Source organism: Rutidosis leptorrhynchoides, chromosome 2 (assembly GCF_046630445.1).
Source record: "Rutidosis leptorrhynchoides isolate AG116_Rl617_1_P2 chromosome 2, CSIRO_AGI_Rlap_v1, whole genome shotgun sequence".
Lineage (NCBI taxonomy): Eukaryota > Viridiplantae > Streptophyta > Magnoliopsida > Asterales > Asteraceae > Rutidosis > Rutidosis leptorrhynchoides.
This window is the reverse complement of record NC_092334.1, coordinates 506,257,608-506,329,696: the sequence shown is the minus strand read 5'-3', so window position 1 is coordinate 506,329,696 and position 72,089 is coordinate 506,257,608.

The window sequence follows — 72,089 nt, the reverse complement described above, 5'->3', positions numbered from 1 at the left end:
CCCGACGAAGTAAAAATCTGTGAAAGTGAGTTATAGTCCCACTTTTAAAATCTAATATTTTTGGGATGAGAATACATGTAGGTTTTATAAATGATTTACAAAATAGACACAAGTACGTGAAACTACATTCTATGGTTGAATTATCGAAATCGAATATGCCCCTTTTTATTAAGTCTGGTAATCTAAGAATTAGGGAACAGACACCCTAATTGACGCGAATCCTAAAGATAGATCTATTGGGCCTAACAAACCCCATCCAAAGTACCGGATGCTCTAGTACTTCGAAATTTATATCATATCCGAAGGGTGTCCCGGAATGATGGGGATATTCTTATATATGCATCTTGTTATTGTCGGTTACCAGGTGTTCACCATATGAATAATTTTTATCTCTATGTATGGGATGTGTATTGAAATATGAAATCTTGTGGTCTATTGTTACGATTTGATATATATAGGTTAAACCTATAACTCACCAACATTTTTTGTTGACGTTTTAAGCATGTTTATTCTCAGGTGATTATTAAGAGCTTCCGCTGTAGCATACTTAAATAAGGACGAGATTTGGAGTCCATGCTTGTATGATATTGTGTAAAAACTGCATTCAAGAAACTTATTTTGTTGTAACATATTTGTATTGTAAACCATTATGTAATGGTCGTGTGTAAACAGGATATTTTAGATTATCATTATTTGATAATCTACGTAAAGCTTTTTAAACCTTTATTTATGAAATAAAGGTTATGGTTTGTTTTAAAAATGAATGCAGTCTTTGAAAAACGTCTCATATAGAGGTCAAAACCTCGCAACGAAATCAATTAATATGGAACGTTTTTAATCAATAAGAACGGGACATTTCAGTTGGTATCCGAGCGTTGGTCTTAGAGAACCAGAAAATTTGCATTAGTGTGTCTTATCGAGTTTGTTAGGATGCATTAGTGAGTCTGGACTTCGACCGTGTTTTCTTTAAAAATGATTACTTAACATTTTTGTTGGAAACTATATATTTTTAACATATGAATATTATGTGATATATTAATCTCTTAACGTGTTTGATATTATGTGATAGATGTCTACCTCTAGAACAAGTCCCATTGACTCACCTAATAATAATGAAGAGTCAAATGTAAATTGGAATGATTCGTGGACTGATTCACAAGTTCCCGAAGAGGAACCGGAAGAAGAGTCGGAACCGGAAGAAGAATCGGAACCGGAGGAAGAATCGGAACCGGAAGAAGAAATAGAACCGGTGGGGGAAATAATAAAACGGTTAAGTAAAAGAGAATCCTCAACCAACCGACCAAGGTTAATTATGGTCAATGGTGTTTTCGCCAAGGAAGCAAAATATTGGGAGGATTACCAATTCTCCGATGAATCGGATTCCGACGAGAATTCCAATGATGTTATAGAAATTACCCCAACTGAATTTAAAAAGGCAAAAGAAAATAATAAGGGAAAGGGCATAAAAATAGAGAAATCTAATTCCAACCCCGATGAACTTTATATGTATCGTCAACCCCCGAAGTCCTTAAGTTGTAACAATGACCCGGGAACCTCTAAACCACCAGGTTTTTCTAAACCAATGTGGACAACGACGGCTCGTATTAGGGGAACATCATATATCCCTAGAAACTTGACAAAACGAACCAAAACCGAAGAAGAAGAAACGAGCGAGTCGGAATAAGATAGTTGTATTCGTGTGGTGTAATATATGTAATATAGTGTTCTTATGCTTTATGATATATGTAAAAATTGCTTGTATTAATAAGTATTTTTTATGAATCTAACTCTTGTCTATTTTACAGTTTAAAAACACAAAATGGATAGACAACCCAATATTTTAAGAGACCTACCCGGAGACATGATTGATGAAATCTTGTCTAGAGTCGGCCAGAATTCCTCGGCACAACTATTTAAGGCGAGATCAGTTTGTAAGACATTCGAAGAACGTTCCAAGAATGTCTTGGTTTATAAGAGACTTTCGTTTGAAAGATGGGGGATAGCACATTGGGAAACCCATAAGTTACGATGTGTTTACTTTGACGCATATATTGCGGGGAACCCAAATGCTATTTTACGCAACGGGTTAAGAAATTATTTTGACTCAATATATCCGAATATTGGACTTCGTGATTTAGAAAAAGCAGCTAACATGCAACATAAAGAAGCATGTTATGCTTACGGATTAGTAATGTTCGCTTCTCACCAAAGTGAGAACAAGAACATCGGGCTACAACTATTAAACAAAACGTTTCCACAAGTGACGGAGTCGGTAATTGGGGTAAGAAATGAGGTTTTTAGATTGTTACGGGACTGTTGGACATTACGTAACCCTCGTCCTTTTGACGACGTTACAACACGCTGTCTTATCAACGGCCATAACGGTTATGTTCCACAAGACCAAGGATGGGAAGTAATCCTAGTAAAACCAGAATGCATGACTTGTTTCTGGACGTATGAATTACGTGTCTTTATTGCCTTTGCTGAACGACTTGTGTACTAGCTAGAATTATCTTCACAACTTTCTTGTATCAAAGTTATTGTGTGCTATATTTCATGCTTTATGTAAAATAAGCGGTATTATAAGTTTGTAAAATATTGTATAAAAGTTTGAACGCGAAATATTATTATAATCAGTTTTTCATATAGAATTGTAGTAGTTGAATTGTATATTAGCTACTAAGTATGAACTTAACGGGTAGGTACTACCCGAATTTAAACTTATAAAACGCTAATATGAAGAAAAAGCTTTTATAAATGAGTTCATATTATGCTACGAAATACTATTAACTACTCTTAATATTCTGTATGATTAACTTGTTCCATTTGACTATTTTGAAGGAAATGGCACCGACTACTCGACACACCGTGAATATGAATGAAGAGGAATTCCGTACTTTTCTAGCTTCAAACATAGCCGCAGTACAGGCTGCGCTACATACCAACAATAACCTTGGATCTAGCAGTACAGGAAATCGTGTAGGATGCACCTACAAAGAATTCACTGCCTGCAAACCTTTGGAATTTGATGGAACTGAAGGACCGATCGGATTGAAACGGTGGACCGAGAAGGTCGAATCGGTGTTTGCCATAAGTAAGTGTACTGAAGAGGACAAAGTGAAGTACGCTACGCATACCTTCACAGGTTCTGCGTTAACATGGTGGAATACCTATCTAGAGCAAGTGGGACAAGACGATGCGTACGCACTACCGTGGTCAGCATTCAAGCACTTGATGAACGAGAAGTACCGTCCCAGAACCGAGGTCAATAAGCTCAAGACAGAACTTAGAGGTTTACGAACCCAAGGATTTGATATTACCACGTACGAAAGACGATTCACAGAATTGTGCCTATTGTGTCCGGGAGCATTCGAAGATGAGGAAGAGAAGATCGACGCATTTGTGAAAGGATTACCGGAAAGAATCCAAGAAGATATAAGTTCACACGAGCCCGCCTCTATACAACAGGCATGTAGAATGGCTCACAAACTAGTGAACCAGATTGAAGAAAGAATTAAAGAACAGACTGCTGAAGAGGCCAATGTGAAGCAAGTCAAAAGAAAGTGGGAGGATAACGGTGATAAGAATCACCAATACAACAACAACAGCAATTACAACAATAATCGCAACAATTATCCCAACAATCGCAACATCAATCGCAACTACAACAAACGGCCCAACAACAACAACAACAACAACAGCAACAGCAACTACAACAATCATCCCAACAACAATAATAACCGCAACAACAACAACAATCAGAAGCAGCTGTGCCAAAGGTGTGAAAAGTATCACTCGGGGTTCTGCACCAAATTTTGCAACAAGTGTAAAAGAAATGGTCATAGCGCGGCGAAGTGTGAGGTTTACGGACCAGGGGTTAATAGAACGAAAGGAACAAATGGTGTCGGAACGAGTAATGGCGGAGCAAGTAGTGTCGGAGCAAGTTATGCCAATGTAGTTTGTTATAAATGTGGAAAACCGGGCCACATTATTAGAAATTGCCCGAACCAGGAGAAAACGAATGGACAAGGCCGCGGAAGAGTTTTCAATATTAATGCGGCAGAGGCACAGGAAGACCCGGAGCTTGTTACGGGTACGTTTCTTATTGACAATAAATCTGCTTACGTTTTATTTGATTCGGGTGCGGATAGAAGCTATATGAGTAGAGATTTTTGTGCTAAATTAAGTTGTCCATTGACGCCTTTGGATAGTAAATTTTTACTCGAATTAGCAAATGGTAAATTAATTTCAGCAGATAATATATGTCGGAATCGAGAAATTAAACTGGTTAGCGAAACATTTAAGATTGATTTGATACCAGTAGAGTTAGGGTGTTTTGATGTGATAATCGGTATGGACTGGTTGAAAGAAGTGAAAGCAGAGATCGTCTGTTACAAAAATGCAATTCGCATTATATGAGAAAAAGGAAAACCCTTAATGGTGTACGGAGAAAAGGGCAACACGAAGCTACATCTTATTAGTAATTTGAAGGCACAAAAACTAATAAGAAAAGGTTGCTATGCTGTTCTAGCACACGTCGAGAAAGTACAAACTGAAGAAAAGAGCATCAATGATGTTCCCATTGCAAAAGAATTTCCCGATGTATTTCCGAAAGAATTACCGGGATTACCCCCACATCGATCTGTGGAATTTCAAATAGATCTTGTACTAGGAGCTGCACCAATAGCTCGTGCTCCTTACAGACTCGCACCCAGCGAGATGAAAGAACTGCAAAGCCAATTACAAGAACTTTTAGAGCGTGGTTTCATTCGACCAAGCACATCACCGTGGGGAGCTCCTATTTTGTTTGTCATGAAGAAAGATGGTACATTCAGGTTGTGTATCGACTACCGAGAGTTGAACAAACTTACCATCAAGAATCGCTACCCACTACCGAGAATCGACGACTTATTTGATCAACTACAAGGCTCGTCTGTTTATTCAAAGATTGACTTACATTCCGGGTATCATCAAATGCGGGTGAAAGAAGATGATATTCCAAAGACTGCTTTCAGAACACGTTACGGTCATTACGAGTTTATGGTCATGCCGTTTGGTTTAACTAATGCACCAGCTGTGTTCATGGACCATATGAACCGAGTGTGTGGACCATACCTTGACAAGTTTGTCATTGTTTTCATTAATGACATACTTATTTACTCAAAGAATGACCAAGAACACGGTGAACATTTGAGAAAGGTGTTAGAAGTATTGAGGAAGGAAGAATTGTACGCTAAGTTTTCAAAGTGTGCATTTTGGTTGGAAGAAGTTCAATTCCTCGGTCACATAGTGAACAAAGAAGGTATTAAGGTGGATCCAGCAAAGATAGAAACTGTTAAAAAGTGGGAAACCCCGAAAACTCCGAAACACATACGCCAGTTTTTAGGACTAGCTGGTTACTACAGAAGGTTCATCCAAGATTTTTCCAGAATAGCAAAACCCTTGACTGCATTAACGCATAAAGGGAAGAAATTTGAATGGAATGATGAACAAGAGAAAGCATTTCAGTTATTGAAGAAAAAGCTAACTACGGCACCTATATTGTCATTGCCTGAAGGGAATGATGATTTTGTGATTTATTGTGATGCATCAAAGCAAGGTCTTGGTTGTGTATTAATGCAACGAACGAAGGTGATTGCTTATGCGTCTAGACAATTGAAGATTCACGAACAAAATTATACGACGCATGATTTGGAATTAGGCGCGGTTGTGTTTGCATTAAAGACTTGGAGGCACTACTTATATGGGGTCAAAAGTATTATATATACCGACCACAAAAGTCTTCAACACATATTTAATCAGAAACAACTGAATATGAGGCAGCGTAGGTGGATTGAATTATTGAATGATTACGACTTTGAGATTCGTTACCACCCGGGGAAGGCAAATGTGGTAGCCGATGCCTTGAGCAGGAAGGACAGAGAACCCATTCGAGTAAAATCTATGAATATAATGATTCATAATAACCTTACTACTCAAATAAAGGAGGCGCAACAAGGAGTTTTAAAAGAGGGAAATTTAAAGGATGAAATACCCAAAGGATCGGAGAAGCATCTTAATATTCGGGAAGACGGAACCCGGTATAGGGCTGAAAGGATTTGGGTACCAAAATTTGGAGATATGAGAGATATGGTACTTAGAGAAGCTCATAAAACTAGATACTCAATACATCCTGGAACGGGGAAGATGTACAAGGATCTCAAGAAACATTTTTGGTGGCCGGGTATGAAAGCCGATGTTGCTAAATACGTAGGAGAATGTTTGACGTGTTCTAAGGTCAAAGCTGAACATCAGAAACCATCAGGTCTACTTCAACAACCCGAAATCCCGGAATGGAAATGGGAAAACATTACCATGGATTTCATCACTAAATTGCCAAGGACTGCAAGTGGTTTTGATACTATTTGGGTAATAGTTGATCGTCTCACCAAATCAGCACACTTCCTACCAATAAGAGAAGACGACAAGATGGAGAAGTTAGCACGACTGTATTTGAAGGAAGTCGTCTCCAGACATGGAATACCAATCTCTATTATCTCGGATAGGGATGGTAGATTTATTTCAAGATTCTGGCAGACATTACAGCAAGCATTAGGAACTCGTCTAGACATGAGTACTGCCTATCATCCACAAACTGATAGGCAGAGCGAAAGGACAATACAAACGCTTGAAGACATGCTCCGAGCATGTGTTATTGATTTCGGAAACAGTTGGGATCGACATCTACCATTAGCAGAATTTTCCTACAACAACAGCTACCATTCAAGCATTGAGATGGAGCCGTTTGAAGCACTTTATGGTAGAAAGTGCAGGTCTCCGATTTGTTGGAGTGAAGTGGGGGATAGACAGATTACGGGTCCGGAGATTATACAAGAAACTACCGAGAAGATCATCCAAATTCAACAACGGTTGAAAACCGCCCAAAGTCGACAAAAGAGCTACGCTGACATTAAAAGAAAAGATATAGAATTTGAAATTGGAGAGATGGTTATGCTTAAAGTTGCACCTTGGAAAGGCGTTGTTCGATTTGGTAAACGAGGGAAATTAAATCCAAGGTATATTGGACCATTCAAGATTATTGATCGTGTCGGACCAGTAGCTTACCGACTTGAGTTACCTCAACAACTCGCGGCTGTACATAACACTTTCCACGTCTCAAATTTGAAGAAATGTTTTGCTAAAGAAGATCTCACTATTCCGTTAGATGAAATCCAAATCAACGAAAAACTCCAATTCATCGAAGAACCCGTCGAAATAATGGATCGTGAGGTTAAAAGACTTAAGCAAAACAAGATACCAATTGTTAAGGTTCGATGGAATGCTCGTAGAGGACCCGAGTTCACCTGGGAGCGTGAAGATCAGATGAAGAAGAAATACCCGCATCTATTTCCAGAAGATTCGTCAACACCTTTAACAGCTTAAAATTTCGGGACGAAATTTATTTAACGGGTAGGTACTGTAGTGACCCGAACTTTTCCATGTTTATATATATTAATTGAGATTGATATTTACATGATTAAATGTTTCCAACATGTTAAGCAATCAAACTTGTTAAGACTTGATTAATTGAAATAGGTTTCATATAGACAATTGACCACCCAAGTTGACCGGTGATTCACGAACGTTAAAACTTGTAAAAACTATATGATGACATATATATGGTTATATATATAGTTAACATTATATTATGATAATTAAACATATCATTAAGTATATTAACAATGAACTACATATGTAAAAACAAGACTACTAACTTAATAATTTTGAAACGAGACATATATGTAACGATTATCGTTGTAACGACATTTAATGTATATATATCATATTAAGAGATATTCGTACATCATAATATCATGATAATATAATAATTTAAAATCTCTTTTGATATTATAAACATTGGGTTAACAACATTTAACAAGATCGTTAACCTAAAGGTTTCAAAACAATATTTACATGTAACGACTAACGATGACTTAACGACTCAGTTAAAATGTATATACATGTAGTGTTTTAATATGTATTTATACACTTTTGAAAGACTTCAATACACTTATCAAAATACTTCTACTTAACAAAAATGCTTACAATTACATCCTCGTTCAGTTTCATCAATAATTCTACTCGTATGCACCCGTATTAGTACTCGTACAATACACAGCTTTTAGATGTATGTACTATTGGTATATACACTCCAATGATCAGCTCTTATCAGCCCATGTGAGTCACCTAACACATGTGGGAACCATCATTTGGCAACTAGCATGAAATATCTCATAAAATTACAAAAATATGAGTAATCATTCATGACTTATTTACATGAAAACAAAATTACATATCCTTTATATCTAATCCATACACCAACGACCAAAAACACCTACAAACACTTTCATTCTTCAATTTTCTTCATCTAATTGATCTCTCTCAAGTTCTATCTTCAAGTTCTAAGTGTTCTTCATAAATTCCAAAAGTTCTAGTTTCATAAAATCAAGAATACTTTCAAGTTTGCTAGCTCACTTCCAATCTTGTAAGGTGATCATCCAACCTCAAGAAATCTTTGTTTCTTACAATAGGTTATCATTCTAATACAAGGTAATAATCATATTCAAACTTTGGTTCAATTTCTATAACTATAACAATCTTATTTCAAGTGATGATCTTACTTGAACTTGTTTTCGTGTCATGATTCTGCTTCAAGAACTTCGAGCCATCCAAGGATCCATTGAAGCTAGATCCATTTTTCTCTTTTCCAGTAGGTTTATCCAAGGAACTTAAGGTAGTAATAATGTTCATAACATCATTCGATTCATACATATAAAGCTATCTTATTCGAAGGTTTAAACTTGTAATCACTAGAACATAGTTTAGTTAATTCTAAACTTGTTCGCAAACAAAAGTTAATCCTTCTAACTTGACTTTTAAAATCAACTAAACACATGTTCTATATCTATATGATATGCTAACTTAATGATTTAAAACCTGAAAACACGAAAAATACCGTAAAACCGGATTTACGCCGTCGTAGTAACACCGCGGGCTGTTTTGGGTTAGTTAATTAAAAACTATGATAAACTTTGATTTAAAAGTTGTTATTCAGAGAAAATGATTTTTATTATGAACATGAAACTATATCCAAAAATTATGGTTAAACTCAAAGTGGAAGTATGTTTTCTAAAATGGTCATCTAGACGTCGTTCTTTCGACTGAAATGACTACCTTTACAAAACGACTTGTAACTTATTTTTCCGACTATAAACCTATACTTTTCTGTTTAGATTCATAAAATAGAGTTCAATATGAAACCATAGCAATTTGATTCACTCAAAACAGATTTAAAATGAAGAAGTTATGGGTAAAACAAGATTGGATAATTTTTCTCATTTTAGCTACGTGAAAATTGGTAACAAATCTATTCCAACCATAACTTAATCAACTTGTATTGTATATTATGTAATCTTGAGATACCATAGACACGTATACAATGTTTCGACCTATCATGTCGACACATCTATATATATTTCGGAACAACCATAGACACTCTATATGTGAATGTCGGAGTTAGCTATACAGGGTTGAGGTTGATTCCAAAATATATATAGTTTGAGTTGTGATCAATACTGAGATACGTATACACTGGGTCGTGGATTGATTCAAGATAATATTTATCGATTTATTTCTGTACATCTAACTGTGGACAACTAGTTGTAGGTTACTAACGAGGACAGCTGACTTAATAAACTTAAAACATCAAAATATATTAAAAGTGTTGTAAATATATTTTGAACATACTTTGATATATATGTATATATTGTTATAGGTTCGTGAATCAACCAGTGGCCAAGTCTTACTTCCCGACGAAGTAAAAATCTGTGAAAGTGAGTTATAGTCCCACTTTTAAAATCTAATATTTTTGGGATGAGAATACATGCAGGTTTTATAAATGATTTACAAAATAGACACAAGTACGTGAAACTACATTCTATGGTTGAATTATCGAAATCGAATATGCCCCTTTTTATTAAGTCTGGTAATCTAAGAATTAGGGAACAGACACCCTAATTGACGCGAATCCTAAAGATAGATCTATTGGGCCTAACAAACCCCATCCAAAGTACCGGATGCTCCAGTACTTCGAAATTTATATCATATCCAAAGGGTGTCCCGGAATGATGGGGATATTCTTATATATGCATCTTGTTATTGTCGGTTACCAGGTGTTCACCATATGAATGATTTTTATCTCTATGTATGGGATGTGTATTGAAATATGAAATCTTGTGGTCTATTGTTACGATTTGATATATATAGGTTAAACCTATAACTCACCAACATTTTTTGTTGACGTTTTAAGCATGTTTATTCTCAGGTGATTATTAAGAGCTTCCGTTGTAGCATACTTAAATAAGGACGAGATTTGGAGTCCATGCTTGTATGATATTGTGTAAAAACTGCATTCAAGAAACTTATTTTGTTGTAACATATTTGTATTGTAAACCATTATGTAATGGTCGTGTGTAAACAGGATATTTTAGATTATCATTATTTGATAATCTACGTAAAGCTTTTTAAACCTTTATTTATGAAATAAAGGTTATGGTTTGTTTTAAAAATGAATGCAGTCTTTGAAAAACGTCTCATATAGAGGTCAAAACCTCGCAACGAAATCAATTAATATGGAACGTTTTTAATCAATAAGAACGGGACATTTCACTTAAGTCGAAGGTTAATGAAGTTGTTGATAAGTTTACTGCTAATGTGGCGAGATATGAAAGGTTCCCCGGTAACAATGATGAAGGGGTTATTGTTATAATAAGGATTATTTGTATAAACAAATGAAGGTGATTTGCTGGAGCTGTGACAAAACTGTCTATTTTGGAAAGAGATTGAAAAATTATATTTGGTAATAAATATCAAAGGATCTGACACGGATACGTGTTAAACTATAACTTTGGTTTCGAGAGCTTTTCAGATGCATGACAGTGGGTAATATGTGGTTGGATCATCATCTCGCATGTCTTTAGGAATTTCGAAGTGTTTGAACACATATTGTAATTGTTAATATGCATATGATGTTCTAAGATTTTGAATGATACAAATATTTTTGTGAGTTCCATGAATAGAAATGAGGTTCTAGGACAGTTTTGAAGTCAAGGTATAGTTTTGAAAGATGTAGGAATCTAAGAGTGATACTTTCGGTTATATCTTGAATCGAATTCTGAGATTTCAAAATCAGAATATGTAATTAGATTTTGAATGAGTATGGTTGTTTTGATTTCTATAAAAGAATGTATATTGTTGTGAAAGTAGGGAGTATAATGGATTATTTGCTGAATCAGATTCGAAGAATGTAACATATTAATTGTGAATTTATATATCTCTCGGGTATTACCTACCCGTTAAAAAAAAAATTTCACAATTAATATTTTGTACAAAAGAATTTTATTACAGTCTTTATGGAAATATATATGTGTATATTTCTTCAGATGTAATATTGATTTAATGAATTAATATTAAATTAAACTCATTTGATTTATGGTTAAGGCTAAGATAGATAATTTCTAAACTTTAGAAATTACATAATCGCCGTAGAATGTTTCCCCAATGAAGTTATGAATCAATACTTCATCGTTGTGGTATTCCTTGGTATCTACATGGCGTATGACGTCGATGCTCGTGGGACAGATTGTGAAGTTGAGGTTTGCGATGCGGTTGTTGTTGGTGGTGGTAATGGTACTGTTGATGTTGTTGATGGTGGTACTGGTTATGCTGCTGGTGCTACTGCTGGTGTTTGTAACCTTTGCACCATATTCTCCAAAGCCACTACCCGAGCGCGAAGCTCGTTGACTTCTTCTATTACACCGGGGTGATTGTCGGTTCGGACGAGCGGATAAATAAGATCTAGAATTTGGTGTAGTATATAATCATGACGAGATACTCTGGAAATGAGAGAGAAAATGGTGTTTCGGACAGGTTCGAAGGTAAGTGCTTCAGGTTCATTGCCAAGAGGGCAATATGGTGGATGAAAGGGATCGCCTTCTTCTTGTCTCCAATGGTTAAGTAGATTACGAACCCATCCCTAGTTCATCCAGAATAGATGATGGCTAATTGATTGATCCATTCCGGTCACGCTGCTTTCGGAGCTCATGTGGAAATCCATATCGGCATAGCTGTCGGAATCCGAGGAACTCGAACTAGTTGAGGGATCCATCTTGCATGATCAGGGAAAGAATTTTTTTGGTAAGAAATAGATTGTAGAATTTAGATTTGGTATTCTTCAATATATAATTTACATATGTATATATAATACTCCCTCCGTCCCTAAATTATTGTCCAGTATTCCATTTTGGGATGTCCCAAATTAATTGTCTACTTCCATAAATAGAAAGGAAAGGAGATATTTCATTGGTGGATATGGAGAGAGAAGATATTTCATTGGTGGAGAAATAAAGTTAGTGGGATTTCCTAAAACTGTGTGTTTTTTGTCTGGGGACAATTAATCTGGGACGGAGGGAGTACCAAAATCCCATAAATTACGGAGGAATCTTTGAAAGATGTCAGTCAAAGTTCACAGTAACAGATATGCTAAGATAAGAATTCGTCTATACACTATTATGCAATAAATGTAGGAAAACGCGTCTTGACTTAAGAATGATAAGCAGGTAATTTCCTAAGGATGGTAAGTAGATGATTTCCGACTAAAAATGATAAGCAAAACTTTTGACATGCAGACACGGTCGAAGTCCAGACTCACTAATGCATCTTAACAACTATCAGTTAGACACACTAATGCAAGACCTGGTTCGCTAAGACCACCGCTCTGATACCAACTGAAAGGACCCATTCATATACATTATAAACGATTCACAATAGTTGATTACATCGCGAGGTATTTGACCTCTATATGATACATTTTACAAACATTGCATTCGTTTTTAAAAGACAAACTTTCTTTACATCAAAAATTGACGGCATGCATACCATTTCATATTACATCCAACTATAATTGACTTAATATTAATCTTGATGAACTCAACGACTCGAATGCAACGTCTTTCAAAGTATGTCTTGAATGACTCCAAGTAATATCCTTAAAATGAGCTAATGCACAGCGGAAGAATTCTTTAATACCTGAGAATAAACATGCTTTAAAGTGTCAACCAAAAGGTTGGTGAGTTCATTAGTTTATCATAATCCATCATTTCCGTAATAGTAATAGACCACAAGATTTCAGTTTCTATAAATATCCGTACACTCGCAAGTGTATAAAAGTATTCTATAAGTTGTAGGCACCCGGTAACAAGCTTTAACGTTCATGTTTTACCCTCTGAAGTACACCAGATCAGGTGTGTTTAAAATAACCTCGAAGTACTAAAGCATCCCATAGTCAGGATGAGGTTTGTCAGACCCAATAGATCTATCTTTAGGATTCGCGCCTACCGTACGTAGACAAGTAGTTTAATGTTACCAAGCTAAGGGTATATTTCTGGTTTAAACCCACATAGAATTAGTTTTAGTACTTGTGCCTATTTCGTAAAACATTTATAAATCAGCACATGTATTCTCAGCCCAAAATATATATATAAAAAGGGAGCAAATGAAACTCACAATACTGTATTTCGTAGCAATTATGTATATGACGGCACTGAACAAGTGCAGTGTTTGTCTCGGATTCACGAACCTATATTAAGTATATATATTTATATGTTGGTCAATATCTGTCTAACAATTTAGGTCAAGTCGTAGTGTATCACAATCCTAATGCTCGAGACCGACATGCAAAAGTCAACAAAAGTCAACTTGACCCAAAATGACTTCCAAAATCTATACATGTTTATTATATAACTTATATATAGTAGTTTTATATATTTAAATATATTTATCAGATCTTATTACACTAAATAATACAAGTCATTTATTAATAAATAAAATTTATATTAAAATTCATATATGATAAAAATATACTTTTATATATATCTCAAATAATAAAATTTATAAAATTCACTTAATATCATAAAAATATAGTGGTATGTATTATTAATGTAATTACATTACGTGTGGTAAAAATATCTTTGTACGCATATTTATTTGATAAAATAATATTGATAATAATAATAATGATAAAAATAATAAAATGATAGTTTCAATAAAAATATTAATTTTTAGTAATAAAGATAATTTTAGTAATAACATCAACTGATAACATTTATAATAATCATTTTAATAATAATATTAAAATTAATGATAATTCAGTTGACCATATCTTTTAATCCGTTCATCGAAACCACACGATTTCTAAATGAAAAGTTATTAATTTTTTCTTCAGATTTTCAACGACATGCATATCATATAACTTATCTCAGTAGCATATGTATCAAATTCGTGATTTATCATAAACTATTTAACGACGAAACTAAGCATACAAACATGCATAATCATATATACTCGAGCACTAGTCAGGGATACACTATTAATATATAAAAGATAAGATATGAATGCTCACGTATCAATATTGTGATTCAATATTGCAGGAAAGTACGTAGACGCAACGAAAATGATAAACGTTAGGTTGACCTCACGAGCAATACCCTCGATCAATACTCATAACCTTCATAGCTATAACCCATAATTTCCTTAGCTCTATCCCATTTGAAAACTTATTTTGAAATCGTTTGAATATAACTCTGTCGTAGTATTTTATGTACACTAATAATATCTTGAAATAATACTAAGTAAATATATATATATATATATATATATATATATATATATATATGTAATTCGATTGAGAGAGTTTAGAGAAATATATTTTCAAGTTTCTATGAAATAATGAAACCTATTGAATTCTATTTATAATAGATTTTTGAATTATTAAACTGAATTATTAAAGTATGAATTATTAAAGTGAATTATTAAAGTATGAATTATTATAGTGAATTATTAAAGTATGAATTATTAAAGTGAATTATTAAAGTATGAATTATTAAAGTGAATTATTAAAGTATGAATTATTAAAGTGAATTATTAAAGTTAAAGTAAAGTAAAAGTAAAGTAAAGGTAAAGTTAAAGTATAGTAAAAGTATAAAACTATGTACGTATAATACGCGTATAAAAATATATATAATATTAATTTAAATCGTTATATATATATATATATATATTTAATAAAATAAAATATAAATATCGTTATCTTTATCATACTGGTTAAGTAATGAGTTGTAAAAAAAAAAATAGATTTCTTAAATCACAGTGGACCTCATAACATAGGCCCGTAATCATATCATAATGTATCTGATAATTCAATCATTTGATATTATCTCTTAATTCTGTCGATAAATATATCGAAACAAATATGTTTATGTAAAGTATCATATATCTAATACTTTGTTAATGTTTTCAGTTAATATTATATATTATATATACATATCTATATACACATAATTGTTCGTGAATCGTCGAACACGGTCAAAGGGTAATTGATTACATGAATGTAGTTCTAAACTTTTTGAGATTCAACATTACAAATTCTGCTTATCGTGTCAGAAACATATAAAGGTTAAGTTTAAATTTGGTCGGAAATTTCCGAGTCGTCACACATTGGTTTTTGAACCGGTGAACGCGAATCTTAGATATGGATCCATAGGGTTTGACATCCCCACTCGGGCTAGTAGTGCTAGCATTTAACGGGTGTTTAATACTTCGTAAACATACGCACTCGCCAAGTGTACTTTCAGGGGGTTATAAACGTTAAGTTAGTTACCAAGTGCCCACGGTTAAACATATACTTTACATACTGTTTTAAAACGCTCCTTGTAGCACCGAAATCTAGTGGCCTACATTACATTACTGTTATACTTAAACTATAGCTCACCAACCTTTGTTTTGATGTTTTAAGCATGTTTTTCTCAGGTGCTTAGGGTTGCTTGCTTCCGCTGTTGTACTAGTCATGCCTTATAGACTCCGCTGCGCTTACTAGAGTTGTCACCGCATGAAACGTTTATTTGCATTCAAACTTTATTACTTTTGAAACGATGATTTGTAACGACCTAAGGGTCACGTACTATTAACTATGCTTCTATTCATAGAAGCATACTTTTGGTTGTAAAACATTTGACGTTGGTTATGACGTCACCTTTAATCATGAATGCAAACCTGTTTTGAAAACGCATATAGTGATTGACCTTGTAATGATCCTGTTGTTGATGGTCCGTACATGTTGATTTAGTACGGGGCGTCACAAAAGCGGCTAGAGCCGATTCTAGCCATGACTTTGATTCCATTTCTGCAAAGATAGATGCTGTCGAGAGACGAATGGAAAAGATGACTAAAGATATTCACTCAATACGAATTAGTTGTGAGCAGTGTGGAGGACCACATTTGACAAAAGATTGTCTCAGTATTGAACAAACAATGGAACAAATAGAGAATGTTTCATACATGAACCAAAGGCCTGGAAATAATTATCAGAATAATTATCAACCGCCAAGACCAATCTACAATCAAAATCAGAATTATAACCAAAATGTTCCATACAACAACCAGCAAGGTCCTAGTAATCAACAAGTATCCAACAATACTTACAATAAGCAAAGACCTATTTTTCAAAATAAACCACCGCAAACCGATGATAAAAAGCCAAATTTAGAAGATATGATGTCGAAGCTAGTTGAATCTCAAACGCAGTTTTTCACATCTCAGAAACAAACCAATGAACAAAATGCTCAAGCATTTAGAAATTAAAAAGCTTCTATCCAAAATCTAGAACAAGAAGTAAGCAACCTAGCAAGATTGATAGGTGAAAGAAAACCGGGAAGTCTACCTAGTGATACAAATGCTAACCCCCGGAATGAAATAGCTAAAGCCATTACCACAAGAAGTGGTATTACACTTAAACCACCTGAAATACCTGTAATTTCTGATGAAGCTATTCCTACTCCACAAGAACCACAATCTGAGCAAGATAAGGAAACAGAACCGGTAGTTGAAAAGGTTAATGAAGATAACACAGTTAAAGCTAAACCTTATGTTAAACCATACCAACCACCACTTCCTTACCCGAGTAAAATGAGAAAAGAGAGACTTGAATCCGAGCAATCCAAATTCTTGGATATGTTTAAACAAATAAATGTCAATCTTCCTTTCATTGATGTGATTTCAGGAATGCCTAGATATGCTAAATTTTTGAAAGATCTAATCACGAATAGAAAGAAAATGGAAGAACTCTCGGCTGTTACTATGAATGCAAATTGTTATGCAGTACTATTAAATAAGATACCAGAAAAACTTTCAGATTCAGGAAGTTTCACAATTCCATGTTTTCTGGGTAGTCTTAGTTCAATAGAAGCATTGACAGACTTAGGTGCTAGCATAAATTTAATGCCGTATTCACTATACACTAAACTAGACCTTGGAGAATTGAAACCAACACGAATAAGCATACAACTAGCCGATCGATTAGTAAAATATCCTAGAGGGATAATGGAAAACATGCTAGTTAAAGTTGGTACTTTAGTATTTCCAGTAGATTTTGTTATTCTGGATATGGAAGAAGATTTCCGAGTTCCTCTCATATTAGGAAGACCATTCTTAAACACGGCTAAAGCAATAATAGACGTGTTCGGTAAGAAACTGACCCTAAGTATAGAGGACGAGAGTGTTACCTTTTCAGTTGAGAGAGCCATGCAACAACCACAATCTGCAGATGATACATATTATTATATTCAAACTATAGATTCACATGCAGAATTGTTAGAAGAATTTCCAGAATTACAAGGAACAGGAGAATGTTCTTTAGGAGAAGAAACTGAACCAATTGAAGAAGCTGAAATGTTAGCTACACTTATGGCTAATGGATATGAACCAACAACAGAAGAAATTCAAATGCTAAAAGAAGAAGACATATATCGATATAAATCATCGATAGAAGAACCACCGACATTAGAATTAAAGCCACTTCCAAACCATTTGGAATATGCTTATTTACATGGTGAATCTGAATTACCTGTAATAATATCGTCTTCTCTTACTAAAAATAAAAAATCTCAACTCATTTCTGTGCTAAAAGCTCATAAATCAGCTATTGCATGAAAGATTCATGATATTAAAGGCATAAGTCCTTCGTATTGCACACATAAAATCCTTATGAAAGAAGGTCATAAAACGTATGTGCAACGCCAACGAAGACTAAATCCTAATATGCAAGATGTTGTTAAAAAAGAAATTATTAAACTGCTTGATGCAGGTTTAATTTATCCAATCTCTGATAGTCCATGGGTAAGCCCAATTCAATGCGTACCTAAGAAGGGTGGCATGACTGTCATCACAAATGAAAAAAAAAATGAGCTTATTCCTACTAGGACTGTAACAGGATGGCGTGTTTGTATTGATTATAGAAAATTAAATGACGCCACCAGAAAAGATCACTTTTCCTTACCTTTCATTGATCAAATGTTGGAAAGATTAGCCGGGAATAGTTACTATTGTTTTCTTGACGGTTTTTCCGATTATTTTCAAATTCCAATAGCACCAGAGGACCAAGAAAAAACCACGTTCACGTGCCCTTATGGTACTTTTGCTTACAAACGCATGCCATTTGGACTTTGCAACGCCCCTGCAACCTTTCAAAGGTGCATGATGGCGATTTTTCACGACATGATAGAAGAATGCATGGAAGTATTCATGGATGACTTTTCACTCTTCGGTGATACATTTGAAACATGTCTAGTTAATCTTGAACGAATGCTTATTAGATGCGAACAATCAAATCTAGTTCTTAATTGGGAGAAATGCCATTTCATGGTTAAAGAAGGCATCGTTCTTGGTCATAAAATTTCAAAGGAAGGAATTAAAGTGGATAGAGCTAAAGTAGATGTAATTGCTAAACTTCCACATCCCACCAATGTTAGAGGAGTTAGGAGTTTTCTAGGGCATGCCGGTTTTTACCGATGTTTCATAAAAGATTTTTCTAAAATTGCCACTCCTATGAATAAACTCCTAGAAAAAGATGCTCCATTCATCTTTTCAGATGAATGCATAAAATCTTTTAATATTCTTAAAGAGAAACTCACTAATGCTCCGATTATGATAACTCCAAATTGGAATCTACCGTTTGAACTAATGTGCGATGCAAGTGATTTTGCAATGGGAGCCGTTTTAGGACAAAGGATTGAAAAACGATTTCAACCTATTTATTATGCTAGTAAGACATTACAAGGAGCATAAACAAATTACATAACTACTGAAAAAGAACTCCTTGCTATTGTCTTTGCTTTTGAAAAATTTCGTTCATATCTCGTTCTAGCTAAAACGGTGGTCTATACCGACCATTCTGCTCTTAGATACCTATTTTTGGAACAAGATGCTAAACCACGATTAATCCGTTGGATCTTACTCTTACAAGAGTTCAATATTGAAATCCGAGATAAAAAGGGAGCAGAAAATCTCGCAGCTGATCATCTTTCTCGTCTTGAAAATCCTGAATTAGAAGTTCTAAATGAATCGGCCATACAAGATAACTTTCCTGATGAATATCTATTAAAGATAGATTATAATGAAATTCCATGATTTGCAGACTATGCAAACTACTTAATATGTGGATTCCTTGAAAAAGGGTTGTCGTACCAAAAACGAAAGAAATTCTTTAGTGATATAAAACACTATTTCTGGAAAGATCCACATTTGTTTAAAAGTTGTCCCGATGGAATAATACACCGATGTGTATTCAGAGATGAAGCCAGTCAAATCTTAAACCATTGTCACACAGGACCAACAGGAGGGCATTATGGGCCTCAACTCACAGCAAGAAAAGTTTACGATGCTGGATTCTATTGGCCAACCATTTTCAAAGACGCACAGCTTCTTTGTAAATCTTGTGATGCATGTCAAAGGGCAGGAAAAATAAGTCAACGTGATGAAATGCCACAAAATGTCATTCAAGTATGTGAAGTATTTGATGTTTAGGGTATTGACTTTATGGGTCCATTTCCAAAATCTCATTATAATCTCTACATTCTCGTTGCCATTGATTATGTATCTAAATGGGCGGAAGCACAAGCTCTCCCAACTAACAATGCAAGAGTTGTAGTCAACTTCTTAAAACGTCTTTTTGCAAGGTTCGGAACACCGAAAGCTTTAATAATTGATCGGGGTACTCATTTTTGTAATAATCAACTTGAAAAAGTTCTTAAAAGATATGGAGTAACTCATAAAATCTCAACCGCTTATCATCCACAAAAAAGTGGACAAGTTGAAAATACCAACCGAGTATTAAAACGTATTCTAGAGAAAACCGTAGGAACAAATCCAAAGGAATGGTTCATGAAATTGGAGGATGCACTCTGTGAAATGTCCCGTTCTTATTGATTAAAAACGTTCCATATTAATTGATTTCGTTGCGAGGTTTTGACCTCTATATGAGACGTTTTTCAAAGACTGCATTCATTTTAAAACAAACCATAACCTTTATTTCATCAATAAAGGTTTAAAAAGCCTTACGTAGATTATCAAATAATGATAATCTAAAATATCATGTCTACACACGACCATTACATAATGGTTTACAATACAAATATGTTACAACAAAATAAGTTTCTTGAATGCAGTTTTTACACAATATCATACAAGCATGGACTCCAAATCTCGTCCTTATTTAAGTATGCGACAGCGGAAGCTCTTAATAATCACCTGAGAATAAACATGCTTAAAACGTCAACAAAAATGTTGGTGAGTTATAGGTTTAACCTATATATATCAAATCGTAACAATAGACCACAAGATTTCATATTTCAATACACATCCCATACATAGAGATAAAAATCATTCATATGGTGAACACCTGGTAACCGACAATAACAAGATGCATATATAAGAATATCCCCATCATTCCGGGACACCCTTCGGATATGATATAAATTTCGAAGTACTAAAGCATCCGGTACTTTGGATGGGGTTTGTTAGGCCCAATAGATCTATCTTTAGGATTCGCGTCAATTAGGGTGTCTGTTCCCTAATTCTTAGATTACCAGACTTAATAAAAAGGGGCATATTCGATTTCGATAATTCAACCATAGAATGTAGTTTCACGTACTTGTGTCTATTTTGTAAATCATTTATAAAACCTGCATGTATTCTCATCCCAAAAATATTAGATTTTAAAAGTGGGACTATAACTCACTTTCACAGATTTTTACTTCGTCGGGAAGTAAGACTTGGCCACTGGTTGATTCACGAACCTATAACAATATATACATATATATCAAAGTATGTTCAAAATATATTTACAACACTTTTAATATATTTTGATGTTTTAAGTTTATTAAGTCAGCTGTCCTCGTTAGTAACCTACAACTAGTTGTCCACAGTTAGATGTACAGAAATAAATCGATAAATATTATCTTGAATCAATCCACGACCCAGTGTATACGTATCTCAGTATTGATCACAACTCAAACTATATATATTTTGGAATCAACCTCAACCCTGTATAGCTAACTCCAACATTCACATATAGAGTGTCTATGGTTGTTCCGAAATATATATAGATGTGTCGACATGATAGGTCGAAACATTGTATACGTGTCTATGGTATCTCAAGATTACATAATATATAATACAAGTTGATTAAGTTATGGTTGGAATAGATTTGTTACCAATTTTCACGTAGCTAAAATGAGAAAAATTATCCAATCTTGTTTTACCCATAACTTCTTCATTTTAAATCCGTTTTGAGTGAATCAAATTGCTATGGTTTCATATTGAACTCTATTTTATGAATCTAAACAAAAAAAGTATAGGTTTCTAGTCGGAAAAATAAGTTACAAGTCGTTTTTGTAAAGGTAGTCATTTCAGTCGAAAGAACGACGTCTAGATGACCATTTTAGAAAACATACTTCCACTTTGAGTTTAACCATAATTTTTGGATATAGTTTCATGTTCATAATAAAAATCATTTTCTCAGAATAACAACTTTTAAATCAAAGTTTATCATAGTTTTTAATTAACTAACCCAAAACAGCCCGCGGTGTTACTACGACGGCGTAAATCCGGTTTTACGGTGTTTTTCGTGTTTCCAGGTTTTAAATCATTAAGTTATCATATCATATAGATATAGAACATGTGTTTAGTTGATTTTAAAAGTCAAGTTAGAAGGATTAACTTTTGTTTGCGAACAAGTTTAGAATTAACTAAACTATGTTCTAGTGATTACAAGTTTAAACCTTCGAATAAGATAGCTTTATATGTATGAATCGAATGATGTTATGAACATCATTACTACCTTAAGTTCCTTGGATGAACCTACTGGAAAAGAGAAAAATGGATCTAGCTTCAATGGATCCTTGGATGGCTCAAAGTTCTTGAAGCAAAATCATGACACGAAAACAAGTTCAAGTAAGATCATCACTTGAAATAAGATTGTTATAGTTATAGAAATTGAACCAAAGTTTGAATATGATTATTACCTTGTATTAGAATGATAACCTACTGTAAGAAACAAAGATTTCTTGAGGTTGGATGATCACCTTACAAGATTGGAAGTGAGCTAGCAAACTTGAAAGTATTCTTGATTTTATGAAACTAGAACTTTTGGAATTTATGAAGAACACTTAGAACTTGAAGATAGAACTTGAGAGAGTTCAATTAGATGAAGAAAATTGAAGAATGAAAGTGTTTGTAGGTGTTTTTGGTCGTTGGTGTATGGATTAGATATAAAGGATATGTAATTTTGTTTTCATGTAAATAAGTCATGAATGATTACTCATATTTTTGTAATCTTATGAGATATTTCATGCTAGTTGCCAAATGATGGTTCCCACATGTGTTAGGTGACTCACATGGGCTGCTAAGAGCTGATCATTGGAGTGTATATACCAATAGTACATACATCTAAAAGCTGTGTATTGTACGAGTACGAATACGGGTGCATACGAGTAGAATTGTTGATGAAACTGAACGAGAATGTAATTGTAAGCATTTTTGTTAAGTAGAAGTATTTTGATAAGTGTATTGAAGTCTTTCAAAAGTGTATAAATACATATTAAAACACTACATGTATATACATTTTAACTGAGTCGTTAAGTCATCGTTAGTCGTTACATGTAAGTGTTGTTTTGAAACCTTTAGGTTAACGATCTTGTTAAATGTTGTTAACCCAATGTTTATAATATCAAATGAGATTTTAAATTATTATATTATCATGATATTATCATGTATGAATATCTCTTAATATGATATATATACATTAAATGTCTTTACAACGATAATCGTTACATATATGTCTCGTTTAAAAATCATTAAGTTAGTAGTCTTGTTTTTACATATGTAGTTCATTGTTAATATACTTAATGATATGTTTACTTATCATAGTATCATGTTAACTATATATATATCCATATATATTTCATCATATAGTTTTTACAAGTTTTAACGTTCGTGAATCACCGGTCAACTTGGGTGGTCAATTGTCTATATGAAACATATTTCAATTAATCAAGTCTTAACAAGTTTGATTGCTTAACATGTTGGAAACATTTAATCATGTAAATATCAATCTAAATTAATATATATAAACATGGAAAAGTTCGGGTCACTACAGTACCTACCCGTTAAATAAATTTCGTCCCGAAATTTTAAGCTGTTGAAGGTGTTGACGAATCTTCTGGAAATAGATGCGGGTATTTCTTCTTCATCTGATCTTCACGCTCCCAGGTGAACTCGGGTCCTCTACGAGCATTCCATCGAACCTTAACAATTGGTATCTTGTTTTGCTTAAGTCTTTTAACCTCACGATCCATTATTTCGACGGGTTCTTCGATGAATTGGAGTTTTTCGTTGATTTGGATTTCATCTAACGGAATAGTGAGATCTTCTTTAGCAAAACATTTCTTCAAATTCGAGACATGGAAAGTGTTATGTACAGCCGCGAGTTGTTGAGGTAACTCAAGTCGGTAAGCTACTGGTCCGACACGATCAATAATCTTGAATGGTCCAATATACCTTGGATTTAATTTCCCTCGTTTACCAAATCGAACAACGCCTTTCCAAGGTGCAACTTTAAGCATGACCATCTCTCCAATTTCAAATTCTATATCTTTTCTTTTAATGTCAGCGTAGCTCTTTTGTCGACTTTGGGCGGTTTTCAACCGTTGTTGAATTTGGATGATCTTCTCGGTAGTTTCTTGTATAATCTCCGGACCCGTAATCTGTCTATCCCCCACCTCACTCCAACAAATCGGAGACCTGCACTTTCTACCATAAAGTGCTTCAAACGGCGCCATCTCAATGCTTGAATGGTAGCTGTTGTTGTAGGAAAATTCTGCTAACGGTAGATGTCGATCCCAACTGTTTCCGAAATCAATAACACATGCTCGTAGCATGTCTTCAAGCGTTTGTATCGTCCTTTCGCTCTGCCCATCAGTTTGTGGATGATAGGCAGTACTCATGTCTAGACGAGTTCCTAATGCTTGCTGTAATGTCTGCCAGAATCTTGAAATAAATCTGCCATCCCTATCAGAGATAATAGAGATTGGTATTCCATGTCTGGAGACGACTTCCTTCAAATACAGTCGTGCTAACTTCTCCATCTTGTCATCTTCTCTTATTGGTAGGAAGTGTGCTGATTTGGTGAGACGATCAACTATTACCCAAATAGTATCAAAACCACTTGCAGTCCTTGGCAATTTAGTGATGAAATCCATGGTAATGTTTTCCCATTTCCATTCCGGGATTTCGGGTTGTTGAAGTAGACCTGATGGTTTCTGATGCTCAGCTTTGACCTTAGAACACGTCAAACATTCTCCTACGTATTTAGCAACATCGGCTTTCATACCCGGCCACCAAAAATGTTTCTTGAGATCCTTGTACATCTTCCCCGTTCCAGGATGTATTGAGTATCTGGTTTTATGAGCTTCTCTAAGTACCATTTCTCTCATATCTCCAAATCTTGGTACCCAAATCCTTTCAGCCCTATACCGGGTTCCGTCTTCCCGAATATTAAGATGCTTCTCCGATCCTTTGGGTATTTCATCCTTTAAATTTCCTTCTTTTAAAACTCCTTGTTGCGCCTCCTTTATTTGAGTAGTAAGGTTATTATGAATCATTATATTCATAGATTTTACTCGAATGGGTTCTCTGTCCTTCCTGCTCAAGGCATCGGCTACCACATTTGCCTTTCCCGGGTGGTAACGAATCTCAAAGTCGTAATCATTCAATAATTCAATCCACCTACGCTGCCTCATATTCAGTTGTTTCTGATTAAATATGTGTTGAAGACTTTTGTGGTCGGTATATATAATACTTTTGACCCCATATAAGTAGTGCCTCCAAGTCTTTAATGCAAAAACAACCGCGCCTAATTCCAAATCATGCGTCGTATAATTTTGTTCGTGAATCTTCAATTGTCTAGACGCATAAGCAATCACCTTCGTTCGTTGCATTAATACACAACCGAGACCTTGCTTTGATGCGTCACAATAAATCACAAAATCATCATTCCCTTCAGGCAATGACAATATAGGTGCCGTAGTTAGCTTTTTCTTCAATAACTGAAACGCTTTCTCTTGTTCATCATTCCATTCAAATTTCTTCCCTTTATGCGTTAATGCAGTCAAGGGTTTTGCTATTCTGGAAAAGTCTTGGATGAACCTTCTGTAGTAACCAGCTAGTCCTAAAAACTGGCGTATGTGTTTCGGAGTTTTCGGGGTTTCCCACTTTTCAACAGTTTCTATCTTTGCCGGATCCACCTTAATACCTTCTTTGTTCACTATGTGACCGAGGAATTGAACTTCTTCCAACCAAAATGCACACTTTGAAAACTTAGCGTACAATTCTTCCTTCCTCAATACTTCTAACACCTTTCTCAAATGTTCACCGTGTTCTTGGTCATTCTTTGAGTAAATAAGTATGTCATCAATGAAAACAATGACAAACTTGTCAAGGTATGGTCCACACACTCGGTTCATAAGGTCCATGAACACAGCTGGTGCATTAGTTAAACCAAACGGCATGACCATAAACTCGTAATGACCGTAACGTGTTCTGAAAGCAGTCTTTGGAATATCATCTTCTTTCACCCGCATTTGATGATACCCGGAACGTAAGTCAATCTTTGAATAAACAGACGAGCCTTGTAGTTGATCAAATAAGTCGTCGATTCTCGGTAGTGGGTAGCGGTTCTTGATGGTAAGTTTGTTCAACTCTCGGTAGTCGATACACAACCTGAATGTACCATCTTTCTTCTTGACAAACAAAACAGGAGCTCCCCACGGTGATGTGCTTGGTCGAATGAAACCACGCTCTAAAAGTTCTTGTAATTGGCTTTGCAGTTCTTTCATCTCGCTGGGTGCGAGTCTGTAAGGAGCACGAGCTATTGGTGCAGCTCCTGGTACAAGATCTATTTGAAATTCAACGGATCGATGTGGGGGTAATCCCGGTAATTCTTTCGGAAATACATCGGGAAATTCTTTTGCAATGGGAACATCATTGATGCTCTTTTCTTCAGTTTGTACTTTCTCGACGTGTGCTAGAACAGCATAGCAACCTTTTCTTATTAGTTTTTGTGCCTTCAAATTACTAATAAGATGTAGCTTCGTGTTGCCCTTTTCTCCGTACACCATTAAGGGTTTTCCTTTTTCTCGTATAATGCGAATTGCATTTTTGTAACAAACGATCTCCGCTTTCACTTCTTTCAACCAGTCCATACCGATTATCACATCAAAACTCCCTAACTCTACTGGTATCAAATCAATCTTAAATGTTTCGCTAACCAGTTTAATTTCTCGATTCCGACATATATTATCTGCTGAAATTAATTTACCATTTGCTAATTCGAGTAAAAATTTACTATCCAAAGGCGTCAATGGACAACTTAATTTAGCACAAAAATCTCTACTCATATAGCTTCTATCCGCACCCGAATCAAATAAAACGTAAGCAGATTTATTGTCAATAAGAAACGTACCCGTAACAAGCTCCGGGTCTTCCTGTGCCTCTACCGCATTAATATTGAAAACTCTTCCACGGCCTTGTCCATTCGTGTTCTCCTGGTTCGGGCAATTTCTAATAATGTGGCCTGGTTTTCCACATTTATAACAAACTACATTGGCATAACTTGCTCCGACACTACTTGCTCCGCCATTACTCGTTCCGACACCATTTGTTCCTTTCGTTCTATTAACCCCTGGTCCGTAGACCTCACACTTCGCCACGCTATGACCATTTCTTTTACACTTGTTGCAAAATTTGGTGCAGAACCCCGAGTGATTCTTTTCACACCTTTGGCATAGTTGCTTCTGATTGTTGTTGTTGTTGCGGTTATTATTGTTGTTGGGATGATTGTTGTAGTTGCTGTTGTTGTTGTTGTTGTTGTTGTTGTTGGGCCGTTTGTTGTAGTTGCGATTGATGTTGCGATTGTTGGGATAATTGTTGCGATTATTGTTGTAATTGCTGTTGTTGTTGTATTGGTGATTCTTATCACCGTTTTCCTCCCACTTTCTTTTGACTTGCTTCACATTGGCCTCTTCAGCAGTCTGTTCTTTAATTCTTTCTTCAATCTGGTTCACTAGTTTGTGAGCCATTCTACATGCCTGTTGTATGGAGGCGGGCTCGTGTGAACTTATATCTTCTTGGATTCTTTCCGGTAATCCTTTCACAAACGCGTCGATCTTCTCTTCCTCATCTTCGAATGCTCCCGGACACAATAGGCACAATTCTGTGAATCGTCTTTCGTACGTGGTAATATCAAATCCTTGGGTTCGTAACCCTCTAAGTTCTGTCTTGAGCTTATTGACCTCGGTTCTGGGACGGTACTTCTCGTTCATCAAGTGCTTGAATGCTGACCACGGTAGTGCGTACGCATCATCTTGTCCCACTTGCTCTAGATAGGTATTCCACCATGTTAACGCAGAACCTGTGAAGGTATGCGTAGCGTACTTTACTTTGTCCTCTTCAGTACACTTACTTATGGCAAACACCGATTCGACCTTCTCGGTCCACCGTTTCAATCCGATCGGTCCTTCGGTTCCATCAAATTCCAAAGGTTTGCAGGCAGTGAATTCTTTGTAGGTGCATCCTACACGATTTCCTGTACTGCTAGATCCAAGGTTATTATTGGTATGTAGCGCAGCCTGTACTGCGGCTATGTTTGAAGCTAGAAAAGTACGGAATTCCTCTTCATTCATATTCACGGTGTGTCGAGTAGTCGGTGCCATTTCCTTCAAAATAGTTAAATGGAACAAGTTAATCATACAGAATATTAAGAGTAGTTAATAGTATTTTGTAGCATAATATGAACTCATTTATAAAAGCTTTTTCTTCATATTAGCGTTTTATAAGTTTAAATTCGGGTAGTACCTACCCGTTAAGTTCATACTTAGTAGCTAATATACAATTCAACTACTACAATTCTATATGAAAAACTGATTATAATAATATTTCGCGTTCAAACTTTTATACAATATTTTACAAACTTACAATACCGCTTATTTTACATAAAGCATGAAATATAGCACACAATAACTTTGATACAAGATAGTTGTGAAAACAATTCTAGCTAGTACACAAGTCGTTCAGCAAAGGCAATAAAGACACGTAATTCATACGTCCAGAAACAAGTCATGCATTCTGGTTTTACTAGGACTACTTCCCATCCTTGGTCTTGTGCAACATAACCGTTATGGCCGTTGATAAGACAGCGTGTTGTAACGTCATCAAAGGGACGAGGGTTACGTAATGTCCAACAGTCCCGTAATAATCTAAAAACCTCATTTCTTACCCCAATTACCGACTCCGTCACTTGTGGAAACGTTTTGTTTAATAGTTGTAGCCCGATGTTCTTGTTCTCACTTTGGTGAGAAGCGAACATTACTAATCCGTAAGCATAACATGCTTCTTTATGTTGCATGTTAGCCGCTTTTTCTAAATCACGAAGTCCAATATTCGGATATATTGAGTCAAAATAATTTCTTAACCCGTTGCGTAAAATAGCATTTGGGTTCCCCGCAATATATGCGTCAAAGTAAACACATCGTAACTTATGGGTTTCCCAATGTGATATCCCCCATCTTTCAAACGAAAGTCTCTTATAAACCAAGACATTCTTGGAACGTTCTTCGAATGTCTTACAAACTGATCTCGCCTTAAATAGTTGTGCTGAAGAATTCTGGCCGACTCTAGACAAGATTTCATCAATCATGTCTCCGGGTAGGTCTCTTAAAATATTGGGTTGTCTATCCATTTTGTGTTTTTAAACTGTAAAATAGACAAGAGTTAGATTCATAAAAAAATACTTATTAATACAAGCAATTTTTACATATATCATAAAGCATAAGAACACTATATTACATATATTACACCACACGAATACAACTATCTTATTCCGACTCGCTCGTTTCTTCTTCTTCGGTTTTGGTTCGTTTTGCCAGGTTTCTAGGGATATATGATGTTCCCCTAATACGAGCCGTAATTTTCCACATTGGTTTAGAAAAACCTGGTGGTTTAGAGGTTCCCGGGTCATTGTTACAACTTAAGGACTTCGGGGGTTGACGATACATATAAAGTTCATCGGGGTTGGAATTAGATTTCTCTATTTTTATGCCCTTTCCCTTATTATTTTCTTTTGCCTTTTTAAATTCAGTTGGGGTAATTTCTATAACATCATCGGAATTCTCGTCGGAATCCGATTCATCGGAGAATTGGTAATCCTCCCAATATTTTGCTTCCTTGGCGGAAACACCATTGACCATAATTAACTTTGGTCGGTTGGTTGAGGATTTTCTTTTACTTAACCGTTTTATTATTTCCCCCACCGGTTCTATTTCTTCATCCGGTTCCGATTCTTCTTCCGGTTCCGATTCTTCTTCCGGTTCCGACTCTTCTTCCGGTTCCTCTTCGGGAACTTGTGAATCAGTCCACAAATCATTCCAATTTACATTTGACTCTTCATTATTATTAGGTGAGTCAATGGGACTTGTTCTAGAGGTAGACATCTATCACATAATATCAAACGCGTTAAGAGATTAATATATCACATAATATTCACATGTTAAAAATATATAGTTTCCAACAAAATTTGTTAAGCAATCATTTTTCAAATAAACACGGTCGAAGTCCAGACTCACTAATGCATCCTACAAACTCGATAAGACACACTAATGCAAAATTCTGGTTCTCTAAGACCAACGCTCGGATACCAACTGAAATGTCCCGTTCTTATTGATTAAAAACGTTCCATATTAATTGATTTCGTTGCGAGGTTTTGACCTCTATATGAGACGTTTTTCAAAGACTGCATTCATTTTAAAACAAACCATAACCTTTATTTCATCAATAAAGGTTTAAAAAGCCTTACGTAGATTATCAAATAATGATAATCTAAAATATCATGTCTACACACGACCATTACATAATGGTTTACAATACAAATATGTTACAACAAAATAAGTTTCTTGAATGCAGTTTTTACACAATATCATACAAGCATGGACTCCAAATCTCGTCCTTATTTAAGTATGCGACAGCGGAAGCTCTTAATAATCACCTGAGAATAAACATGCTTAAAACGTCAACAAAAATGTTGGTGAGTTATAGGTTTAACCTATATATATCAAATCGTAACAATAGACCACAAGATTTCATATTTCAATACACATCCCATACATAGAGATAAAAATCATTCATATGGTGAACACCTGGTAACCGACAATAACAAGATGCATATATAAGAATATCCCCATCATTCCGGGACACCCTTCGGATATGATATAAATTTCGAAGTACTAAAGCATCCGGTACTTTGGATGGGGTTTGTTAGGCCCAATAGATCTATCTTTAGGATTCGCGTCAATTAGGGTGTCTGTTCCCTAATTCTTAGATTACCAGACTTAATAAAAAGGGGCATATTCGATTTCGATAATTCAACCATAGAATGTAGTTTCACGTACTTGTGTCTATTTTGTAAATCATTTATAAAACCTGCATGTATTCTCATCCCAAAAATATTAGATTTTAAAAGTGGGACTATAACTCACTTTCACAGATTTTTACTTCGTCGGGAAGTAAGACTTGGCCACTGGTTGATTCACGAACCTATAACAATATATACATATATATCAAAGTATGTTCAAAATATATTTACAACACTTTTAATATATTTTGATGTTTTAAGTTTATTAAGTCAGCTGTCCTCGTTAGTAACCTACAACTAGTTGTCCACAGTTAGATGTACAGAAATAAATCGATAAATATTATCTTGAATCAATCCACGACCCAGTGTATACGTATCTCAGTATTGATCACAACTCAAACTATATATATTTTGGAATCAACCTCAACCCTGTATAGCTAACTCCAACATTCACATATAGAGTGTCTATGGTTGTTCCGAAATATATATAGATGTGTCGACATGATAGGTCGAAACATTGTATACGTGTCTATGGTATCTCAAGATTACATAATATATAATACAAGTTGATTAAGTTATGGTTGGAATAGATTTGTTACCAATTTTCACGTAGCTAAAATGAGAAAAATTATCCAATCTTGTTTTACCCATAACTTCTTCATTTTAAATCCGTTTTGAGTGAATCAAATTGCTATGGTTTCATATTGAACTCTATTTTATGAATCTAAACAAAAAAAGTATAGGTTTCTAGTCGGAAAAATAAGTTACAAGTCGTTTTTGTAAAGGTAGTCATTTCAGTCGAAAGAACGACGTCTAGATGACCATTTTAGAAAACATACTTCCACTTTGAGTTTAACCATAATTTTTGGATATAGTTTCATGTTCATAATAAAAATCATTTTCTCAGAATAACAACTTTTAAATCAAAGTTTATCATAGTTTTTAATTAACTAACCCAAAACAGCCCGCGGTGTTACTACGACGGCGTAAATCCGGTTTTACGGTGTTTTTCGTGTTTCCAGGTTTTAAATCATTAAGTTATCATATCATATAGATATAGAACATGTGTTTAGTTGATTTTAAAAGTCAAGTTAGAAGGATTAACTTTTGTTTGCGAACAAGTTTAGAATTAACTAAACTATGTTCTAGTGATTACAAGTTTAAACCTTCGAATAAGATAGCTTTATATGTATGAATCGAATGATGTTATGAACATCATTACTACCTTAAGTTCCTTGGATGAACCTACTGGAAAAGAGAAAAATGGATCTAGCTTCAATGGATCCTTGGATGGCTCAAAGTTCTTGAAGCAAAATCATGACACGAAAACAAGTTCAAGTAAGATCATCACTTGAAATAAGATTGTTATAGTTATAGAAATTGAACCAAAGTTTGAATATGATTATTACCTTGTATTAGAATGATAACCTACTGTAAGAAACAAAGATTTCTTGAGGTTGGATGATCACCTTACAAGATTGGAAGTGAGCTAGCAAACTTGAAAGTATTCTTGATTTTATGAAACTAGAACTTTTGGAATTTATGAAGAACACTTAGAACTTGAAGATAGAACTTGAGAGAGTTCAATTAGATGAAGAAAATTGAAGAATGAAAGTGTTTGTAGGTGTTTTTGGTCGTTGGTGTATGGATTAGATATAAAGGATATGTAATTTTGTTTTCATGTAAATAAGTCATGAATGATTACTCATATTTTTGTAATCTTATGAGATATTTCATGCTAGTTGCCAAATGATGGTTCCCACATGTGTTAGGTGACTCACATGGGCTGCTAAGAGCTGATCATTGGAGTGTATATACCAATAGTACATACATCTAAAAGCTGTGTATTGTACGAGTACGAATACGGGTGCATACGAGTAGAATTGTTGATGAAACTGAACGAGAATGTAATTGTAAGCATTTTTGTTAAGTAGAAGTATTTTGATAAGTGTATTGAAGTCTTTCAAAAGTGTATAAATACATATTAAAACACTACATGTATATACATTTTAACTGAGTCGTTAAGTCATCGTTAGTCGTTACATGTAAGTGTTGTTTTGAAACCTTTAGGTTAACGATCTTGTTAAATGTTGTTAACCCAATGTTTATAATATCAAATGAGATTTTAAATTATTATATTATCATGATATTATCATGTATGAATATCTCTTAATATGATATATATACATTAAATGTCTTTACAACGATAATCGTTACATATATGTCTCGTTTAAAAATCATTAAGTTAGTAGTCTTGTTTTTACATATGTAGTTCATTGTTAATATACTTAATGATATGTTTACTTATCATAGTATCATGTTAACTATATATATATCCATATATATTTCATCATATAGTTTTTACAAGTTTTAACGTTCGTGAATCACCGGTCAACTTGGGTGGTCAATTGTCTATATGAAACATATTTCAATTAATCAAGTCTTAACAAGTTTGATTGCTTAACATGTTGGAAACATTTAATCATGTAAATATCAATCTAAATTAATATATATAAACATGGAAAAGTTCGGGTCACTACACTCTGGGCTTTTATAACAGCCTACAAAACTCCAATTGGAACCACACCTTTTAGACTCATTTACGAAAAAAACATGTCATCTTCCAGTAGAAATTGAACACAAAGCATTTTGGGCTTTGAAGACATGTAATCTTGATTTACATGAAGCTGGATGTCTACGTTTAAGTCAACTAAACGAATTAGAAGAATTAAGACATGAAGCATATGAAAATTCGTTAATCTATAAGGAAAGAATGAAGAAATGGCATGATAAAAGAATCAGAAGTTCAAAAGAATTTAAGGAAGGAGACAGAGTTCTTCTTTTCAATTCACGATTCAAGCTATTTCCTGGAAAATTGAAATCAAGATGGTCTGGACCATTCATAGTCAAAAGAGTTTTTCCATATGGAACAGTAGAATTAATAAATTCAAATGGGATTGAATTTAAGGTTAATGGTCACAGAGTTAAACATTACATAAATAATCCAATGGAAGTTGAAGATGAAGTTAATCACAATTTCGATACCACATCTAACTAAGTGTGGGAAGGTTCGAATCTTTTTAGGGTAATATATATTTCTGTTAGAGTTAGATATTATGTTTTCGTGTAGTTTCCGAGAATGGAATCCGAATGGTCTTTCCCTAGCAGACCCTAAAGAACTAGTCTTCTCCCTCCATTCTGAATTTTTATTATTTTAGGTCTTACGAGATGAAGAATTCCTTTGATCTGAACCATGGTCTAATGCTACATGCTATGATTACTAAACGTAATAATGACACACTTCCGAGTGAACTGGTATCATTCATAAGAGGCAAAATGGATGGAGTAAGAAAAGAACTCAGAAAAGATCATCATAAGATACATTTTGGTAAAGGAAAATCAAAATCCGCAACAAAAAGAAGAGCACGACACCTTGAAAGATGTTATAAATACGGAAAATGGTCACACGAAGGTAAATGTTCAAATAATCAAACATATTCAAATACCGAATATGTTACTCTATGCAGAGAAGGACCGTTCATATGCTTAGAAGAAAAGATATTGAAGAATCGAGGTTATGCTTACGTAGCTATGGAAAATCAAATCACACGAATCTCCTATGAGTCGGCTAAAGCAGGTCTCTGAGAATTCTTTCTCATAGGTAAGTATGTACAGTTTTTATTTTTATTTTTATTGCTTTTAACCTTTTGATAATAAACGTTGAATCGTTCGCTATAAAATATTAAATTGGTATTCAATAAAATTAGGTATGCGTAACCAAAATTGTTGATATCATACAAAAATTTATTACATCACTGCGAAATTTACCGTTTATTCTTAAGGTATAAATATCTTTAATCAATCAACTCAAAATATTTCAGAAATTCGTCAGGATTAAAACTAGGTAATATAGCCGAAATTACTTTACCAAAAAGAGGAGCGTATATTTTTGAATATATTTGACTGATTAAAGTGGGATAAAAGACCAAAAAGATTTTTAATTTTTAATTTTTACCATGTTTTTAAAATTAATATATAAATATTAAATTAATATTGTAAACTTTTTAAAATAAATATATTTAAGTTTGTAAATATTTAAAAAATTAATATTTTTAATATAAGTTTGTATGTATAAAAACAAAAATATAATATGAATTTGGTGTGAATTTTTAATAATATTAATGTGAATTTTTAATTTTATGCATTTTAAATTTAAGTTTGGTGTGAATTTAAAAACAAAAATTTACTTTATTTCATTAAGTAAAAAATGTGATTTCTAAAAATTCGTCGTGAGTTGAAAACTAGGTCGTTGAACCGAAATTGCTTTACCCGAGGGCGGGACGAGAACTTTTATTATCATTATTTTTAATCTTATTGAATTAAAATATGCCAAAAAATTAAAAAAACCCAAAAATCTTTGCTTTTAAAATGACGCTTAGAAAGTGACAAATTTTAAAATTTTGTTGAGGGACGGACTAGGACAACGATCCGAAAAGCCCTCACTCCTAAAAAGAAACTAAATTTTAATTTTTAATTAATTATATGTTTTATTAGTAAAGGTTTTTATAAAAAAAAAATAAAGCAGACCCCATGCGATTGCATGGGGTTTCCCCTTCAAATCCATGCGATCGCATGGATAGAGAAAACTGGGCAGAATCAAATACCCATCGAGCAGTCTGTTCTGTCCACAAATACACACACATACTCGAACACACACCCAAAACCTCTCAAAAATTCGCCATTTTTCTCCAAATTTTACCAAATTTCTTGCTATAATCCGCTCTAATCATGAAATTGTTCAGAAGCTTTTCAAAGAAGGTAAAGATTTCACCCCTAAACCTCTTTAAATTTTATTTTTAGTGTTCTTGAGCTATAAATTACCTAATTTGATTTTATTAATTTCTATTGTAATTAGAGTTAAATTGTTAGTATATTATGCATGTATAACCTAGATTAATGCTATTTAACATAATTTAAAGCCAAAAACTTCAAAAAATTTAGAAATCTAGGGTTTGTGTTCTTGAACAATTTGGGGCTTTTTGATATAAACAGGTTATGGCCGATTTTTTCATGAATTATTGCTAAATTAAGTAGTGTAATATGTTTAGGTAGCTAAATGATCCAAACTTTGATACTAAACATGTTTTTTGAGAATTAAAGTGGACTTTTTAGGTCTAAAATTCATGAACTTGATTAAATTGATGTAAATGCCATTTGAAACTTGTTTAATTGCTAGTAATAGTTATTTTAACATGTTATTTGAGTTGAATGCTTATGAACTTTGTAAACATTTTCATAAATGCTTATTTGAAAAAATGTAGAATTGTTAAAATTGTGAAAATGTGTATAAGTTTAATTTTGATTGAACATGTTATTGTAATTGTGTTAATTTGTTATTTTGCTAACACTAATGCATATTTGGATGCACAAATTTTGTATTTAATGTGTTTTGCAGAAATTTACCGATACTGATGGTGCATCATCATCATCTAGGCAACCTGCTCCAGAACCTGAACCAGAAATGCAATATGAACCGGAGCAACAATAGGAACAACAACAATAACCTGATCAACACGTACCATATTATGATCCGCAGCAAGAATATATTAATGCCTACGTAATTTTTCCGATTCATCCGATAGTAGCACACCCGACGATTCATGAAGAACAGTTGCATCCCAATTTGAGATTTGATCGAAGTTGGAGAGATTACCCGACATATCAAAGTAACAAATTCAAACTGGTAACGAAAAATGTAGAAGTGCCGAGGGTAATCGATTGGGAGCCTTTGGAAAGGGTCCAACTAGCTAACTCAGTTAGACTGCATCTGATCCAAAGGTATGACAGCTCTTCTTTTCCCGATTGGGAACGTTTATTCACCATTCGTAGGCTTGTATATAAGGAATGGTGTGTTGAGCTTATGAGTACTATAGCGTTAAATGCGGATGTAGATAGGTTAGATGATAGAAGTTTTCTTAGATTTATACTTGGCCGTAGGATGTACAGGATGTCCATGCTGGACATGGCCAGGGCTTTACAGATTTACACTCCTAGTGAATTACTACTACCTGATTGTATGAATTTGATTTATCATGGTGAAAGGGTAGATAGGAATTTTGACGCGAACGCCGTCTGGAGGCGTATGTCAAATTATAATGTTTTTTCGCTAGGAGGAAGACACTCCTACTTAGATATTAACAAAGCAGAGCTACGTATTATACATAGATTTTTAGCTAATTCGATTACACAAAGAGGTAAAAACAAGGAGAAGATGACCTTACATGACTTATTTTACCTTAAGTGTATTCGAAACAATAGAAGCTTTGTTAATATCCCCTACTTGTTGGTTTTTATCTGTCCAAAGTAGTGGCAGGAATACAGGACGGGGGAATAATAGGAGGAGGTATTTTTGTTACTCTCATTGGAGAGTATTTGGGTGTAGATAGGGATCAAGGGGGTCCACTTATGGTATGTAGGGAACAGGATGATACTTTAGGATTGAAGGTCTCTCAGGGTGCTAAGGTATTGAAGAGCAGACGCAATCAGGCAGTACCATATGTTGGTCATCATCCACAGGTAGAGAGAGGTTCAGATGAGGAAATGGAGGAAGCAGATGACATTAGGGATGTCATTAGGGAGGCTATGACTGACGTCTACCAGCATATAGATGAGATAGAAATGACAAACCAGGATAGACATAGTCGATACGAGTAGTGGCAAGCCCGGAATGAGTACGAGCATTCCAGGCAATGACAGCATGATAGATGACACTATCATCGGCATCAGATCATGAGCCAGCTATCACCTCAGGATCACTACGTACCGACCTGACCTGCTTACTATCCTCCACACCAGCCCGATATGCAACCACCATTTACTCTCTACGACCCTAACCAGGCTTATCAGTACACCTATAACCAACCATGGAACCCGCCTGACGACATGAACTGGAACCCCTATCCAGATTGATATAGTTCTGTTGGTTATTTCTATGATTTTTATCTTTTTATTATTTTATTTTATTTATGTTTAAACATATTATATTGTGATACTTTTATGTAAGTTTTAACATTTTTATTATTTTGTACTAATATTTCATATTTGATTTGAAAGTGGGATGTTAAGTCCCATTTCAAATTACCATGCATTTTATTATTTATATGTATATATATTGTTAATTGTACACAACAGGGTAAAACAGCGCATTTTCAAATACTGGCATTAAGTTCAGCAAAAGCTACTAATTTTGACGACAAAACGAAAAACAAATGTGATGTAACAACAAGACGGAATGAAAAAATGATGTGCACCATTTATCATTCAGCAAACAAACGCCAATATGTTTGGAAACTTTGGTAAAATTTAATCATTTTTCTACGCTAATCACCCTCAATAATTTAAATTAATACCAATTTCTTGCAAATAAGGGCATTGCAAGGTCTTAAGTGTGGGAAGGGGTTAAATTCTTTCGGATTTTAAAAAATTTTTGACTTAAACACTTGGTTACCATTAAAAATACTAGTAACGCAGTAGTTGTATTAGAATCTAGTGCTCTCTGATAATAAAGAACAGTCCTAGTCTTATATACTGACTACTCAATTCTAGTAAAAAATTTTAAAAAATTTTCAATTAAATGAACTCAAAATCATGTTTATACATATTTATGAGCGATAAAACTAGGTGTTAACACCGAAATTATTGTTACCTCGGAAAGGACATAAATTGAGAAACAACCCAAAATGTTAGAATTCATTTAAAATGGAATAGAGGACAATAAAAAGGCAAAGAAAGGAAAATAAAAGCCAAGTGGGAAAATTTACCAAGTTATTTAAAAATATATCACATATTTTTGTACAAATAATTGAAGATACTTTTGTTTTGGACAAAATTAACCGTTTTACCCGGTAAATTGTAAGATATTTGAAAGAAAGATGGATCTACACGATGAATCAATTCCATCATTAAAAGGAAGTAAAGTCTTCCGAAAAAAGACACGCGCTTCTTGATTTAGGTCAAGAAGTTGTCGTCCAGACCAGCTGTAGGTTGACAAAAAATCTAGAAAAGTCATCTCTAAAATCAGCAGAAAATCCACGGACCTCAGCATCAAACAGGGTCGCCAAGTGGTCAGACTTATCCTAACCATGAGAGGATCTGTCTCGTAAAATGGGGAGGGCGCCGTGTAAATTAGCTGGATAAGACTAATGAATCAGATCCCCAGAAAGGATAATCTCCTTAAAGATCAAAAATCAGCTTTTAAGACTGATATTACTCAATCCTTGAGATTGACCTTAAAGATTGAGAATTCAAACTCATGGAATTCGATGATATCTAAACTCGAGCTTGAACGAGAAAATATTTTGATCAAATTACAAACCAATTTGTTTTCTGAAAACTCATTTTTAATGCGTTCATTACCATTGAACGTATAATCCTAGGAATTCACCTAGAATTCATTAGGTCACCTGAACCAAATCGGGTGTCAACCATAAGAACAGTGGTTGCATAGCATGGTCAAAGACAGGACCTTGTGCCAGACCGAAAAACTATAGGGTAATCTTTACTATTGCTCCTACAAAGGATAGTAATTGCATCCGACACGATATAGACCATAATCAAAAGCATGTCACGGGACATTGCCTTAACAGTTGCTTGTTCAATGCTTTCCTTTACAACCGGACGGTAGTTTTCCGAAAGGTAATATATGGAGCAAGGTTAGCAAGTGGGTGACACAAAATCATAAGTTTTGAGCTAAAATTTTCAAATCTGAAACCCACCAAACCCACAAAAACAATTTGCAAACACCGGTGAAGGGTTATTCCGGAAAACTTATCTAGGGTAAAAGCTAGATTGAATTTTCAAAAGATCAAATATTTTCATAAAGATCCAACTTCCTTAAGGATCTAAATTTTCATAGTCATGTGGGACTGTAAACCACATCGTTACTACCATTGTTCATACCGCCGTATAGAAATCACTGATGTACAAAGTGTGAAGAATAAAGAAGTGATTCTAGTATTTTTATTTCAAGACTATATTGCTTGAGGACAAGCAACACTCAAATGTGGGAATATTTGATAATACTAAAAACGAACATATATTTCATAGCATTATCCCTCAAGAAAGACAAGATTTTAGTTGCAATTGTTATATTTACAAGTGATATTCGTTTAAATAATAAAAGGTGAAGACAAAATATAGATTCGACGAATTGAAGACGCAAACGACCAAAAAGCTCAAAAGTATAAAGTACAATCAAAGTGGTTCAAATTATTGATGAGAAACGTCTCAAAATTACAAGAGTACAAGACGCAAAACACAAAATACAAGATATTAAATTGTACGCAAGGACGTTCGAAAATCTGGAATCGGGACCAGAGTCAACTCTCAACGCTCGACGCAACGGACTAAAAATTACAAGTCAACTATGCACATGAATATAATATAATATATAATTAATTCTTAAAATTATTTATATATTATATTATTTAATAAAACCGTCGGCAAGAAGCAAACAACCACATGTGAGCTGTAAAAAGTGGTCATGCGATCGTATGACCAGGAAGAAGGTTTTTCATGCGATCGCATGGAGCCAAATTTATGGCCACATCTATAAATTTCGCAGTTTTGGCCGAATATGAACACATCTTTTCGCTTCTCACTCTCACGTATTATATATATATTATAATTTTAATTTTAATTTTAATTTAATTTAATAATAATAAGGGTATGTTAGCGAATGTTGTAAGGGTGTAAGTCGAAATTCTGTCCGTGTAACGCTATGCTATTATTAATCATTGTAAGTTATGTTCATCCTTTTTAAATTAATGTCTCGTAGCTAAGTTATTATTATGCTTATTTTGTAGAGACCCGTCATAATCCATCCGGACGAAGTCCATATTGATTATAAACGATTCACAACAGTTGATTACATCGCGAGGTACTTGACCTATATATGATACATTTTACAAACATTGCATTCGTTTTTGAAAAGATAATCTTTCATTACATCGAAAGTTGACGTCATGCATACCATTTCATAATATATCTGACTATAATTGACTTAATAATAATCTTGATGAACTCAACGACTCGAATGCAACGTCTTTTGAAATATGTCATTAATGACTCCAAGTAATATCTCTAAGATGAGCAAATGCACAGCGGAAGATTTCTTTCATACCTGAGAATAAACATGCTTTAAAGTGTCAACCAAAAGGTTGGTGAGTTAATTAGTTTAACATAAATAATCATTTCCATCATTTTAATAGACTACATGATTTTCATTTCTCATAAATATACGTTCCATGCATAGAGACAAAAATATCATTCATATGGATTGAACACCTGGTAACTGACATTAACAAGATGCATATAAGAATATCCCCTATCATTCTGGGAAATCCATCGGACATGATAAAACAATATCGAAGTACTAAAGCATCCGGTACTTTGGATGGGGTTCGTCGGGCCCATAGATCTATCTTTAGGATTCACGTCAATTAGTAGATCGGTTTACTAATTCTTAGGTTACCAAGCAAAAAGGGGCATATTCGGTTTCGATCATTCAACCATATAATGTAGTTTCGATTACTTGTGTCTATTTCGTAAAACATTTATAAAAATTGCGCATGTATTCTCAGCCCAAAAATATAAAGTGTAAAAAGGCAAATGAAACTCACTATACTGTATTTTGTAGTAAAAATACATAGGACGTCATTGAACAAGTGTAGGGTTGGTCTCAGATTCACGAACCTATATCATATATATATACATATATATATATATATATATATATATATATATATATATATATATATATATATATATATATATATATATATATATATATATATATATATATATATATATATATATATATATATATATATATATATTAACACATATAATTGAAATTGAACAAATTTATATATATATTTTTTAGTCATATCATCTTTATATTAATAACTTATATGTTTCATAAATATATTCATTTTATGTATTTTAAATAAAAATATAGTTATGTTTTATGTGTTAAGTATAGTTTTATACAACTAATAGTTATCTAATAAAATAATATTAATAAATAATAAGTAAGAGTTGTATCTTTTTATGATAATAATAATAATACTAGTAATAATAATAATAATAATTATAATAATAATAATAATAATAATAATAATAATAATAATAATAATAATAATAATAATAATAATAATAATAATAATAATAATAATAATAAAATATGGCTACCTCAAAGAATAGGTCTTTTTTAAAAAAAACGCCCCTGCACAGGCTCGAACCCGCGACCTCTCGCTAAGAAGACACACTCTAAACCATTCATCTGTCGTTACGTTTCTTGATCTATACCCGGTTTAATTCTATTTAACTCTATTTTTTCCAGTTTCCTTTTTCTTCTTCAATTTAAGATTATAACATCACCATTAACATTAACCCATAATTCATGATCATTAACATCTTCAAATTATTATCAATGTCATAATCATAATCTCATTATTATAATCATAATCATCTTTCATCATCATCTTTCGTAAATCATAATCACTATCATTATCATAATATCATTTCCATATCATAATCATCCCGTTCATTATTATCAAAACATAACCTTATCATAAATACTTTTAACGGGCCTGATTGTTATGTGAACCATGATTGGGCCGCCACCTTTTTTTTAGCCCAACAGCAGAACGAAGATCATGGCTCAATAGCCAAATAGAAGCCCACGTACGCAACATTAATCCCAACAGTAGTTCGATTTGCTAGCACGATAGTGTAATGGATATATATGATTTCATGAGTTGGCTTTTGGGAAAAAAATGAAACAGAATCATAGCAAGTGGGGATTTCTTTATACAAATAAAAAATTCGATGATGATAATTAAATTAATCGAACTTTATTAACAACTCAATTAACTTTGTCAAGTGGGGTTCAATGTTTGTCTGCCACAAAAAAAAAACACGCACTAGTAGATAGCTTAATTTTATATAAAAAAGTAGGAATAAAGGTGTTGCAGTATTTGTCATTGTGAATCAAGAATATAATATGTGTGCAAACAGGAGGAATATCACTCAAGGAGTTCGGATAGCAGAAAGAAGAAAAAAAATAACGATGGTGGCTTGATCGTGGGTTCAAGATGGTGGAGATGGAAGGAGAGTGGTGGGTTTCGAATAACAGAAATCGATTGTAGGTATTATGGAGTTCGTTGGTATTTGTTGATGGGTTTGAGGTGGGTTTTGATTAATCATGCATCATATTCTTAAATCATAATCATCGCTTATCATCATAATCATTTAACAAATCATCATCTTCTTTGTACAGGAACGAAAAATGTAACAGGCTATTGTACAAATGGGTGTATTGGTTTGATTTCAAGAGAGAGAGGGATAGAAGAAGATGAGAGATAGGTGGTGTGGTTCTTTGATAGTTCATCGTGAAAACAGAAATAGAAGTGAGTAGCGTGCAGTTTTGAGATGTGCTTTAAAGGTTGTACCTTGATGGTGATTGTTGTTATTCCTGTTTGAAATCTCAGTCACCTTCGTTGAGACAACCCGAGAGGTGGTGAGAAAGGTACAAGTACCAAAACAAAGGTGGCGGTTGTGATCAAACAAGGTGAGGTGATCTTGGTGGTCATTCGAAATCAAAACAGAAAATCATAAGTGATACGGTGGTGGTATTTTGATGATAGACTAGATGATGGTTGTGATCATATTAATGATTAGTTAAGAAAAAGAAAGAAATGAAGTGGTGATATTATAGGATTAGTTTAAGTGCGTATGTATATTCTATATGTAATATAAATATCTTATTTAGAATCCAAAACAGTGAAACTCAATCAAAGTTTCAATTAACAATAGTAATGCAAGTTTCAATTAAGCACAAAACTTTTTCAATCTAATCAACTCACGGGCCATAAGAAAATAAAGCAAAGGCTGATATAGAAGTTTAACAGATTGTTAGGCGTAAATATCTTGAGTTTTTAAATTATATTTAATTTTAATGATTAATAAACATAATAATAATAATAATACTATTAATAATATTAGAAAAATAATAATACTAATAATAATAACTGAGATAATTATACTATAAAAAATATTAGTTAATAATACCAATAAAAATAATACTACTAATAATAATAACAATAATAAAAATGATAATTGTTAGTAATCTTGTTAATAATGATAATAATATATATTTTGATAAAGATAATAATAATAATAATAATAACTATAAAAAATGATAAATGATAATAATAATGATGATGATAACTATAATAATAACAATAATAATAACTAATAATATTTAAATTTTAACTAAATTATAATTTTAATCATTCTTATAATAGTATATATATATATATATATATATATATATACACACACACACACAATCATTTACAATTAATTGTTCGTGAATCGTCGGAAGCAGTCGAAGGGTAATTGCATATATGAAAATAGTTCAAAACTTTCGAGACATCAACATTACAGACTTTGCTTATCTTATCGAAATCATATAAAGATTAGGTTTAAATTTGGTTGGAAATTTCCGGGTCGTCACAGTACCTACCCGTTAAAGAAATTTCGTCCCGAAATTTGAGTGAGGTCGTCATGGCTAACAGTAAAAATGTTTTTATGATGAATATGAGTTGATAAATAGGGTTTTATCATTATTGATAAATATAGATAAAACGATTCGATTATGTGGAGCGTTCGAGTGAAGCTGTCACAAAAGATTGAGATAGATATTTAACTTTTGACATAGTTACTGTTGAATTCCGGAATTCAAGGAATTTAAAGACAAACTTGGAAATCAATATAAGATTTGTTTCTTCGGTGAATAAGGAAATTATGATCCTCTTTAATTAAATGCGATTATCTACCTCGATTGCTATGTCTGATATTTTGCTATAAATTTATTTCTTCTGTTCTATTATTTTCACCACTCCTATACTTTCTTCCCCAAATTCATACTTCCAAAAGATTTTGAAAATATTAAATCCAGTTCTAATCCTTGTCCTTATCCTTACTATCGCAACAATCATTCTCCTTTTCCAACTTCCACCGAAGGAATCTGTTTTCTTCTACTTCGCCCTTGGGGTTATAGTGTTTTTAATTCTCCCGTGTCTTTATGTTGCGATAAACATTGACCTACACGGGTTGTAATTTTTGCGTTGTTGTTGATTTTATATCTTCTCTTATATTTCGATGTCCATGCTTCTGTCTCCTATAATCATTGTCATTCGTAGTTAATTCTCTCTCCTGTTTGCTGCAATTTATACCCCCATTTACACTTCGAAGCTTTATGCTCTGTTTTCTCTTTTATCCATTAAGCACATCAAGTAATGGTCCAGAATTCGTAGGTATGGAGTTTCGAATTATCATAATATACAAGGTAGAAAGGAAAGGTAGTAGCACGATTTGATTTGCCAAATTACCTGAATCACTGAGAATAGAACTATCAAGAATATACTTTCTTGATATGTTCAGAAGTTAAGCAGAATGAAAGAGTTATGTAACATGGCCCATGATGACGGTATGGTCTGTGATTCATCACGTTCCATTAGAAACTCAGCATGACTTACTGTAATATAATCACGTTGATCAAGTGTCATTATATCATACTAACTCGTGCTTCAGTTCCCAATACTACTTCAGAATTCATTCATAGTTTATACTTAGATTTTACAGAAATTTCCAATATAATGTATTATAGATAGTACGAAGAGGTTTATAATTTCAGATGAGAATATTTATGAAAATATCCTCAGAAATATCGAAGATATTTATGATGATATTTTGGAATTTCTAAGTTTGAAGGTTGATGAAGAAAAATTTCCTGCAAGATTTTAACATGACTTCGGAGCAAGATATTCTCTAAAGATTTCAAGGATCCAGAATTACCTGGATTCTTTGAATATAGGGTATGGTCCTTGTATTTGTCCTTGGTCTCCTTCGTGGTTAACTCAATCCTTTTTCCAGTTCCAACTTTTCTGAGCTTTTCCAACATACTATTCTTTATCATCAAACTTTCGATGATTAAGATTGCTTACGGTTGTCTACGGTTTTTGCTACTTCATTCAGCTTTTTCAACATTTAGAGTATTGATTTATAGACTGAGTGCTTTTCAGAATTTCAAAATGAAAGATCATAATTCTAAGTGATAAATGTCATACATATAACTGTTGATGTAGATATTCTGTGAGTTTTCAAAGTACTGATTGCTGATTCCCGGTAATGGGTATGGCAGTTCTCGTTACAAGATGCGGATGAGTATATGATAGGGTTTCAACAAATAAATATAATGATTTATCAGAGAGATTTAAGCCAAGAAGCAACGAGGTTGCTGGTACGTCTGCTGGTAATATGGTGGAATATAAAAGGTTCCATGGTAACAATAAAAGAGCATGCATATAAATCAAGGTGATAATAAGGTTGTTTCGAATGAAAAGTCGAAGTTGACTTGCTGGAGCTGTGACAAAATTTGCTACTTTAAAAGGAATTACCAAGTTATTTTGGGTAATAATAATACAAAAGGAATTAGCACAGATACGTGTTAAACGTTTATTCAGATTCTGAGTGTTTTCAGGTGCATAACCATATGTATCAATCTTTTCTTCCGTAGATGAAGTGCGGTTGGTTCATCCTCTCGATTGAGGTGTTTTCAAGAATCATGAAGAGTTTGAACGCAGATTGTAATCGTCAAGATACAATTGAGGTTTAAGATGAAATCAAGTGGCAAACTTGAAGAAGTTTTTAGTTTCATATGTTATAATCAATATTTTAATTCATTTTAATTGTCCAACAATATTAGTCCACAGTCGATAGTCCACAGTTAACAGTATAATAATTCATATATAATATTAGAATTATTTAATATGTATCGTGACCCGTGTACATGTCTTATACTCGATCACAACTCAAAGTATATATATTATTTGAGAATCAACCTCAACCCTGTATAGAGAACTCGATCATTACTGCATATAGAGTGTCTATGGTGATTTCAAATAATATATATAGATGCGTCGATATGATATGTCAAAACCTTGTATACGTGTCCCGATATTTAAAGTGCGTAAAAATAAATACATAAATTAAATGACGATAAATAAAATGCGTAAAGTAAATAACAGAAATTAAATGACGATAAATAAAATTGCGATAAATAAACTACGATAAATAAAATGTAATCAGTTAGCTAGGAACAGTTAGCTAGGATTTTATTAGCGTGGATTCTTAACAAAATGTTCTCATGGTTAATTTGTTTGTTTCTAAAAAAATTTTATTTTTATCCAATGTTTTCTTCATTATTCCACTTGTTGGATTATGATAAGTCAAAATCCAAATATGAAATTGAATGAAAATGGTTATTCTGCGGTGAACGAATACGTATATCGATGGATGTAAGTAAGATCGTAAATGACTGTTGAATTAGATTCGAAGAATGTACAGTATAACATGTTAATATAAAAGTTAAATATTTCCTCGGGTATTACCTACCTGTTAAAATATTTTCACCATTAACAGTTTGTACAAAAGAATTTTTAATTACCATCCTTATGAAAAACATATATACATGTATATTTTCTTCAGATGTAATCATGAATTTATGAGTTAATATGATATTAATCTCATTTGCTTTTTGGTTTGATCTAAAATAAATAATCTCTAAAACTTTAGAGATTACATAATCACCGCCTAATAGTTCTCCAATGAAGTTATGAATCAATACTTCATCGTTGATTCTTATTAGTACTCCTTGGTATCTATGGTAAGTACGACGTTGATGCTCGAGGTACAGATTGTGATGTCGAGGTGTGGGATGCGGATGTTGCTGTTGGTGTACTGGTGTTGCCGGTGCTGTTGATGAAGCTCGTGGGTTTTGCACCATATTTTCCATAGTCTCTACTCGAGCGCGAAGCTCGTTGACTTCTTTCATTATTCCGGGATAATTGTCGGTCAGAACGAGCGGATGAATAAGGTTTAGAATTGTGGATAGAATATAATCGTGTTGAGCTACTCTGGAAATGAGGCTGAAAATGGTGTTTCAGATAGGTTCGCCGGTAAAAGCTTCAGGTTCTTCGCCAAGATTGCAATTTGGTTGGTGGAAAGGATCGCCTTCTTCGCGTCTCCATTGATTAAGTCGGCTACGAACTCATTAGATGAATTGGAGATGGATGGTTGGTTGATTCATTCTGGTGACACTGCATTTCGGAGCTTAGGTGAAACTCCATATCGGAATAGCTATCGGAATAGCTATCGGAATAGCTATCGAAATCTGAGGGACTCGAACTGGTTGAGGGATTCATCTCGTACAGTCAGATGAAGTATATTCGATAAGAAATAGATTATAGGATGTAGATTAGTACCCTGTAATACATAATTTACATATGCATATATAATACTAAAATCCCATAAGTTACGGAGGAATTCTACGGAAGCTGTCTGACAAAGTCTACAGTAGCAGATACGCTAAGATATGAATTATCAGATACGCTAAGATATGAATTATCAGATACACTAAGATATGAATTTTTGTCTATACACTATCGATGCACTAAATGCAGTAAGACGTGTCTAGACTAAGAATGATAAGCAGGTAATTTCCTAAGAATGATAAGCAGATGATTTTCGACTAGAAATGATAAGCAAAACTTTTGACATGCAGACACGGTCGAAGTTCAGACTCACTAATGCATCTAAACAACTATCAGTTAGACACATTAATGCAAGACCTGGTTCGCTAAGACCACCGCTCTGATACCAACTGTAGAGACCCGTCCTAATCCATCCGGACGAAGTCCATATTGATTATAAATGATTCACAACAGTTGATTACATCGCGAGATACTTGACCTATATATGATACATTTTACAAACATTGCATTCGTTTTTGAAAAGACAATCTTTCATTATATCGAAAGTTGACGGCATGCATACCATTTCATAATATATCTAACTATAATTGACTTAATAATAATCTTGATGAACTCAACGACTCGAATGCAACGTCTTTTGAAATATGTCATGAATGACTCCAAGTAATATCACTAAGATGAGCAAATGCACAGCGAAAGATTTCTTTCATACCTGAGAATAAACTTGCTTTAAAGTATCAACCAAAAGGTTGGTGAGTTCGTTAGTTTAACATAAATAATCATTTCCATCATTTTAATAGACCACAAGATTTTCATTTCTCATAAATATACGTCCCATGCATAGAGACAAAAATATAATTCATATGGATTGAACACCTGATAACCGACATTAACAAGATGCATATAAGAATATCCCCTATCATTCCAGGAAATCCATCGGACATGATAAAACAACATCGAAGTACTAAAGCATCCGGTACTTTGGATGGGGTTCGTCGGGCCCATAGATCTATCTTTAGGATTCGCGTCAATTAGTAGATCGGTTTACTAATTCTTAGGTTACCAAGCAAAAAGGGGCATATTCGGCTTCGATCATTCAACCATATAATGTAGTTTCGATTACTTGTGTCTAATTCGTAAAACATTTATAAAAATTGCGCATGTATTCTCAGCCCAAAAATATAAAGGGTAAAAAGGCAAATGAAACTCACTATACTGTATTTTGTAGTAAAAATACATATGACGTCATTGAACAAGTGTAGGGTTGGTCTCGAATACAAGAACCTATATAATTTATATATTTATATATATTTATATATATATATATATATATATATATATATATATATATATATATATATATATATATATATATATATTAACACATATAATTAAAATTGAACAAATTTATATATATATTTTTTAGTCATATCATCTTTATATTAATAACTTACATGTTTCATAAATATATTCATTTTATGTATTTTAAATAAAAATATAGTTATGTTTTATGTGTTAAGTATAGTTTTATACAACTAATAGTTATCTAATAAAATAATATTAATAAATAATAAGTAAGAGTTGTATCTTTTTATGATAATAATAATAATAATACTAGTAATAATAATAATAATAATAATAATAATAATAATAATAATAATAATAATAATAATAATAATAATAATAATAATAATAATAATAATAATAATAATAATAATAATAATAATAATAATAATAAAAGATGGCTACCTCAAAGAATAGGTCTTTTAAAAAAAAACGCCCCTGCACAGGCTCGAACCCGCGACCTCTCGCTAACAAGACACACTCTAAACCATTCATCTGTCGTTACGTTTCTTGATCTATACCCGGTTTAATTCTATTTAACTCTATTTTTTTCAGTTTCCTTTTTCTTCTTCAATTTAAGATCATAACATCACCATTAACATTAATCCATAATTCATGATCAGTAACATCTTCAAATTATTATCAATATCATAATCATAATCTCATTATTATAATCATAATCATCTATCATCATCATCTTTCGTAAATCATAATCACTATCATTATCATAATATCATTTCCATATCATAATCATCCCGTTCATTATTATCAAAACATAACCTTATCATGAATACTTTTAACGGTCCTGATTGTTATGTGAACCATGATTGGGTCGCCACCTTTTTTTTTTTTTAGCCCAACAGCAGAACGAAGATCATGGCTCAATAGCCAAATAGAAGCCCATGTACACAACATTAATCCCAACAGTAGTTCGGTTTGCTAGCACGATAGTGTAATGGATATATATGATTTCATGAGTTGGCTTTTGGGAAAAAAAATGAAACGGAGTCATAGCAAGTGGGGATCTCTTTATACAAATAAAAAATTCGGTGATGATAATTAAATTAATCGAACTTTATTAACAACTCAATTAACTTTGTCAAGTGGGGTTCGATGTTTGTCTGCCACAAAAAAAAACACGCACTAGTAGATAGCTTAATTTTATATAAAAACGTTGGAATAAAGGTGCTGCAGTATTTGTCATTGTGAATCAAGAATATAATATGTGTGCAAACAGGAGGAATATCACTCAAGGAGTTCGGACAGCAGAAAGAAGAAAAAAAACAACGATGGTGGCTTGATCGTGGGTTCGAGATGGTGGATATGGAAGGAGGGTGGTGGGTTTCGAATAACAGAAATCGATTGTAGGTATTATGGAGTTCGTTGGTATTTGTTGATGGGTTTGAGGTGGGTTTTGATTAATCATGCATCATATTCTTAAATCATAATCATCGCTTATCATCATAATCATTTAACAAATCATCATCTTCTTTGTACAGGAACGAAAAATGTAACAGGCTATTGTACAAATGGGTGTGTTGGTTTGATTTCAAGAGAGAGAGGGATAGAAGAAGATGAGAGATAGGTGGTGTGGTTCTTTGATAGTTCATCGTGAAAAGAGAAATAGAAGTGAGTAGCGTGCAGTTTTGAGATGTGTTTTAAAGGTTGTACCTTGATGGTGATTGTTTTTATTCATGTTTGAAATCTCAGTCACCTTTGTTGAGACAACCCGAGAGGTGGTGAGAAAGGTACAAGTACCAAAACAAAGGTGGCAGTTGTGATCAAACAAGGTGAGGTGATCTTGGTGGTCATTCGAAATCGAAACAGAAAATCATAAGTGATACGGTGGTCGTATTTTGATGATAGACTAGATGATGGTTGTGATCATATTGATGATTAGTTAAGAAAAAGAAAGAAATGAAGTGGTGATATTATGGGATTAGTTTAAGTGCGTATGTATATTCTATATGTAATATAAATATCTTATTTAGAATCCAAAACAGTGAAACTCAATCAAAGTTTCAATTAACAATAGTAATGCAAGTTTCAATTAAGCACAGAACTTTTTCAATCTAATCAACTCACGGGCCATAAGAAAATAAAGCAAAGGCTGATATAGAAGTTTAACAGATTGTTAGGCGTAAATATCTTGAGTTTTTAAATTATATTTAATTTTAATGATTAATAAACATAATAATAATAATACTATTAATAATATTAGAAAAATAATAATACTAATAATAATAACTGAGATAATTATACTATAAAAAATATTAGTTAATAATACCAATAAAAATAATACTACTAATAATAATAATAACAATAATAAAAATGATAATTGTTAGTAATCTTGTTAATAATGATAATAATATATATTTTGATAAAGATAATAATAATAATAACTATAAAAAAATGATAAATGATAATAATAATGATGATGATAACTATAATAATAACAATAATAATAACTAATAATATTTAAATTTTAACTAAATTATAATTTTAATCATTCTTATAATAGTATATATATCCATATATATATATATATATATATATATATATATATATATATATATACACAATCATTTACAATTAATTGTTCGTGAATCTTCGGAAGCAGTCGAAGGGTAATTGCATATATGAAAATAGTTCAAAACTTTCGAGACATCAACATTACAGACTTTGCTTATCTTATCGAAATCATATAAAGATTAGGTTTAAATTTGGTTGGAAATTTCTGGGTCGTCACATATTTAAGCCAAAGTAATCATGATGTTGGGCTAAAATATTAAGACGGGGTAATTGGGCTTTGTACCATAATTGGGGTTTAAACAAAAGAACGACACTTGTGGAAATTAGACTATGGGCTATTAATGGGCTTTATATTTGTTTAATTAAATGATAGTTTGTTAATTTTATATAAAGTTTTACAATTGGACGTACCTATAAATAACCACACACACTCGATCGGATACGATGGGCGGGATATTTATAAGTACTAATAGTCATTCATTTAATCAGACACGGGAATGGATTAATAGTCAATGGACTTATTAAAACAGGGGTGAATTGAAAGGACCGCTACTAATCCATCCGGACAAAGTCCTTAACATTTGGTCCCATTGCAATGATCGACTCCAAGTAATGTCCTTAAAATGAGCAAATGCACAGCGGAAGACTTAATTCGTACCTGAGAATAACATGCTTTAAAACGTCAACATAAAGTTGGTGAGATATATAGGTTTGATGCTAGCAGCGTAATAACTATGGACCACAAGATTTCATATAATTAAACATAATACACTCGCAAGTGTATGTAAAAGTAGTTGAGCACTTGGTAACCATACTTAACATATAAATCATCGCAGCATATTCTTAAATAATCGCTACACCATACCAAGTGTAGTATACAGAAACGAAGTACTGTGCAACCGTTGAAAACTGGTCGTCCAGCCCGGTTGGGGTTGTCAGGCCCGATAGATCTATCAACAGGATTCGCGTTTACATTCCTCGTGTAAATATTAGCTACCAAGTATAAAGAAATATGCCATGGTACAACTCAACATAGAATTTATTTTTGATCACTTGTGTCCATAACGTAAATCATAAAATGCATGTATTCTCATCCCAAAATATTTAGAGTTTAAAAGGGACTATATACTCACCATACTGTATTTTGTAGTAAAAATACATATAACATCATTGAACACGTATAAGGTTGGCCTCGGATTCACGAACCTAAATTAATTATATATATTTATATATTGGTTAATATCTGTTTAACAATTAAAGTTAATTTATAGTGTACCACAATCCTAATGCTCGAGACTAATATGTAACAGTTAACAAAAATGAATTTGACTCAAAATGATTTCTAAAATTTACACATGATTAAATATCGTCATTTTATATTTTTAAATATTTTTACAACATTTATTAAAGTAATTAATAATATAATTCATTTATTAATAAATAAAACTTTATAAAAAATATACTTAAAATGATAATTTAATATTTTGTAATAATAATAATATTTTCATTAAAAATAATATTAAAAATAATAAATTTAATGATAATGATAATCAATTGATAGTTTTAATAATAATAATGATCAAAATAATAATTTTATAGTTTTTGATAAAAATATTAATTATTTTTAATTTTAAATAATAAAAATCATAATAATAATCATAATAATAATCATAATAATATTTTGATAATAATAATAATAATGTTACTAATCAAATAATAATATTGATGATTCTAACAACGTCGTAATAATAAAAATAATCATTTTAATAATTAATACAAAAATTCAATTGACTATAGCTTCTATTCCGTCCGTCGAATCCATTTGATATCTAAATGAAAAGTTTATAGTTTTTCTCCACCTTTCCAAAAATATGCATATCATATACCTTATCTCAACCGCATGAGTAACTACTTCAGATTCTATCCTAAAATATATTTTGACAAAATTAAATATACTAGCATGCATGATCCTAAATTTTCGAGCACTAGTCAGGGATACACTAATAATAAATAAAAGTTAAGTTTTGAGTGCTCACGTATCAATATTGAGATTCAATATTGCAGGAAAAAAAAATATGTAGATGCAACGTAGATGGTAAACACTAGTTTTACTCACGAACAAAACCCCTGAACATTACTCATAACCTCCATAGCTATAACCCATAATCTCCTTAATTCTATCCCACTCATGAAATCAGTTTTGAAAACACTTGGGCAGAACCCCGTCATAGTAGTTTATGTATAATACTAATAATAATAATATCCTGATACTTACTGATATCAAAATAATAAAATTGATATTCATAATCTTAATATATAATAATAATAATATAATAGTAATAATAATAATAATAAATATAATAATACGTAGTAACAATGAGATCACAATTTAGTAATATGTGTTGTGACTTATGAGATTGAAAACCGAGGGATATATATATATATATATATATATATATATATATATATATATATATATATATATATATATATATATAGCATGGTTTATAATTTAATAATATAATAAATATAATAATAAAATAATATATCAAATAAAATAATAATAAATATCAAATAAAAAAAACGTGTAGTTGCTAAATAAAGCCACCGACACTCTTATACTAATTCATAGTTATATATATATATATATATATATATATATATATATATATATATATATTATTTAATAAATAATATATTTAATCTTTAGAATTAATTAAATATTATATTATATTTACGTGCGTAGTAAAAATGTAATTTTTACTAAAATGACTCGTACGTTGTCACTCGACTCATGTACCACTTTCAGTTTTTCGACCGCACTTACGTACGTTTAGAAAACTAGCCTTTTACGTTACGTGACGTGTACCTTTAATAATAATTTGATTTATTTATCAAAGATTTACTTTATGAAAAATGTAACCTATAAAATTGAGCGTTGTGGTCATTTCCTTCTATAAATCAAAGTCTCGTTGTTTGTCAAAATATTTTATTTTAAATTAAACGTTTTGTGACATGTACCGTTATCAATAACTAGACTTAAATTAATTAAAAACTAACCCACTCAAAGTATAATTTAATCTTTTGTGTGTTGTGGTCATTTACTTATATAAATCACACTCTCATTAATTAACCAAGTATATTAAATTTCAAAACGTTTTATATTTAGTTAAATATTATATTTAGTCATTTCGTAAAATACACATATATATATTTAATGAACACGTTTTATTTAAATATTCTATTTTTATTAAAATCACGGACCGTTAACATTTACAATTTGTCAAAAGGTTTCTAGAAAAATTCTAACTTTTAAAGATAACGTTAAAACCTTAAAATGACTCGCTAACAACTTAGACAAAACAGTTTCAGATATTTATAAAATTCTATTATCTTTTACTCTTGCCGATAAATATAATAATCTTATATCGAAACCAAATATCACACATCTAATACTTTGTTAATGTTAACAATTAATAAGTATATATCGTATATACACATAAATGATCTTGAATCTTCAGGCATGGTCAAAGGGTAACTAATTATCCGAATATAGATTTCAAACTTTCTAGACTCAATATTACAGATTTTGCTTATTGTGTCGGGAATATATAAAGGTTAAGGTTTAAATTTGTTCGGAAATTTCTGGGTCATTACAGTACCTACCCGTTAAAGAAATTTCATCCCCGAAATTTGATAGAGGTCGTCATGGATAACAATAGAAATGTTTTCATGACAAATATGAGGTAATAATGGAGTTTTATAATTATTGAGAGATATAGATAAAACGATTTGATCATGTGATGCGCACGAGTGAAGCTATTACAAAAGAGTGAAATGAGTAAGTAAATATATTCATTTCAACCGATGACGTAGTTACTATTGATTTCCGGGATTTAAGGGATTTAAAAAAAATCTTACGTAATAAGATTTGGTTCTTCGACGATCAGGATCTTCTTTAATTTAATGCGGCAATCTGTTTCGATTTCTCTGTCGGATACTTCACTCTAAATTTACTCCTTCGTTTCCTTATTTTTCACAACTCACATCTTCTACTCTTTTTCCTTAATTCCTACTTCAAGACATTCGTCGATATGCTACATCCAATTCTGATTCTTGATATACTATTAATTTTCACATCTGTCATTCTCCTCTTCCATCTACCACCGGAGGATTTTATTTACTTCTGCTATTATCTTGGGGTTATAGTGTTTTTAATCTTCCCGTGCCTTTATGTGGCAATATATATTGATATGCATGGTTTATAGTTTCAGGGTTGTTATTGAGTTTTATATTTTTCCTTATATTTTGATGTCCCTACTTCTGTCTTCTATAATCATTGTCATCCACAGTTAATGCTCTCTCCTATTTGCTGTGATTTATACTCCAATTTCTATTTTGGGGCTTTGTCCCTTCGTTTCTTCTTCCCGTCCTCGAGTCAAGCGAGCAATGGTCCGGAATTCGTAGGTATGAAATTTGGAATGAACATAGTTAATGCTCTAAGATAGAAATGGTAATGACACGATTTTGATTTGTCACATTACCAGAATATCCTGAAAAAGACCGAATCATCAAGAAAATATTTTCTTGATATGTTTAGAGATTAGATAGAATGTAAGAGTCATGTAACATGGCACATGATGATGGTACTATGAATCATCACGCTTCATTAGAAACTCAACATGACTTACTGATAAGGCTAAAAAGGAACATATATTTCATAGCAATATCCCTCCTAAATAATAGGTTTTCATATGTAATTGTATTATATTTTCATTGTAATTGTTTAAATAAATAAGTGCGAAGACAAAAAGGCGAAAACGAAGATTTGAAGACACAAACGTCCAAAAAGCTCAAATGTACAAAATACAATTCAAAAGGTTCAATTTATTGATGAGAAACGTCTCAAAATGACAAGAGTACAAGTTACAAAACGCAAAGTACAAGATATTAAATTGTACGCAAGGACGTTCGAAAATCCGGAACCGGGACATGAGTCAACTATCAACGCCCGACGCAATGGACCAAAAATTATGAGTCAACTATGCACAAGAATAAAATATAATATATAAATAATTATATAAATTATTTACGGGTTTTTGAAGTCGAAATTCTGTCCGGGTTTTTGAAGTCGAAATTCTGTCCGTGTAACACTACGCGATAAATACTCAATGTAAGTTATGTTCTCCTTTTTAAATTAATGTCTCGTACTTAATTTATTATTATGCTTATTTGAGCTAAAGTAATCATGATGTTGGACTAAATATTAAAGACGGGGTAATTGGGCTTTGTACCATAATTGGGGTTTGGACAAAAGAACGACGCTTGTGGAAATTAGACTATGGGCTATTAATGGGCTTTATATTTGTTTAACTAAATGATAGTTTGTTAATTTTAATATAAAGATTTACAATTGGACATCCCTATAAATAACCATATACACTCGATCGGACACGATGGGCGGGGTATTTATATGTACGAATAATAGTTCATTTAACCGGACACGGGAATGGATTAATAGTCACTAGAATTATTAAAACAGGGGTGAAATTATGTACAAGGACACTTGACATAATTGATAACAAAGTATTAAAACCTTGGGTTACACGCAGTCGATAACCTGGTGTAATTATTAAACAAAGTATTAAAATCTTGTTACAGTTTAAGTCCCCAATTAGTTGGAATATTTGACTTCGGACATAAGGATAATTTGACGAGGACACTCGCACTTTATATTTATGACTGATGGACCGTTATGGACAAAAACCAGATGGACTTATCAAATAATCCAGGACAAAGGACAATTAACCCAGGGTAATAAATAATCAAAACGTCAAACATCATGGTTACGGAAGCCTAAATAAGCATAATATATTTTATTTCATTTTTCCTCGTACTTTTATTTATTGTCATTTTAATTATTGTTATTTATTTTATATTGTTATTTAAATATCGGCATTTACTATACGCTTCGCTTAAAATATAAATCGACAAACCGGTCATTAAACGGTAAACCCCCTTTTATATATTATTATATATAATTATATATATTTTGTACAAATATAGTTGTTTAAAAATATAGTGTGCAATAAGCCCGCTCCCTGTGGAACGAACCGGACTTACTAAAAACTATACTACTCTACGATTAGTTACACTGCCTATAGTGTTGTAGCAAGGTTTAGGTATATCCCATTTGTAAATAAATAATTAAAACTTGTGTAATTTGTAACGTATTTCGTAGTAAAATATAATAGTATTTCGTACACCACCTCGCACATCATCAAGTTTCTGGCGCCGCTGCAGGGGACTCGGCGAAACGCTATATTTTTAATTTATTTTTCTATAAATATATTTATATATCATTTTAGAAAAACAATATAAAATTTAAAAAAAAAACGTTTTTCAAACTCCACGACTCGCGGAGTTTGCAGGCTTAAAACTCCACGACTCGCGGAGCCGCCCTGACCTCCCAGACCAGAAACCCTAATCGCATTTAATACGGTGTAATAATTATTATTATTAATTAATTAAGATTTAGGTTTTAATTAAATTAATATTTAATTTTAATTATTTAGTTATATTAAGTTTTAATTAGTTTTATTTATATATTTAAATTAATACTTGTATAAAATAATATAAAAATAATATTTTTATAAAAATTGTACTTTTTACAACTTTAAGTTTTTTTTTTTTTTTTTTTATTTGTTTTTTGCATAATATTTGTATTTTTATTGTTCGTAGCTAGTTTTAAATTTAGTATTTTGCCGTAGTTTATTTTTATTTCTAGTTTTTTTTAGGCTTTGCCGTAAAATCTCTTAAATGCTTTTTCTTTAGATTAAGATTTAGGCGCTTTAGAATTTTGCGACGCCGTTTTTAGATTTTAGTGCCTAATTAAGTTATTGCCTTTTTGGATATAGAATTCCTTTAAGCTTTAATACCTTTAGGCATAACTTTTTAGATTTTAATTTTTAGACTTTTAAGTTTCGACGTTTTTCTTTCTTATTTTTATTTTTCGACGTTTTTCGACGCGCAATCTTTTTCTTTCTTATTTCTCGACGCTTTAGTTTTTAGGACTTAGAAATTTTATCTACTTCTTATCTAATTCTCCAAACGGAAAGAAAAATTATTTAAGTGGTTAAATTGATAGACATCAAAATTTTCTGCTTCGTAGTAATAGTTGGATTTGTTAGTGGCTGAGTTGTGAGCTTCCGATTTAAAGGGTTCTGGCTCCCTGCTGCATCTATTGGCTATTCGAAACGTGGGCAAAAGCAGAAAAGTCTATTAATTGGACAACTTATATAAGTTTTTCTATTTTTATAACTAATAGGATAATTAGTAAATGCACCACATTGTATCTAAAATTTGGCCATCGCAATAAAATGGAAAATTTTGAAAACAAGGCTATGGAAACTCTTTTTAATATCCAAAATCAATTAAATCAATACTCTCAAACGGGTGTTGATGATAATTCGTTCGGTCAATCTTGGATCACGAATGACGAAACAATAACTGGTTGTGAAATCTGTGGAGATTATCACTCAACATGGGAATGTTATTATTACGTTCCTATGGAAAATTACGCACCCATGGAACCTGAATGGAACGATTATGAGGAATACAATTCTAATTGGGATTATTCACAAGAATATTTCCAAACTCAACAACTAGTAGACGAGGAAAATTACGTGTCTGAAAATTCTTTAGATTATATGAAAATCAAACTCGAAGAACTTGATGCTCAAAATGAACAAATGAGAGAGTTTGTAAATCGGCAAGCTGAAACCCTATCATATTACACACCTGTTGATCTGAGGAGTATTGTACAAGAAAATCTCATATCATCGAATTTTGATGAATTCGAGAGCTCCGAAATCACCAACTATCCCGATGATACTTTTTATTCAGTTTTACCAATTTCACAACATATCGACACATTAGCCTCTACCAACGAAATCATCGATCCATCAATGGATGAAGAAGAAGTAAGGGTGACAAATTGGTACTCTTGGGAAAACGATAACGTTGAAAATTTTACCCTCGAGACCAAAGTGGTGGGACCGATAAGTACCGTTAATGAAGAAGAATCTACTCCAATCCCGAAATTCACCATTCCACAACCGTCCAACCCAATATTCTCAATAGACGATTCATCTACTGAAGATGAACTACGAGCTGTAATAGATTATGACACCTCGAATTTCACCGAATTGGGTAATAGAGGTGAAAACTTTGATCCCGAGAATGAACGAAAGAAAATGTTAGGAATTTTTCACCCTATAGAAATATGTATGTCGGTGTATATCGATCCATTTGACCAAGAACCAGAAAAGAGACATATCCATTTACTAAAATCTACACTTAAAAAAGAATTAAGTAGTGACGATCGGGTGGGTCTAAACTTTAAACCCATTGATATAATATATACCACCCGAGATGTAAATAAGTGGCTCACTATTTTAATTCGTGGAAATTATTCTACCGACTTCACATGTCGTCAGCTAAGTGTGGGGAAGTTTAACCCCACTTAACGTTAAATTAGGGGTTCGAGTTAGTGCATAACTAGTTAATAAAAATGCATGATTAGGGTAAAAGACGCTTTTTCAAATATTAGTAAACAGTTCAGAAAAGCAGCCGTTTTTGAAAGAAAAAAAGCATGTGTGATAAAACAAGAAGGAATGAACGATGAGGCGCACCATCTATCATTCGACGAGCTTTGTAATTACAAACTGGGTATTTTCAATCATTTTTCTACACTAATCACTGTGACGATCGCTCCAAATCCATATGGACGAACACGTCATTTATTGATTTCATTGCGAGGTATTTGACCTCTATGTGATACGTTTTGTAACATTGCATTCGTTTGAAAAGGTATTTCATAAATGAATATATAAATTCCAGTTTTTTTTACATCTGATGATTCCTACGTATAGACAATCACCATTTAAATGGTTTACAATAATACATCTGTTGACAATACAGTCAAAATAAGATACATGGTAATGGTTTGATGAATGCAAGTTTCTTGTATATAGCATGTATGACTCCAAGCACATAACTTGTATCACGTATGAGCAAACAGCGGAAGACTTCTAGAATCCTGAGAATAAACATGCTTCAAGTGTCAACACAAAGGTTGGTGAGTTCATAGTTTTAATATTACACATAATCCGTATATCAATGTGGATTACAAAAGTTCAGTTGTTTTATTCAAAACGTTTATCAATAGGTTTTACATAAAAGGTGGATCACAAGATTTCAGTTGTTTCATCTGAAACGTTTATCAATAGGTTTTACATAAAAGGTGAATCACAAGATTTCAGTTGTTTCATCCGAAACGTTTATCAATCAGTTCTACAAAATTGAGCACCCTGGTAACTAAACTTTAACGTTTATATAATTTGTACCCTTTGTATAATCATCTTAATAATACACGCAAACCAACGTGTACGCTTCTCAAATAGCATACGTCCGTTAAAAGGCTAGCGCTCTAGCTCGGACGGGGATGTCAAGCCCTATGGATCCATATACTACTACTCGCGCCCACCAGTTCTTATAACTGGCAGTTACTAGTTACCAAAGCTAAGGGATTTTCGGTTCAAACTCAGTGTAGAATTTAGTATGTACTTGTATCCATTGTGTTTAAAATAAAGTGCATGTATTCTCAGCCCAAAAATATAGATTGCAAAAGCAATTAAAAAGGGAGCAAATGAAACTCACGCATATAAATATTGTATATCGGTTAATAAAGCATTTGCATGTATTCTCAGCCCAAAAATGTAGAGAGTAAAAGGGATCTTATGAAACTCACAGTTTAATATTGATATACAATATTGCAGGAAAGCACGTAGACGCATCGGAGATGATAAACACGAGGTTTGATTCACAAAAATACCCCCGAACATTACCCATAATTTCCTTGGCAATAACCCATATTTTCCTTAGCTCTAGCTCGCTCGGAAACTCGTTTTGAAAATTACTTGGACAGCACTCCGTCGTAATATTTTTTGTACATTATTATTTTTGTATCGCAAAAATAATAACACTAATAATAATAAAAAATAATAAGATTAATAATAATCTTATTAATAATAATAATAATAATAATAATAATAATAAATAATAAATAATATTACTGAGTATATATATATTTGTGTATGTGTGTGATTTAAATCGAGCGAAAACACTGAAATTTATAGATGTGGCCTGAAATCTGGAGTCATGCGACTCGCATGGAAATGGCCTTCTGGCCATGCGACTCGCATGGGGACCAGGGACAGCTCACATTGTTTTGGCTCCTAGCTTGTCGACATAATATAAAATAAATATAAATATATAAATAATTAATATAATTATTTATATATTATATTTTATTCTTGTGCATAGTAGACTAGATATTTTTGGTCCGTTGCGTCGGGCGTTTCTTCTTGACTCGGGTCCCGGTTCCGGATTTTCAGACGTCCTTGCGTACTATTTTATATCGTGTACTTTGCGTTCCGCAACTTGTACTCTTGTCATTTTTTAGACGTTCTTCATCAATAATTTGAACCTTTTTAATTGTATCTTGTACATTTGAGCATTTTGGACCTTTCCGTCTTCAATTCTTCGTTTTCGCCTTTTGTCTTCGCACTTATTAAATATGAACGAATATTACTTGAATATGGAACAATTACAACTAAAATCCTGTCTTTCTTGGGAGATAATGCTATGAAATATATGTTCCTTTTTAGCCTTATCAATAGCCATAAATTATCCCTTAATTATATCACTCAAAGTGTATCTTAAACTTTCGAGTGTTTTGGTCATTTACTTCTATAAATCATCGTCTCGCTATTTGTTAAAATACATTTTTATAATAGCGTTTTACTGTAGCAAAGTTAATTTCACTGTAGCAAATAGTGATTTTTGAAAACACTGTAGCATTTTGGGTACTGTAGCAATTTGAAAATACTGTAGCAAATTAGTATTTTACTTGTTCATCTTAAACGTTTTAGTTAACTTATCTAAATATCAATCGAATCAATAATCGAATGTTACTATCGTTTACTAAATAACTTGAAATCATATATATTCAAATAGATATATAAACCAATAAGTTTAATGTACGGTATCATGCAATTAAAACTTTGTTACATTTTCAAGTTATAGTATATATATGTATCTGTTTACATATAATGGTTCGCGAATCGTTGAGAACAACCGAAGGGTAATTGAATAGTTCAAAATTTTGAGATTCAACTTCATAGGCTTTGCTTATCGTGTCGAAGTCATTAATCATTTAAGATTAAGTTTAAATTTAGTCGAAATTTCCGGGTCATCACAGTACCTACCCGTTAAAGAAATTTCGTCCCGAAATTTGAGTGAGGTCGTCATGGCTAACAATAAAAATGTTTTCATGACGAATATGTGTTGATAAATAGAATTTTTATCACCGTTGAATAATATGGATAAAACAATCTAATTACTCGAAGCGTATGAGAGAAGTTATCGTAATAGAGTGAAATGGAGAATAGAGATTCGTCTTATCTCTTGACGTAGTAACGTTTGATTTCCGGAATTCAAGGAAATTAAAAGAAAATCTTTGAAATATATACAGGATTTGATTCACCGGGATTTAAGGAAATTAGGATCCACTTTAATTAAATGTGGTAACCTGCCCTGGCTACTTTGTCCGGTATTTCCATTATAAATTGACTTCTTCCGTTTCATAATATTCACCACCCTTAAAACTTTCTTCCCCAATTAATACATTAAAAAAAATTGTGAAAATGCTCAATCCAGTTCTGGTTCTTGACCTAATATTGACGTTTGCCACAATCATCCTTCTTTTCCAGCTCCCACCAGAAGAATCTGTTTATTTCTATTATGCTCTAGGGATTGTTGTATTTATCATTCTCCCGTATCTTTATATTGCTATACGCATTGATATACACGGTTTGTAATTTCAGGTTTGTTATCGGGCTTTATATCTCCCCTTATATTTTAATGTCCCTACTCCTGTCTACTATAATCATTGTCATTCACAGTTAATACTCCCTCCTATTTGCTGCGATTTATACTCCAATTTCTATTTCGGAGCTTTGTCCCTTCGTTTCTTCTTCTTGCGATTAGGCATCTCTTGTAATGGTCCAGAATTCGTAGGTATAGAGTTTTGGATGAACATAGTTATTGTTCTGAGAAGGTAATCATAATGGCACGATCTTGATTTGTCAAATTACTAAATTATTCGGAAAAGACCGAATCATCAAGAAAAATATTTTCTTGATATGTTTAGAGGTTAAAAGAGTTATGTAACATGGTTCATGATGAGGGTGGGATCTGTGAACCTTTATCACGTTCCATTAGAAACTTAGCATGACTTACTGTAATATAATCACGTTGATCAAGTGTCATTATATTATACTAACTCATGCTTCAGTTCCCAACACTACTTCAAAAACATCCATTTTTCAAAATTTTCAGAAATTAGAAACTAAAATAGTTTCTTTTATGATGTAACACAGATAGCGTGAAGAGATAAATAATTTCGGATGATAATAGTTATGAAGATATCTTCAGAAATATCGAAGATATTTATAATGAAAGATATGATAATATCTTAGAATTTCTAATATCGAAGGATGATGAAGAATATTGTCCGTAGGGGTTTAGTATCAGGAGCAAGGTATTCGTTAATGACTTCAGCAGATACTGAATCATTTGTATTCTTTGAAGGCAGGTTTAGTCTTTGTGATTTATCCACAACCCTCCTTCATACTTTGCTCAATCCGTTTTCCAGTTTCAAACCTTCTCTTTTTCTCAGCTTTACCACCATATTATTCTTTATCATCAAACTTTTGACTGTTAAGGTCGTTTACAGTTTTTGCTGCTTCATCAGCATTGTTCCAATTTCAGAGAACTAGTTTCATAGTCTGGGGTGTTTTTCAAAAACTTCACATTCGAAGTATGTAATTCGAGGAGGTAGACGTTATATGTACACATATAACTGTTGGCGTAGACGTGCTGCAAGATTTCAAAATACTGATTGCAAATTCCCGATAGTTGGAATGGCAACTATTGTTACAAGATGTGGATGAGTACATGATAGGGTTTCAATGTATATATAGTGATTTCCGGAGAGTTTCAAATAGCAGAGTGACGGAGTCGCTGGTACATTTACTGCTAATATGGTGAAACATAAAAGGTTCCCCAGTAACAAAAACGTATATGCCAAAGTTATAAGTCTGAAAGGTCGTCGTTGACTAGTTGAATGGGTGATAATACTGGATACTTTTAAAAAGGAATTGCAAGGTTACTTTCAGTAATAATAATGCCGAAGGATTTATCACAGATACGTGTTAAAGTTTTACTTAGGTTTCGAGAGCTTTCCAGATATATGATTATAAGTACAAATCTTTCTTCTCGTAGATATCGTGTAGTTGGTTTGTCTTCTCGTTTGTTCATTAGTTGAAGTGTTTCCAAGAATTTCGATGGGTTTGAACGCAAAATATAATCATATGATGTTCTAGTACTGTTCTGAATTCAAAGCATGGGTTTCGAAGCATGGTTTTGAAAGATGTAGGAATCTAAGAGTGATGTTTTTCGTTTAATCTTGACTTGGATTCTGATCAATCGAAATGAGAATATGAAATTGAATGAAAATGGTTATTCTGCGATGAACAGATACGTATATCTATAGGTTTGAGCAGTATAGTTAATGATTGCTGAATCAGAATTGAAGAATGTATAGTGTAACATATTAATGTTGAATTTATATATTTCTAGGGTATTACCTACCCGTTAAAATATTCTCATCATTAACAGTTTGTACAAAAGGATTTTCAATTACAATCTTTATGAAAATATATGTATGTATATTTCCTTCAGATGTAATATAGATTTAATGAGTTATTAAACTCATTTGGTTTTCGGTTAGAACTAGAAACGAATAATCTCTTCTATATTAAAGATTACATAATCGTCGCAGGATATTTCTCCAATGAAGTTATGAATTAATACTTCATCGTTTATGGTTATTAGTATTCTTCGGTGCCTACGGTGCGTATGAGGTTGATATTCGTGGGACAGATTGTGAGGTTAAGGTTTACGGTGCGGATGTTGTTGTTGGTGGTGCTGGTACTGTTATTGGTTGTGCTGCTGGTTCTGGTGGTGCTACCGGTGCTGCCTGTGATGCCTACAAATTGTGCATCATATTCTCCAAAGCCACAACTCGAGCGCGAAGCTCGTTAACTTCTTCTATTATTCCGGGATGATTGGCGGTTGGTACGAGAGGATGAATAAAGTTTAAAATTCTAGTTATCATATAATCGTTGCGAAATATCCTGGAAATTAGGGTAAAGATAGTGTTTCGAACGGGTTCGCCGGTAAGTGCCTCAGGTTCCTCACCAAGAGGTGAATTCGGTTGGTGGAAAGGATCGCCTTCCTCTTGTCTCCATTGATTAAGTTGATTACGAACCCATCCCCAATTCATCCAGAATTGGTGATGACTGATTGGTTGATTCATTCCGGTTACACTGCTTTCGGAACTCAGGTGGAAATTCATATCGGAATCCGAAGAACTCGAATTACTTGCAGAATTCATCTTACACGGTTAGATAAATAATTTTCGATGTGAAATGATTTTCGGATATCGGATGATATTCTAATTACATAGAATACCTTTATATAGTACAAAGGATCCGCGAATTACGGAGAAACTTTCGGAAACTGTCAAGTAAAGGTAACAGTAACAGATACGCTAAGATATTCATTTTGTCTATACACTAGTCATGCAATCCATGCAATAAGGTGTGTCTAGACTACAAATGATAAGCAGGTAATTTTCCACACAAGGAATGATAAGCAGGTAATTTCTAACAAAAAAATTATAAGCAACAACTTTTATCATGCAGACATGGTCGAAGTCCAGACTCACTAATGTATCCTAACAATAACCAGTTAGACACACTAATGCAAATTCTGGTTCGCTAAGACCAACGCTCTGATACCAACTGTGACGATCGCTCCAAATCCATATGGACGAACACGTCATTTATTGATTTCATTGCGAGGTATTTGACCTCTATGTGATACGTTTTGTAACATTGCATTCGTTTGAAAAGGTATTTCATAAATGAATATATAAATTCCAGTTTTTTTTACATCTGATGATTCCTACGTATAGACAATCACCATTTAAATGGTTTACAATAATACATCTGTTGACAATACAGTCAAAATAAGATACATGGTAATGGTTTGATGAATGCAAGTTTCTTGTATATAGCATGTATGACTCCAAGCACATAACTTGTATCACGTATGAGCAAACAGCGGAAGACTTCTAGAATCCTGAGAATAAACATGCTTCAAGTGTCAACACAAAGGTTGGTGAGTTCATAGTTTTAATATTACACATAATCCGTATATCAATGTGGATTACAAAAGTTCAGTTGTTTTATTCAAAACGTTTATCAATAGGTTTTACATAAAAGGTGGATCACAAGATTTCAGTTGTTTCATCTGAAACGTTTATCAATAGGTTTTACATAAAAGGTGAATCACAAGATTTCAGTTGTTTCATCCGAAACGTTTATCAATCAGTTCTACAAAATTGAGCACCCTGGTAACTAAACTTTAACGTTTATATAATTTGTACCCTTTGTATAATCATCTTAATAATACACGCAAACCAACGTGTACGCTTCTCAAATAGCATACGTCCGTTAAAAGGCTAGCGCTCTAGCTCGGACGGGGATGTCAAGCCCTATGGATCCATATACTACTACTCGCGCCCACCAGTTCTTATAACTGGCAGTTACTAGTTACCAAAGCTAAGGGATTTTCGGTTCAAACTCAGTGTAGAATTTAGTATGTACTTGTATCCATTGTGTTTAAAATAAAGTGCATGTATTCTCAGCCCAAAAATATAGATTGCAAAAGCAATTAAAAAGGGAGCAAATGAAACTCACGCATATAAATATTGTATATCGGTTAATAAAGCATTTGCATGTATTCTCAGCCCAAAAATGTAAAGAGTAAAAGGGATCTTATGAAACTCACAGTTTAATATTGATATACAATATTGCAGGAAAGCACGTAGACGCATCGGAGATGATAAACACGAGGTTTGATTCACAAAAATACCCCAGAACATTACCCATAATTTCCTTGGCAATAACCCATATTTTCCTTAGCTCTAGCTCGCTCGGAAACTCGTTTTGAAAATTACTTAGACAGCACTCCGTCGTAATATTTTTTGTACATTATTATTTTTGTATCGCAAAAATAATAACACTAATAATAATAAAAAATAATAAGATTAATAATAATCTTATTAATAATAATAATAATAATAATAATAATAATAATAATAATAATAATAAATAATAAATAATATTACTGAGTATATATATATTTGTGTATGTGTGTGATTTAAATCGAGCGAAAACACTGAAATTTATAGATGTGGCCTGAAATCTGGAGTCATGCGACTCGCATGGAAATGGCCTTCTGGCCATGCGACTCGCATGGGGACCAGGGACAGCTCACATTGTTTTGGCTCCTAGCTTGTCGACATAATATAAAATAAATATAAATATATAAATAATTAATATAATTATTTATATATTATATTTTATTCTTGTGCATAGTAGACTAGATATTTTTGGTCCGTTGCGTCGGGCGTTTCTTCTTGACTCGGGTCCCGGTTCCGGATTTTCAGACGTCCTTGCGTACTATTTTATATCGTGTACTTTGCGTTCCGCAACTTGTACTCTTGTCATTTTTTAGACGTTCTTCATCAATAATTTGAACCTTTTTAATTGTATCTTGTACATTTGAGCATTTTGGACCTTTCCGTCTTCAATTCTTCGTTTTCGCCTTTTGTCTTCGCACTTATTAAATATAAACGAATATTACTTGAATATGGAACAATTACAACTAAAATCTTGTCTTTCTTGGGGGATAATGCTATGAAATATATGTTCCTTTTTAGCCTTATCAATAGCCTTAAATTATCCCTTAATTATATCACTCAAAGTGTATCTTAAACTTTCGAGTGTTTTGGTCATTTACTTCTATAAATCATCGTCTCGCTATTTGTTAAAATACATTTTTATAATAGCGTTTCACTGTAGCAAAGTTAATTTCACTGTAGCAAATAGTGATTTTTGAAAACACTGTAGCATTTTGGGTACTGTAGCAATTTGAAAATACTGTAGCAAATTAGTATTTTACTTGTTCATCTTAAACGTTTTAGTTAACTTATCTAAATATCAATCGAATCAATAATCGAATGTTACTATCGTTTACTAAATAACTTGAAATCATATATATTCAAATAGATATATAAACCAATAATTTTAATGTACGGTATCATGCAATTAAAACTTTGTTACATTTTCAAGTTATAGTATATATATGTATCTGTTTACATATAATGGTTCGCGAATCGTTGAGAACAACCGAAGGGTAATTGAATAGTTCAAAATTTTGAGATTCAACTTCATAGGCTTTGCTTATCGTGTCGAAGTCATTAATCATTTAAGATTAAGTTTAAATTTAGTCGAAATTTCCGGGTCATCACAATCACCCTCATGAATTTATAATTAGAGTCTAATTTCATGCAAATGAGGGCATTGCATGATCTCAAGTGTGGGGAAGGGTTATAAATTCTCTCAGGTTTATACTTGGTTTATTTGCCAAATTTTATGAAATTTTGAAAAATTTCCAACTAAATGAATTTAAAATCATGTTTATATATATTTATGAACGGTGAAAACTAGGTGTTAATACCGAAATTATCGTTACCTCGGAAAGGACATAAATTTAGAAACACTCTAAAACGCTTGAATTCATTTAAAATGGAATAAAGGAGAATAAAAAGGAAAAGAAAGAAACTAAGTTTGGGGAGAATGTACCTAGTTATTCAATTAAAAACTATCTAGCACATGTTTCCGTAAAGTTATTGCAGGTGCTTTTGTTTTGGACTAAATTAACTATTTTACCCAATGAAAGAAAAGAAAAGATGGATCTACACGATGAATCAATTTCATCATTAAAAGGAAGTAAAGTCTTCCGAAAAAGACACGCGTTTCTTGATTTAGGTCAAGAAGTTGTCGTCCAGACCAGCTATAGGTTGACAAAAAATCTAGAAAAGTCATCACTAAAATCAGCAGGAAATCCACGGACCTCAGCATCAAACAGGGTCGCCAAGTGGTCAGATTTATCCTAACCATGAGAAGGATTTATCTCGTACAATGGGGGGGACACCGTGCAAATTAGCTTGATAAGACTAATGAATCAGATCCCCAGAAAGGATAATCTCCTTAAAGATTAAAAATCAGCTTTTAAGACTGATATTACTCAATCCTTGAGATTGACCTTAAAGATTGAGAATTCAAACTCATGGAATTCAATGATATCTAAACTCGAGCTTGAACGAGAAAATATTTTGATCAAAATTATAAACCGATTTGTTTTCTGAAAACCCATTTTCAATGCGTTCATTACCATTGAACGTAAAATCCTAAGAATTCACCTGGAATTCATTAGGTCACCTGAACCAAATCGGGTGTCAACCGTAAGAACGGTGGTTGCATAGCATGGTCGGAAACAGTACCTTGTGCCAGACCGAAAAAATTATAGGATGATCTTTACTATTGCTCCTACAAAGGATAGTACTAGCATCCGACATGTTTGTGGACCATAATCAAATGCATGTCATTAGACATTGCCTTAACAGTTTGTTGTTCATCGCTTTCCTTTACAACCGGACGGTAGTTTACCGAAAGGTAATATACGGAGCAAGTATACTGGACGTGTTGCTTTCCTAATACAAGGTTAGCAAGTGGGTGACACAAAACCATAAGTTTTGAGCTAAAATTTTCAAATCTGAAACCCACAAAACCCACAAAAATATTTTGCAACACCGGTGAAAGGTTATTCCGAAAAACTTATCTAGGGTAAAAGCTAGATTGAATTTTCAAAGATCAAATGTTTTCATAAAGATCCAATTTCCTTAAGGATCTACATTTTCATAGTCATGTGGGACTGTAAACCGCCTTTCAAATGTGCACTTTGCTTTGGAAACCGAAAGTAAATCGGCTATTTGATTGCAAGTGTCGTTGACCTAAACCCGAGGCAACTGTGGATGACACACCCACCTTTAACCATGGTTCTATCATTACTATCATTGTTTATACCACCATACCAAAATCACTAATGTACAAAGTGTGATGAATAAAAAGTGATTCATGTATGTTTTTATTTCAAGTTCTGTATTGCTTGAGGACAAACAACGCTCAAGTGTGGGGATATTTGATAAGGCTAAAAAGGAACATATATTTCATAGCAATATCCCTCCTAAATAATAGGTTTTCATATGTAATTGTATTATATTTTCATTGTAATTGTTTAAATAAATAAGTGCGAAGACAAAAGGCAAAAACGAAGATTTAAAGACACAAACGTCCAAAAAGCTCAAATGTACAAAATACAATTCAAAAGGTTCAATTTATTGATGAGAAACGTCTCAAAATGACAAGAGTACAAGTTACAAAATGCAAAGTACAAGATATTAAATTGTACGCAAGGACGTTCGAAAATCCGGAACCGGGACATGAGTCAACTATCAACGCCCGACGCAATGGACCAAAAATTATGAGTCAACTATGCACAAGAATAAAATATAATATATAAATAATTATATAAATTATTTATATATTATAAATATATATATAATCATGTCGACAAGCTATGAGACAAAGGATCCTGAGCTGTATTTTCAAACTCCACGACTCGCGGAGTTTGAAGGCCAAAAACTCCACGACTCGCGGAGCTGTCAGAAATTAAAATGCCTATAAAAGGCCATGCATTCTGCCGAGTTTAAATAATAAATAATAATAATAATACTCTGTAATAAATAAATAAATATATATATATAA